This window comes from Cottoperca gobio, chromosome 8, assembly GCF_900634415.1.
Source record: "Cottoperca gobio chromosome 8, fCotGob3.1, whole genome shotgun sequence".
NCBI classification, from domain to species: domain Eukaryota; kingdom Metazoa; phylum Chordata; class Actinopteri; order Perciformes; family Bovichtidae; genus Cottoperca; species Cottoperca gobio.
This window is the reverse complement of record NC_041362.1, coordinates 4,381,105-4,452,519: the sequence shown is the minus strand read 5'-3', so window position 1 is coordinate 4,452,519 and position 71,415 is coordinate 4,381,105. Positions and strand designations below refer to the sequence as shown.

Below are 71,415 nucleotides of genomic sequence, written 5' to 3'. Positions count from 1 at the left end.
AGCGTGAAAATGACTGACTCAAAATGTGTTTCTTTGTATTTGGGTGATCCCTAAATAAACAACAACAGAAAGAAAGGTTTGTATATCACACAACCTTTGGCTAATTGTTCAATTTAGCTGTGGCCTGCACATGGCGCAGTAACAGGTTTCTGCAGCAGGTTCCTGTTGGATGAAGCACAATGCACATCTATTGACTGAGAGGCTGCAGTGGTCCAATGGCTGTATGCCCAGAAGCAGAGCGATGTTTGTGTGGGTGTGTGTGTGTGTGTTTGTGTGTGGGCACCCATTTGCTCTTTTCGCTCAGACAGAACCTCTATTGTGATGTTTCTGGCACTTTGCAGTAACATTTGACTGGCGGTCTCTGCCAGCTCCCTGAGCCTGGATCTCTCTCGGGACTTAAAGAATAAAAAGACAGGTGAAAAATCGCATCCTGAATTGTTTTTCCCACAACAAGTGTGTAGTGTCACAGTGTTAATCTCAGGAGGGCAACATGTCACCGTTAGTATATATATGGGAAAACATTTTTACCCCCCTTTGCACAGCTTCTGCATTAAATATTATTAACTGGTTATTTCCGATGTGATTGAAGATGGCATCTTATCTGAAAGTCTCCAAATGCCTTTTAAATGTCAGATTATTCCGCTTGCTTTTTAAGTGTAGCATCAGTAGCAGAAGTATAAGGTCTCATCATCATCACATGGCATTTGGGATGTGTTAGACATCAGACAGTTTAGTTCGGAGAGTTCAGAGCTGTGGGATCAGAAGTCAGCACAGGTGACTGCCTCCCCTTTCCCTCACAGTGGTCCACCCATCTCCTTCCCTACACAGCGACCTCCTCACCTGTCAGTCAACCTCCTTCCCGCTGAGTGACAGCTCTGTCAGCTAGTGGGGAGAAAGTGGAGACTGAGCGAGTCCAGTCACATCTGTTGTTTTACAGGCAGCCTGCGTTCAACCCCTGGGATCTCATTATAACCTGGCCTGTCAAGAGAATCGCTCATGAAGCATCAAGCCACACAATAACACACACGCTGAGACTGCACGCTTTTAGAGAGAAATGCAGGCATATGTTGCTTATATTCACTCAATGCAGGCGAGTTCAACCATCCTGCCCACTCACCCATACAGCATTAAGACCAAGAGGACGGCAATGAAAGAAAAAACTGCCGCTTCAGTGCAGCACACGTAGTGCAATACAAAAGGTGAAAGCTCTCAGTATTCACTGCTTGTATTCTGGTGCGCAGCTGTCGATCTGGGTTTAACTTCACCTGCAAACAGACACTAAAGGTGAGCAAATGCAGACTTCAAAGACAAAGAGGCGGAAGTCAGGAGGCGGCGCGGTGCTGGTTTAGACTGCCCACTGGCTCAGCGTCACTTCTTGATGAGACAAAGTAGCCTGATCTGCTTCACAATGCTGATTCTCACTGGCATGACGGGCACGGTGTTCCATGCAAATCTGTGTGTGTGTGTGTGTGTGTGTGTGTGTGTGTGTGTGTGTCAGAGAGGAAACAGAATAAACAAAAGAGGAGAGTGGGGAAGAGAGGTGAAATGTGAGGGCATGGGTAAAAACAACGTGCATGCTGGGATATGTATGTTAATGCTAGCCATCCTGTCACTCTGGCTCTCTGTGAAGGCAGGTTGCCCATATACCCCCCGCTGTTAATTACATCCTTTTACACAAACAGACACATAACAACATGCACACACACACTACATCAGAATGCACGCTCCTATCAGCAGCTGTTCCTTTGTTCAAATAACTGCTTTGATGCTTTTCTATTTAACAAGATAACTAATTTAGAGAAGTTTCTGACTTCTTAAGATATGGATCTTATTTGCGTAGTTTTCTATCATTTCTGTCGTTAAGTTACTAAGTACTAAGTAACTGCTGAGACTTTATTTGCAACAAAACCAAAAGTGATTTACGTAATCTTGGTAATAATCCATCATTGCACAATAACAAAATTGAAACGGGAATTAGTTTTCTCTTCCAAATAAGTTTGGCTAACCTGCATGGTCTGGCTATTCATCTTCTTTTAGCATTGGTGATGTGTTCCTAAATAAAGGCCTATACTATAAATCTAAGAACCAAGTTTTAATAAACCATAACTATCCTTGGGAATGTGAACCTTGTACTCTAGCTCACATATGCTGCATTTTATCGGGAGACAAAACCGGCTATAAATCTTGATGTACTTGAAAATAATCTATATTATTCATCCGATATATATATATACAGCAAAACACCCACTCACACAATCTCAATTTCCATCCTTATTCACCACTCTCCTTCTCAATGTCCTTTAAATAATTCAGCACACTCCTCGCTTTTAGTGAACACCACCGACCCATGCTCCCATGTGTCTGTTTTAGTGGCACACCATGCATGTGCTGGGAAAGTATGTCAGTGTTGTTCAGCGTTTGAGATCTTCAACCGAGCCGGTGGGTCAAGATCAGGAGTGGACATTAAAATTCATAGAGGAGCGCTTCAAAAACCGAAGGCATGTCAGTATACCGAGATGATAAACATGTGAGCCTCGGGTTGGCATGCACAGACAACAAGCCCCGAGCTAAAGCAAGGCCACTGTCTTTTCAGTCACCTCACCTGGGCTCGCCGGAGGCATTTATGTCCACACAGAGTAGTTGACCTGCCTTTGCAGAAGACTTAGAAAGAGACGTTACATCTCACATTTAACCTTGATTATTTAGAGTGACAGTTACAAAACTAGGCTTGGTTTGGATGGCAACTCTGCTGCGGCTACATCCTCCCTCGTAAAAGGATGCGAGGAGTTCCTGATGGCGGTTGAGCTCCAACTACAGCAGATGCTTGTGTAAGAGAAGAGGAAGAGAAACTTTGAACAGCCTAAAATCCTACTTTAAAAGAATTTTAATCCGGAAACTATCTTAATAGTGTACACAGAAGCTGTCCTTGATCTGATGCATGGCTGCGAGGCAAGTTCCACCACAGCTTTCTATTTATAATATAATCTCTCGCCAAAGGCTAAACACCAGCTTAGACTATCCCTTTTAACCAGTGTCTTATCACACCTCTTGTCCACCCTGCAACAGTCATTTGCTCTCTCCTTACTCCTTTAGAAGATATGTTCTGTACTTCTTTGACAGATCATTTGTCCTTTATCTTTTATCCGTAGGGACAACATTTGTTCCATTTATAGGGACAGAAAATAACACTATATACATGTAGAAGATTAAGATGTCAGAGTATAGAAATACTGTGGGGTGTCATATAAAAATGTGACTATATTGTGCATAAATGTGTAAAAACACAAACATTTAAGAAGATGAAAAAGAGGAGGTTTGGAATTTACGGCCAAAAACAACATGACAATGATTTTGAAGACAAGAATATGAATACTTTGTTCACGATAATTACCGTTCTATAATACCCCACAACAACATTATTTGTCTGCGAAACAAATAAATGTAATTATCATTATAGATTTCTTTACAAATGTAGAAAAATAACAAAATATCTACAATAAATGGAGGTCTGGTGCTTTCTCTCTTCAGACCCAGGCAGTGGAAAAGAAACAAGGTCATACAAATACATCTCTACAAATACAATCTATACAAATACATCTATACAAATACTATACATCACTAGCAATACATCAAACAAATACATCAAATTACAAAAAATACATTCATACAAAGTACAGCAAGAAACAGAAAGACATCATACAAGAACAGCAGGACAAACAGCAAGACAAAAGACATCAAGTACAAATACAGGCACTACAAATACATCACTACAAATACATCACTACAAATACATCACTACAAATACAGGAGACAAAGACAGCACAAAAAGACAGCAGGACAAAGACAGCGAGACAAAGACAGCACGACAAAGACAGCGAGACAAAGACAGCGAGACAAAGACAGCACGACAAAGACAGCGAGACAAAGACAGCGAGACAAAGACAGCAGGACAAAGAGCACGACAAAAGACAGCACGACAAAGACAGGAGACAAAGACAGCACGACAAAGACAGCACGACAAAGACAGCACGACAAAGACAGCGAGACAAAGACAGAGACAAAGACAGCAGACAAAGACAGCACGAAAAGACAGCACGACAAAGACAGCGAGACAAAGACAGACGACAAAGACAGCACGACAAAGGACAGCGAGAAAAGACAGCACGACAAAGACAGCACGACAAAGAGAAGGACAAAGACAGCAGACAAGACAGCACGACAAAGAGAGAAGGACAAAGACAGCAAGACAAAGACAATACATCACTACAAAAATACTAAATATAATTACAAATACATCATTACAAATACATCACTACAAATATATAATTACAAATACATCAATACAAATACATCACTACAAATACATCAATACAAATACATCTATACAAATACATCAATACAATACATCACTACAAATACATCAATACAAATACATCATTACAAATACATCAATACAAAGACATCACTACAATACATCAATACAAATACATCATTACAAATACATCAATACAAATACATCATTACAAATACATCAATACAAATACATCACTACAAATACATCAATACAAATACATCATTACAATACATCACTACAAATACATCAATACAAATACATCATTACAAATACATCACTACAAATACATCAATACAAATACATCATTACAAATACATCACTACAAATACATCACTACACATACATCAATACAAATACATCATTACAAATACATCACTACAAATACATCATTACAAATACATCACAACAAATACATCACTACAAATACATCACTACAAATACATAACAAACTAGGGCCGTCATTTTGTGATCATGCTGAATGATTTATTTCAAAGACACTTCTGAGCACATCTCTCGTAAACAACAGATTTAAAGTGTTGCTCTTGCATGATTTTTTGTGGGGAAACTTAGTTTTAGAGATCTGGCAATTAAATCAACTCGATTAGTCGACAAAATGTCTTTAGTCGACAATCATATAAAAAAACATTTACATCACTACATCACAGAAGTTTTTATTTTCAGTTGCAGTTTCAGGTTCAGGCTCGGCGATATGCTCAGAATCTTCTCTCCTGATATCGGTGATTTTATATCTTGATAACGACTGTATGGATCCCCACATGGTAAAGCCTATTCTTCTATACTCCTGTGTGAATTAAATACTTGACAAAGGAAGAGCACCGAGCTCTTTATATCGTACTGACGTGATTTAATCATGATACGACTCCATTGAAAGACAATAAATGATCATATTGAAGTATCCTGGAGCTTCTTGGAGGAACCACCAGCTTGTGTGTCTTGAATGGAGCGGAAACACCCGACAGGACTTGAGGGATTTCAGTTTCCTCCCTGTGCAGAAATCACATGTTCAGGTCCAGCACAGCAGTAATGAGCAGGAGCAGCTTGTCCAGTCTTCACTTCTTCCACTAAAACTGCTGACGTTGTGTTTTCCAGCAGGACCCTGGTGTGAAGGTCTGCCTACACTTCTCATCCTCTTCATCCCTGAAGCTTTAATTAAAGTTCATGCAGTAGCTGTTGTCCACAAATAGTAACCGGATCTTTCAGTAGCATAAGAACATTTCTGCTCACTCGGGCCGACATGTTGGTATAAGTTGCAAAGTTCCAGCACGTCCTTAAGAGTCCTTAGGACTGGATCTATGTGCAACGTTTGGTTTAACATACAAATAAAAACATTAACTAAAACTACCTACCAAAGATTAATGAATGGCAGCTTTTCACCAGAAATCACACACACACACACACACACACACACACACACACACACACACACACACACACACACACAACTTTATATTTGGATATGAGCGTTGCCGGCTGTTCTCTTGGTACAAAAACCTCCAGATGGAGTGACAGATTTACCGACATTGTGACAGTATGTGCACTGAAGTGTGATGTCATCATCTCAGTCGCAATCAAATGTGCAAGGAGAAGAAAATGTAGCGATAGTAAACATAATGTAAAGCATATATACAGGAATATAGTGTTGTAAACACACTGATTAGTCAAATGAGATCCTCCAACAGTTGCAGAAACTGTACAGAGACAGTAAATATCAGACGTTGTGATGTGGTGCTGGAGAGAAAACTGTGAAATGCCTCATCAGTTTGATTCATATTCACCTTCATATTGTAACATTTTTCAAAAGAAGGGGACATAGAGAGCTCATAACAAGCCGTTCCATTTGAAACTCCTGCTCCATTCAAACACTTCACCTTTCTCTTTCACCATCATCTTTTCATCGTGTCGATGGCTGATGAATCGATCTCTCCTGCATTTTTGCAACAAATTGAATAGTGGAAAAGGATCACGCAAGTTGAGAAATAAGTCTGGCACTTTGCACCGCATGAGGCAGGGTTGAGGACAAATTACCTTTATTAAGTCTACAACGACCCTATTGATTTTATGTTGTGTGTCTGCCATAATAATGAAGACGGCAGATGTCAATACGGCCACAGTGTAATCAGTGTATGCTCCGACAGCCTTTCTCCAAGTGTGTGCCTGCGACATGTTACAGCTTATTTACCCACTGACTGAAATTAAAAGAAATGTTTTGAACGTGGAAATACAGATCAAGACGGCGACAGCATCTGGATCCAGTGTTGTTGAAGGTTAAAGGCCCACATCCGTATTTTGTTAAATCTGAGTACAGTAGGTCAAATCTTCTTTTCCAAATGAGTTTGTCTAGCTTGGGGTTTGATCGTCTGACTGCTCTTGTTTTTGCCCTTTGACCTTTTTAGCAATGATGTCCAAGATGTCAGCCTTCGTTACTGAGTCCAATGTTGTAACTAATAGGAATGAGAGCCAAAACTATGAAAACAAGTTGTAAGATCCCACGTTATTCATCGCCGCTTGTGGCAATTATTCCTTTCATACAAGCGGTGTCTGCGAGAGCTGTGCGACAGGTGTCTTTTGTGGGGAAATAAATGGTGTGGGAACACAACTTGTCACACATTAAACAGGATAATGTGACGATCCCTCCGCCTGCTTACTGCCAGGACAGGGAGGAAGCAGCATATTTAGCTACTTTATGGAATCCTCTTCTTCGGATGGTGACGCGATGAACAATCTGAAAGGGCTTATCAATACGTCCATGGTAATAAATTCAGGAGCGGAGGAGGGACAGAACCTCGTCTATCTTAAATCCAAGGTCAGTTCTTCAGGTTGTTCTCTCATGCTGTAGTAGAAGGCAGAGTATGATGGTATCACGGGGCTACGAGTAATAATATTTCCTTTCTAGAACTTCACTGTCAGACTGTCCAATAAAGATAAGAAAAAGGTCCAAATAATATTCAAAAGAAGTGATGTAGTGTGGAAAGTAGCCATAAGATTCAACAATCCCCTCTAGGCCAAGTCCTTTCTCATGCATGCACATACGTATGCCACAAACACACATTCAACACCTAGTAGCACACACACACACACACACAAAAGACACTCGGAGGCAGGCGAGCGTACGGCAGGCACAGACTCGTGCAAACACAATCCCAAAAATTGTGGACTCTGATTTGATTCCTTACACATTCATATCGAGGGCCATTTCTATGTAAATTCGCGGCTCTTCTGCATCCCTTGACATTGTCATTCGCTGCTCCAGCAACACTAGCCACAGGATAAAATTTAAAGCAGCGGAGGAGACTTTGATCCTGCTGAATACAAATGATGACACGGCTCAACAAAGAGGCCTTTCACACGGATTCCTCTGTCACGCCAGGCCGTTGCCTTGAAGGCACGTGGTGGTCAGATTAGCTAAGCTTGAAGCTACTAAAGCACTAAGAGAAGCTCGATCATGCGAAGATACACTAAGCACATAAAGACACAGCAGTACTGTTTGAGGTACTTTCCTATAGATCAAATGTTTCAACTTTATGGCATTAATTATGGTACATTAAATATATTTTGCTTTTGGGCTTTTGATCAGATGAACATAATTAGAAAAAAACGCTTCTGGGAAATTTATATTTTCTGACTGAGAGTGAATTAGTGACAGATTAATGTAACTGACAGACGGATAAATTCACAATGGAAATAATGAAAATAAGCATCTGTTGCAGCCCTACTTGCTTATAATGTGTTTTTCAGTAACTTATGTAAGAGAACTATTAGCGACCTGTTCTTAGAAGGGGGAAACGTTGTCATACATCATGTTTAAAACTAACCAGGCAGTGCACTCTCTGCCTTTGTCTCCAAGTTCCTTCCTGATAAGGGTTCAGGAGAAGCCGCTAGACGCAGCGTGTGAAGCTTCAGAGACGGGGTGATATATATTCACAGAGATGATGGCTCTGTGTGACTTTTTGCTCCTCTAAAGCCTTTTTATGTTGTGAGAAATCTTTGTGTCTTCCACCTTGATGTGCCGAGTGCCGGCTCTCTGGGAGATGATGGACATTCGAGTCTGTGAATACAGGCAGTCCTCTCCGTTCTGTCTCATCTCCTCGCTTTTGTTATTCATCTCTTCTGCTCTCTGGTCTCTGCAAGAGGGAAGCAACTTTGCCTTTCATTGATACTTCCTTCGCTGGATCCAGCTGAGCAAGCAGGACGTGTTGGGCGTTGCTCTCTCGCCGGTTCTGGGTTTAAGCGTCCAGAAATGTTTGCTTTCTTAGATTTCTATGTAGGCTACAGAGACACACTTTACAATCTTTCATTCAATGTTGCCCAAATAGTGGCTACATTTCTAGGAAGCTAGCGAGCTCGTTGTGTGGCTACATCTATTTGGATAAGTCTGAATAGCTGGACTAGCATATTAACTTTAATTGTCAAACCTGTATGTGCACGTCGCCATGTCGATGCTGATACAATATATTGTGCAGCCTATAGTCTTTAACTGAAAATTAACTTGCTTCACAGATATGAATACTTGCTTGCTTTCCATTCTTCCAATTAGAATACACTCCAAAAGAAAATACATTTAATAAACTTAAAGTCTAAAAAACGTACATGATAAATAATAAACATAATTGTTACAGATGGATCCAGATGGGTCATATTTCCGTACATTGAGACAGCCTATTCTATTATGCGATGCAATATCCTGTAGTGTGTGAGATTCTCTTGCACACGGTGAATACACTCTGCTGTCTTATCATAGCTTGATAACTTTGTACCACTGCAAATATCTGTAATCACTCACAACACCACGAGTACCCCTCATTTCTCCACCTCCTCCCACTCACTCACCTCTCCACTTCATGGCCCACCACTCGCTCTCAGACAGAGAAAGTCATTATAGCTGAGGATTAGATCGATCAGTATAAGGGGGGAGATGCCCAGTGGAGAGGCAGCAAGCCTCGGCCAAGCAATTTATGCCAACAATGGAGCTCATCTCTGCATATCCTGACTGCTTCACAGAGAAAAACACTCAGCAGCAAACCACTAGAAAACACACAAACACACACAGAAAGTTTACATTTAGTTTACTGGCTCTTTTCGACCGAAGTTGTCAAAGACTATACTTTTAAGTAGAAATGGCAGAAATGTGGCAATAGTTACTGAGATGTGAAATATTCATGTCTCGCTAAAAAGAAAGTCAATAACAAGATTAAGCCGGGAAACTTTCTGGTTAGAAAGCAGCGTCTCACACACATAAACACAGCAGTCTGTATATTCACAGTCTGAGAGATCTGCTGCACAAAGAGAAAAAGCTCCATTAATGGAACATCTTCCCCCCCCCCCCCCCCCACCACAACAATTTATTTTCAAGGCAGAAAATATCTCCTCTAAGTGGGTTTGCCTCTACAGCCATTGCCCTGGAAACCAAATGAGAGTAAACACAAGTGGGATTGTGTTGTTGCTCTTCAGCATGTCTTCACAGTAGCCTCATCTCACTCCTTGTGCACCCTCAGCCTATCTTTATTTCCCAGAGGGATAATATTGGCTTCAGTATACCTGGTTCCCCTGACTCAGGAATCCTCGGCTCTTCAAGGTGTGTGTGCATTAGAAAGTGTGTACGCACGTGCTTGTTCATGTGTGTATTCCCAATGTTGGTGGAGGTTAATAACGGATTAAGCATCAAAGCAGTGAGCATTTGCGCAGCCGAGCTTTCCATAAATTAACTTCACCTTTTGTCTCTATTTCTTCCTTGTTTATGCCTCATTATTATTATTAATTTCAGGTGGAAAACCAGGCAAATAAGAACTATAATCCTGTCCCTGGTTAGGGGCGATTATGGTACCTTTAGTTGTTTACAGTAAATAATTATCATCATGCAGGTGGAGGAGTGGGCTCCGTGTGAAGCGAACCTGTCACTGCTATTTCACTCAATTTTGGAGCTTTGGCTACAGCCCAAGAATGCTCCTGTTGAAGCCCCCAAAATAGTGCAATACAATGGTGTCTCAGGGGCAGACAATGGGTGATTATAAACAAACACAAATGTTTGGAGCAAAATGATGGTTGTTATTTTGTTATTTTGACGTTTTTCTGGCTAAATCTGAGCTCCCTTATCGATTTATCACCTGTACATAAACACAAGAAATTAGCACAAGCTGTGCAGGGCCCTAATTACACCCATTAAGGAAGCTAATTACATACCTGAAAAATGTGAAACAAACAAGACAACCAAATGTAGATCCCAGCATCCCAAAAAGGAAGGACTGGGAACTGTGAGCCCATAATCCCTTTCACCACACAGATGCTGTTCTTGGCCTGAGAAAGAGCAGCGTCCCGCAGGCAAAGACATGTTCTCATCTGCACAGAGGAGATAACTGCACCACACCCAGCCTCCAGTGCTCCGCCACCACTTACGGGCCTCTACACATCATCCATCCTCTTGCCCGTCCAAGTTTTCTCTCTTACGACTGTCCATCGCCGCACACACACACACACAGACTCAAACTGAAACACAGCTCCACTGAAAAGACGACGAGGAAGAAGAAAGAGTTTAAATAAGTTTGTTTGTTTTTTGTTCCTCCTGCTCTGCGTATCGCTCTGCTGACCCAGTCACTTTGAAGTGTGCAGCCTTTGATTTGGACAAAGATTTGGGAATTTGATCCCCATTTTAAAGAAACTGACACACAGGGGTTGTTTTCATGGCCATAAAAAAGTCAAATCAATAGGTGATTTTGGATGGGGCCTTCTCTGCTGAGAGTAAAGTGTATCATCTCTGGGTGTGTCAGTGTGTCTGCACAGGGTTTACCAGGCGACCCACTGGCCGAGGAGATTATTATATTGACTCCGCTCACAGTTCAGAGAGGTTCGGCAATGACAAACATCTAGCAGTAACAACAGGTGGATCGAGAGCCGTCATAGGGCGTGATGACACACCAGAAGCAATCTCAGCCAAGAGCTCTTACCACTGCAGAAAACAAGGAAAGGGACTTCATCGTCTCTGTGGGGCCTCAATATAACATGAAGCAGGTGCAGCGAGAGTACACAGTGAACACTTAAAAACAGACAATTAGAAATGCTCCCTTTGAAGAGCAGTCTCAGTGCTCAGAGAGATTAAAAAGGTGCAGTTCACCCAAATCACAGACAAAGTTTTCTCACTTGTCCCCATGCAGATAGCTTGGTTTTTATTTGATGGGGTTTTGACATATTTGTCACTGAGACTGTCTGTTTGATAGAAAGTAGCTCCAGTGAGGGCAGCAAGGAATCAAGACTTTGTTTTTATTTTTCCAAATGTCCTTTTGCAACGCTTGAGCACCAGAAAGCAAATTCCATTAACCTCCATAAGGACATATTGGGTGAGACTGGGCAATGATGAAATCAAAGGGTCAACCTTTAGAAATGTTCCAATACATAATCTAATAAGGTAACTTATAGACATACACATCTCACCACAGAGCCCTTATGTCCAAACCTATATTTCTTTACTCTATGCCAGGGGTCGGGAACCTTTTTGGCTGGGAGAGCCATAAAAGCCAAATATTTTTTTATGTATTTCCTTGAGAGCCATATATTTAATAGATTTGAATGCAACTTTATGCGTGCATTTTTTAAGAATAACACTTCTCAGAGTACTAATAGCGGTATCAGTGTTTCATTGAACACGTGCTCTTTTATTAAATAAACTAAACTCTTACGTTATTTATCTCATTTATGTGCACGTTTCAGTGTTTACTGCACGGGTGTCAAACTCAAGGCAATTATATCCGGCCCGCGAGAAAATATCATGTCATATGTCATAACTGGCCCGCCGGTTTTGGTAAATCAATGCATGGCACAACCACGGGGAAATACATTCGAGGAAGTAACTAAATATGTGAATGAAATGAAAGTTTTGGAAAGCAAAGGGAAACACACCACAGATCTCTGGGACGATGTGAGCTGGCCTGTTTGTGCGACACAACGAAGCATCTCACTGTTAAACCTGCAGCTTCAGGCTGTGATCACGGACATGTGTGATGCCGAGCTGCCTGTGGGAGACTCTGATGCAGCAGGAAACTTTGGTCACTGCGTGTTTCCAAACACTGACAAACATCTGCACCGCTGTGTTCCCGACAGCAGTTCTGCTGATCAACTGAGAGACTTTGCCGACTTTGCAGCTCAGATTTTTAAATTGAACTGCTCAACAATCCGTCTGCAGTTGACTTGAATATGTTCCATATCTTTTTGCACTTTATGTGTATCCTGTTCAATAAATGTGGACCGTGTTTGGCCCTCGACGTAGTCCCAGTTTTTAATGTTGGCCCTCTGTGATTGAGTTTGACCCCCCCGGTCTACTGCTTGCTTTGTGCAGTTTCTCTCTGCTCGGTTTCGCGACGGGCGGGGCTCCGCCCGCTACGCACACACGTGTGAACACACCTTCACCTACAGCCAGAGACGGAGCGGAGGAAAGAGAGGGGAGAACTAAAAACAAATCCGCTGATAAATGTTTTACTTTAAAATGACACAATATAATTATTTATTTCCTGTTAATCATGTTAAATGGCAGCTCAAAATTGTCTGCGAACCATATTGCGTTATCGAAAGAGCCATATATGGCTCGCGAGCCATAGGTTCCCGACCCCTGCTCTATGCACTTTGCAGACTGTGCATACAACTGATTATCGATTACACGACCACCTTCCTCGGTGTAACCTTCTTCAAATTAACCAGAAATAAGACAACTACACACAAATAACAGACGAGTGGACACCACAGCAGGTGCAACAAGCAGTATTGAGCAAGGCTACAGAATTGAAATAGCTTGACAATTCTTATAGAATGAACAGAAGCATAAAGCTTCACACGAGCAGACAACAGGGACATGTTTATATGCAATATAAACTTCACAGGGGCTGCAGCCACAAACACATACGCATAAAGAGTGTTGCAGTTTTTACACAGCTTGTAAACCTGTGTAATCCCACATGCACACACACACACACACACGCGCACACATCTATGTTGACGTTCTCCTCTGGAGAGAGCACCGCGAAGTCTTCCACAATCGGCTCCATGTTGCAGTTCGCGGGTCGCTGGACCTAGCACTGTTACGACTCCACTTCCTCTGACACTCGTCCAGTGCTCCATGACATTCAGATCAGGTGTGTTTACCTCTCTCTGGAGCCTCGAGAGCTCTGACCTCCTGCGGCCACAAACACACCATCTCCTGCTTTTGTTTTGTTTCGTTCTCACACAGTTTATCAGGAGCTTTTTTCAACTCCTGTTATACTCTGTAAGGGATGCTAGGCTACTTGAAATGTACAATACTTGAGATAAAAATACTTAAGGATAAGCACATTTACTGATATTTTAAATTACACAAGCAGGCCTTACATAAAACAAATGCAATACAGTAACAAGAGCACTACAGATACACTAATAGACCATATTTTACATATCACCAAGCCCCTAGTAGGCCTGGTAGCATACAATTCAGATGCAAATATCTCGAAACCTTGAAGGTAAAACCGAAGCTAAGCTCTGCATGGCCACCTGAGGTAGTTCTACGTGATTTGGGTGAACTGACCCGTCATTCCGATCGGCCATTAAAGGAACAAAGAGGAATGGAGAATGGCCTTGTTTATTCTTTTTGAGAACTTAACATTTAGGTCAGACATTGTGTCAAGTGATCAGACTAAATCACGACTAAAGCGGCGAGCAAGACAAATGATACAGGGTACCTGAAAATCAACATCTGGTGGTAAAGCTGGTCCATGTCCACCTCCATTACTGTTCCTATACTGCATTTTGTTGCAACCTGGATCTTAATCAGTACATATTGTTCTGTAAGTGGGAATTAAATGGAAGTGCCGTGTGGTTATCAGCATGAGCGGTTTGCTGAAGCTGCGTAGTCAGTCTCATAGATCCCATTTTGGAGAAGAAACATTAAAAGCAATTGATTATATAAGCCAACAGCAAGTCTGAGTGCAGAATGCAGCTTCTTTTCAAAAGAGCCCACTGTTAGTGTTCAGAGGGAAGAATGCATGATCCTATTCCTTTCAAAACTCTTTAGCTCTTTTTCTGAATTCACTTTTTTCCCTCTCCTCCTTTTTCTCTCCCACTCTCTCTGTGTCTCGCACTCTGTCTCCCTCCTCCATTGCCAGCCTAACAGCTGCTTCTCCTTTGGCCAGCCTCCAAATGGATGACTGAGGAGACTGAATGGGTTTTTAATTTCACTTGTTAACGCCGCTTTCTCTCCGGTTCTCCTCCCTCAACCTGCAGTGCCAACATTGCCAGATAGTGAGAAGTGGGAGGAGGGGGAATAAACAGCAGCAGTTTGTGAAGAACACAAGAGGCTGATCTGAACATCAAACCTACAAATTAGGAGGGAATTGATTAGGCATGAGCTGAGCTATTTAAAGTGTCTAATTCTCCTTTTCTATTTTCCTTTGTTGGTTAATTAATTTGTGAAGGGTTTTGCTGGAGTATCTCAGAGGAGGCTAAGAGGAATGAAACAAGTGTTGTTGTTCTGTTACCCCCCGAGCAGAGACCTCCGACGCCGCTACCTGTCTTTAAACTCAAACACCCCAGACAGGTGTATTCAAGATGCCTCAGGCAAGACGTGCAAAGAGAAACCCCACAGGCCACCGTAAACTCCTCTTCACGAGTCGACCCTTCTCACCTCGTACATACACTTTGACATCACCGCGTGAGCTTTCCGTGAGCATTACTGCATCATTAAATGAGCAAATAAGGAAAAGGAAAGCAAACGCTGCCAATAAAGGATTCTATAATAAACTCAAGTCATTAAAATGAAAAGTATAGGAAGAAGAACGCCTTCAGAGAAACATCTCAGGCGGATAGGTCAGGTCTTCTTATCAGAAAAGATGATGGCAAAGTTGTAGCACACACACACACACACACACACACACACACACACACACACACACACACACACATACACACTTGATCAAACTGTTGCCAGGGAAACATTTAAATGAAATCAGCTAACCTCAGATGTTGTGAAACTCTGGAGTGCGCCTGAAACGCAACTAACTAGCAAGCTTTGTGGTGAAGATTGAAGTAATAAAACATTAAGGTATAATAAATACAACTAACAGAGTATTTAGACTACAGCCTACAAACAAGGCTAATGCAAAGATGCTTAACAGAACTAAAGTTGAGTTTTAACGGACAGAAAAAGGTGGTGTGTAAAAGTAAACTATAGTTCTTAGAGGATAGTTTCCACACACCAGAGGCACATTACAAACGACAGGCGGCGGGGCTGTGAAACGTACAAACAACGGCTGGAGAACGTAACCCCTGAATGCTTTAAACTGAGTGCCTGCGGCATGCAGTTGGATGAGTTGTGACACCCATCTTAAGTGAGATGGATTACAGGGAGCCAGTTTGATTTGAATAACAAGCAATTTACTGGCTCTGATGAGATACTGCAGAGGTGCAGGTCTCTGGCAAGTAGAGCCCATAAGCTCCCATTACACCAGGTGTTGGATTTAAAACATCCACTTGTGTCCGTGTTGGAATGGTAGAGGGAGTGTAGGCTTGTAGCTGCTACACTCACGCTGGCTAAGAAGAGTGTGGACTCGAGTCACATGACTTGACTTAGAATTGAGTCGCAAATCTGATGACTTTAGACTCGACTTGACAAAATCAAAAAGGACTTGCAGCTTGACTTTGACTTGAAAATGACTTGATACCTTCCCCCCTAGACCAAAGATTAAAACGTATTTAATAAAGTGTGCCACAAATCAAGTCATTTCCTGATTCAGTTAACGCCAACGCTATTCATTCACACAAGGTCGACACTTAATTCCCCAGATCCACTTTGTTTGAACCAAGCAAACAGCATCCAATCAAGTTGCAGGAGAGAAGCATGAAGAGCTAACGTTACGAATTACAGTATGCAAAACATGCGGCTCGAAACTGGTCAAGAGGGCATTATGACTCGTGACTTGACTGTCTTGACTTTGGACTTGAGTGCAAAGACTTGAGACGTACTTGGTGCCACCTCTGCTAACGACAGTAGCAACATCTTATCAGGTGAAATCACTCACTATATTATAATTAACTGTAGACATGATTGGTCGTTGTGTGTTAGTTTTGTACCTTTGTGGAGATTTATAGAAAACACTGAGCTCTGAGAGGAGAATGGTAACATGAGCAGGAGGACGTGTCCCGTACAGCGAGCGAGGTGTGCCCTCTTGTGGAAAAACATCCACATTGCGTCCACATTTTACACATCAATTCCTCAATTCATTTCCCAGCTGACTGACTTGTAAAACTTACAACTAAGTTACAAACAAATGTGATAAACAAACACTTTGAGAAGTAAACAGGTAACAATGTCACACGACACACTGCTCCACAATGAATAATAATCCATAAATAACTTTGAAAGCAGAAGATTTGAGAACATAGACTTTATTCATTTCATATAAAAATGCAACAATAAACGTTTGCAAACAGGTGCTTCAGCTAATCTTCACAGGGACAAGAGCCGGCTAGCATCGAGGGGGTCAATCAGTTCACATCATTCTGCAAATAAAGACAAATCTGTGCAGTAAAACCACCAGCAGAGGCCGGGCTGAGGCTGGGACAAACCACTGCACCCTTTACACTCCTCCTTCCCTGCCTTGCTCTCTCCCTACATCCCCGACTCCTCCTCACAGTCCTCCTTTTCCCCCCTTTTTCTCCTTCGTGTAGTTTTCCTTTTTTCAATCTTCTTTCTGACCCTTCATGTCCCTGAGCCCTCCTTCTCTGATTGGTTCCAGACGTGCCACTGAGCTCTTCTTGCCGACTCAACATTCCACAGCTGGAGACTGCACACTCTCTCTCTCTCTCTCTCTCTCTCTCTCTCTCTCTCTCTCTCTCTCTCTCTCTCTCTCTCTCTCTCTCACACACACACACACACACACACACTCACACACACACACACACACACACTCACTTCTTCCTCCTCCCTTCCCCCTCTATCTTAGTCCAACTCACAGAGCATAAAAAGCTGTGTTTTTTTCAGACACCAAAAGCCTTGGATTGAAATGGCTCCAAAGCGTTCCTGCAAGCAGAAAGACAGAAATGCACTCAGAGGCAAGAGCTGAGGGGAAAAGAAAAAATGTTTGAGGAGGCAAATGAACTCGGTCATTGCGCAAATGTATGAAACCTTAAAATGACGTAGAAAAAGAACGGAAGGAGGTTTTCTTTTACGGAAATTGTGAATTCACTTTAAAAAAACATTCTTTGGCTCTCATATATACAATGGTGTCATTCACGTGAGGGATGTTTTTCTTTGTGGGGGAACGAGAGGTTCATGTGTTGGCAATTATCCCATAAAAGTAGGAAAGTTTCCAAATATCTTCAGTCGTATTTAAGTCAAAACACATAATGAAACCGGCATCATTACAAAGAGAAATAGTGAAAAATATCCAAGAGATAGCACATACAAAGAAGTGAACCGTACAAATATGAATCAGACAAATATCAAACCCTTTTTCATGGTGCATACAAAGAGAAACACTGCCCTTAAAAAACTGCTGAATCAGCACCAGATGGCGGCGTGAAAAGCCAAAACAAACCAAAGTTTGGAATCACAGGACAGCAACCATGCCTTAAGAAAAACGACTAAAGGCAAGTGGATGAATTAACTCAAGGTAATAGTAGAAAGTGCCAAAATGTACATTGAGCCATGGAAGCTGAAAGTCCGATCACATAGTCAACTTAAAGACCAGCTTTCAGTACTCAGAACTTAGCATTAGTAATGTGCATAATTCTAGTGTACTGCCCTCAGACGGTCACCACTAACGATGCTCCCTGTCACCCTCCACACATTCACATTTGGACTTCTTCCTCCTCTTCTGACAGCTGGTGCTGACGTGTCACATCAGAAAGGAGGTGAGAGGCAGACTCACAAAAAACCACACATGCATCATCAGTAACAGTTTCTACAGCTGCACACATAATGTCAAATCAAGGGGAAGGACATGAATGCAGCAACAACAACAACAAAAACACCTCAAGTTCAGGTAAATACTGTCAAGGCAAAACAGAAAATAAGGAAAAAATGTAAAAAGTGAATTTGGTCCTAAAGAAGACTGTGACTGCGTGTGCAGAGGACACAAGGAGACAAAAGGTTTTAGTTAAGAGTCGATCTGTGACTGTGATTGTACTTTTTTTTGCTTTGTGAGTCTTTCAATCAAAATGGGAACAACAAAGGAAATATACACCAAACAAAACTTGACATTGGCACCCGGGCAGAGAGCGAGGAGTTATTTCATAAAGAAACGATTTATGATGAATTATCCGGCTGTAAAACAAAACTCCCAGGAGATCCATCCTTGGCCTTCATGAACGCTTTTGGGGAAAAGCTGTACATTTGGAAGGATCTGATTTGTCTGGAGAGAATTTGCTAGAACTGTTAAATCTTGGCAAAAGAGGATTGAGAAGGCGGGGATTCAATTTGAAATTAAACATCTGCTGTGCTCTACACAGCCCCTCAGTACTTTAAAATGATTCTTTTTGGTTTCAAAAGAGACAACAAAAACATCAGTCGACAGTCAGCACGTTGAAATCAGCCTCTCCTGTGTCACGTCGGCTCCGGGTGCTACTCTGCCTGCTCGTTCAGCTCCATGTCAGACACCAGGATGTTCTTCTCGACCTGCTCAGCGAGGCTGGAGTTGGTGCGGCTGTAGCGGGCCCCTTCGTAGGACCCCCGGGACCCAACAGTTCGCCGGCGGTACAAGTAGATCACGCCGACGATCAACACCACCAGCACCAGGGCGGACACCATGACAACGATCAGAGTGGGCAGGTGGTCGCTTTCCACTGCTTAGAGGTAGAAGATGGATGAATCAGTATGAATCATTGTGAATAATGTTGGAAGTGAACAGAATAACATGGCAGCAGATACTCATACTCACATGTGACAGCTGACGTTTCAGCAGCTGCAAATGGAAACAGGAACAGTCGCTTTAATATATATCTTTTTAACTTTATCTCTATGGTAGTTTGTATTTCAGTGCGTCTTCAAACGTACAAAGGGTGTAAGGGTTTATGCTTCTGTATCGTATGTGAACCTCTTTCCATTGATTAGCCAATATTGATCTAAGCATCTGATTGTTGTTTGATATGAAACTCAACCACACTGGTTGTGAGAGCGACTTCCTCTCTGCGTACGTAGTGTGTGCTCACCGCGAGGCAGTTTGCAGATGACTCCATGTGTGCGATTTCTGCAGGAGCCCGGCTTCCACAGGCCGCTGTTGCTCTGGATCCAGAAGCAGGAGTTTGGAGACAGAACAGAGAAGGCGACTTCGTGCGCTTCCCAGTTGGTGTACGACATTTCTGTGTCCTCGCTCCACACTAGACCTCTACCTGCAGCAGGAACACATGCACACACACACACACACACACACACACACTCAGAGGAGCTTCAAACACGTTCAAGCAGAACTGTTTCCTTAATTTGCATCTTAAGGAGAGCCAATTCATTATATCATGTTCGGCCTGACATCTCTGTTTTGTCAATATTGGATTAAGTTCTTCCCGTTAGCTTATCAAGCATATTTTGGGGGCATTTCACTCAAATGATGTAATTACACTGCCAGATAATAAAGCAGTTTGAATTCATTAATTCTTCCCAGATAATGCACGTTGCTTTATCACATTTATTTGACAAGATAGCAACAGTCTTAATTAAGTTTCCTCCACTTAATTAATTGGTTCATGATAATCCTATTAAAAACATGATAATCAATCAGGTAAAACTTTCTGAATTATCTGCAAGCAGAGTAATATCATTACCCTACAAGCAGCCTAAAATGAATAAACTTGGATGAATAAACTTCTGAAGGTTAATAAGTTTGCTGCTGGAGAGAGAGAGAGATGTAATGGACTGTCTGATGCAACGTTGCTGGACCTTTCACACTGATGCCCAGCCAAGCTCCATGTGCCTGCTCTGCATAGCTCTGGATGTGTTCCCACACAAATCCGTTCTCTGTCTCGTCCAGGATTGAGAGAAGTTCAGCTCCCACTAGAAGAGAGAAAGAGAAAGAAATACCAAAAGGGAATTAATCATGCAGGGAGATTTAACAATGATGCAGGCAGCTCAGTGAATAACGCCTCTAAATTTAGACGTATTGATGCATTTTGTATATTATGTTAGGCAGCGGAGAAGGGCAGAAGTGTTGCACTTAATTGGCCCTTTGGTATCATGAGCTGTACGGGCAGCACGGCGGGAGACGGTGGAGGTTTGATGAAGCTTCTGAAACTCTTCCCTACCTTTTTTACAGGATGTTCGTGCATCCTGCTGCAGTCTAACACTTTGCAGGTTAAAGGCATAACAGTGGTTTCTGAAAGGCACCCACGCCCAGTCTCCCAGAGAGTGGGGGCACTGGCCGGGGAAGATCCACTCGTGAAGCACAGGCTCATCTGGGCCAGGAGAAAAACAACAGGGATTATTACATTGCAAAATAGTGAGACAGAATACGCTGAAACATTAACGACAGTGGAGAAGTAGTTAATGTCACTATAGAAGAGGAATGAAGGGAAAGAAAACTTTATGCAGGACGTGTGTACACACAACAGCTCTGTGTATGGCATTATGATGATTTGTAATGTGCATTTCTTAACTGGTTATTAATATTCATTGCTGTTACATTACACACACACGTACCACTAATTTGACAGATAGCAGCCTCCAGTTTGGCGTCACAGGGAGTCATAGTCCACTGCCCAGTAGTGGTCATGTGACCGCATCCAGCCATCTGATGCGGCTCCCCATCTTTCCAGTTTGAATACGACACTTCTTCTTCACCCAGCCAGGTGAAGCTCCGTCCCTGAAAACATAAAAATACTCAAAATCACTCAGCCGGGAAAACACTGTTGCACTCGTCTAACTCTATTAATGTAATAAAAAGATACACTGTAAGTTAATAGGCTCACTCCATAATTGTAGAGACCGATCCAGGCCGGCCGGCGCAGGCTGTTAATCAGCAGTGTAAGGTAAGCCTGCTGGTAGGGATCCTTCGCCATGGCCAGGGTCCCATTCAAAGATTCACAGAGGTGCAGCGCGCCGGTCCAGTCCAGACGCTTCTCCACAACCCGGTAAGTCGCTCCGCCCAGCTCAAAAGGCTTTGACAGGGAGGCGGGGAGAAGAGCTGGGGCCGGGGGGAGACCGGAGTCTGAAGGAACGACAAAGTCACACGAGATGATTTCAGTCGACTTCTGTTTGTGGTGCAAAATACATTGTTGTGGTTGTTAATCAATATCACACCTTGTTTCCTTTGACAGATGAAGCCATTACTTTCCATCTCACAGGCTCGGGAGGCCCACATGCCAGTGTTCTTCTGAGGGCTCCCATGAATCATCACCACACAGTTTCCCTGAGAGGTGACAGTGAAACCATGAGAACAGGAAGAGATTGAGGACACGACACGTGTGATAGGTGAGGTGTTGTGAGAGTACCGGGGTCTTGTTGTGGTGTGGTCCGCTGTTGTCCAGTGGCTCTCCAGGAGCCCAGTTGGTGTAGCTGAGTAGGCCCGGCTTGGCCCACTGGAAATGACCTTTAGAGTCTGAAGTCAGACCCACCCAAAGGTCAACACTGGCATTTTGAAGCAGGGTGGTGACGAAGGCTGTGAGGAGGAGAATCGAATGCATCAGTGTGAATGTGTGTGGTGAGACAGTGATACATACACAAACATCTAAAGTACACACTAATTACTAATTAACAGGCAATCCATTCCTATTAAAACTAGAAGTGCACTCAGTGCAGTTGTCTGTCTGCTAGCCGACAACACACCACATCTATGTGATGCTGCTCACACTGACAGATCAAACACACTTACCTACTACCTACTAATCATACCTGAGAGGAAGTAATGTACATTCAAGGAGAGAGGAACATTCATGCCGGCTGTATTCTGCCGTTATTACCTTGCTCCAAATGATTGGACACCACTGCCAGTACACCCGCCTGCGTTTCACATTTCAACTTGGCTGCAGACCATGTGAGGCGGTTTGTCTGATCAAATACTCTGAAACACTACAGAAACACCAGATGTCATTGCACACATTTAAAGAATTAAGATGGCTCATGTTGGGTTGAGTTAGGACAGAAGCAGCAGGTGCATGAAATAAAACAACGGGTGCTTAATGTTTCATTAATCACATGTTATACTTATGTGATGCATCACATCCTGCATCCTTTATATTTATAGTTACTACCGTGTACCAACATATTAAATATATGCTCTCAAATGTAGAGATTTGGTGGATTTTAAAACTACACAATTAATGGATAAAGTTAAAACAAAGTATTTACAAAAACAAAGATTAGAACAAACGCAAAACAAAGAAGTATAAGAGTGAAAGGAGTATGAACTCCTGTGTGTTCTAGCTCTACCTTGTGTTGATAGGAAGACCATCCATCAGGGCAGCCTGCAGGTGGGTGGGGGGTTGATGGAGTTGGAGGAATAGTACCTGTGACATTCACTCTCTTACAGATGTACGGCAGGTCAGAGTGGCACTTCTGATCAGCCCAATCAGCTGTTAGGGAGGGAAGAATACGAGCTCATGTATGTGTATTTTACTTAGTCTCTTGAGGTCTCTTATTCCGGCTGTTCTCACCTTTGTTGGCGACCATGTGGACACATCTGCGGTCACGGCTGACTGGAAGCGGCCTCCCGAGGGCCCAGGACACATAATTGAGCACCGAGTGGTCAGACCAGCGGAAACGGCCATCGTTATCGAAGGTGTGAAGCCCCAGCCACCAGTTGTCACCCTCGGCCTTCACCATCTGAACGTGAGAGAGGAACTGTGAAAAGGCATGTCGAGTCCTCGCAGACCTTAAAGGCTGCCATGCAGATTATAGACACAATAATTACACAGATCACTAACAGGTTGGTGCCTGTCAGGTATTTCTCAGGGTTTTCCCTCATGAAGATAGATTGCCTGCTAAACCACTGGTCATTAATTGCATTTTTGGATTATGTGGACTAATGAGTAAAAGGTTTTTTTTGATAAAGTGTGCAGTGCCTTGCTTAAAGTGTTGGCCAGGAAAGCTTCTTCCTCAGCTGAGTGAACCGAGGCCAGCGAGGAATCAAACCAAGAGCAAATCCTCTGGGCCTGGTCCCAAGTGCTGCGGTGGTCAAAAAATTTATATTCAGCCTCCTGGAAGCCAATCCACTCTGGGGAAGTGGTGCCTGACAGACGAGGGATGAGAGAAGGGAAACAGTCACGGGACATAATGGGAAGGTTTGGACATAAGTGCAGTACACTGAGAGAAGTTCAAAGCTGAGAGAATGAGACTGACCTTCAGAGACGTCTGGCTCCTTCTCAACACTACCTGAAAACACACACACAAGATAAAAGTGTATTCATGACACACATAATGTGACAGACACAAAGTGCAATGATTAAAAAAAAGGGAAGTCTTGAGAGACACAGAGAGAGAAGCTGTCAGGGGTTTTCTAAAGATGAATAGAAAATGTGAAACATGGAATATAATACAAAAAACATTCATTCTGAAGTTATAATATGTAACTTCTTTTAGATCTTGGTCGTTTTAACTGTATATTTTAACTGGATGAAGGACTTATCAGAGAAACAAGCTCAGCCACCATCAGCGGATATTTTGCAATGTGTAGCGTGAAGCTGCTTTTGAGAGGAGGAGACTGAACCTAAATCAAAATGACATAATGTGCATTTAAAGATGGTGCTAATGTACTGAGACAGTACAGGACTTTCTAAAGAAGCCCGAAGAAAAGGTCCAGTGTTGTTGTACCTCTGGGGATCTTGCAGATCCAGTCTAACTCAGAGTCACAGTGCATGGCCAGCCAGGTCATAGTGCCCAAGTCTGCTGCAGCACATTGCCGGACGTTGTAGTAGTAGCGGCCGAAGTTCTGGTACGTGAACTGAGACACAAAGAGTAAACAGATTAAGCTTCAAACTTTATGTTACACAGTTAGGTTTCACCTTGTCTTTACTCACAGCCAGTCCATCACTCCACTTCCAGCTGCCGTTGTCCATTGGGTTTCTGCGATTCAATCCAATCCAAAACCAGTGCTGCTCATCCTCTGACTCCCTGTGGACCACATCATCATCATCATCATCAACATTGTTATCATCGTATCACATCACATGTCATCTGCTCAGAGGTGCACGCCCACCCAAAGATCTCATGGAGGACCTGCAGAACAAAGTGCTCCTCCTCAGGGATGCTGATGCTCAGCAGGTTGGCTCCGTGTGTCCGGCAGGTTAGATGAGCCTGCAGCCAGCTCAGCTTCTTCTCCAGCTGGGAGGAATGAAACACCTGCACACAGGAGATAAAGGTGTAATTATAGTCAAATTAAAATAGTGGTGTAAGACCATTAGTGTTAGCCGTAGTGTTACTTCCACTCCTGTGTCCACCATCTGACAGTAGAAACGTGGTGCTTGTAACTTCAGCCTCTAACGATTTAAATAATAACTGTGTCATTTCTGTGCTATATTTGATTTAGGTGTAGTTTGTGCATGGCTGTTAATTATTGATGCATTATAAAGATGTGGATTCAAAAAAGGTAATTAACTATTTAAATATTAGCCGAGGCCATTTAAGTCCAAAGTGTGACTGAAATGAAAAGCCAGCAGCGCACTGATGGTGTGAAACTGTGCAACATCTTCTGTGTGCACCTTGTAACAGTAGCGCAGGTTGCTGTTGCTCTTCCAGCCGCTGGGACAGGAGCCGCTGAGGCTCGGGGTGGGCTGAGGGACGGGCAGCTCGGGGCTCAGAGACGCATCCTGGTTCTGACGGCAGATGAATTTCGCCTTCGATGACGCACACTCCCTCACCTCCCACAGACCTGTTGCGAAGCCCATTGCCATGGAAACGCAGCCGCCGTGAACGTTGACTGAAATAGATACAGGGTGAAATGTAGGTGAGTGCAAAGAAAGAGGCTACACTGATGAAACGTGTGGAAATAGAGGAGAAAAAAATGTGACTGCATATTTGTTAGAAGACAATTATGAGCGTCACACACACACACACACACACACACACACACACACACACACACACACTCTCAAAACTAGTGCAACATTTCCTGTAAACCAGGTTTGTGGCTATTTTATAACACACACGCCCCTACACAGTGCACATGACAACAGCGTGTGATATAGAGATACATAAAGATTAAACACAGGGATGAAAAATACATGATATGATACAATCACAGGCTTTGGAGCTTTAAAGAGAAGCGGTGCTGGGGTCGAAGCGTAATGCATTTTTCAAGCATTCTGACCTGACGGAGATCAAAGTAGGATCGAGATGTTGTCTTTATTAAACTTTGGTGGCACGTAGTAAGCGTGCAGGCGTTACCTTTTTCTTCACAGAGCTCCTTTAACCAGCACAGTCTAACGCAACACAGTGCAGCTATAATCTGTGCAGAGTTCAGACAGTTCATATCTGTGTTCATATCACAACTCGTCTCCAAGTCTGGTTTAGAAGTTCTGGTGACTCCAGTGTTCCCCCGTGTGCTGCCTCATTCTTCTGGTGCTGCGATGACTATTTGTTTGTATTTATTTGTGAATAATCAGTTTGCAATTTTCTCAACAAACTTGTCCAATTGTGAAACATTCAATCTAAATCAGAACATTCCCCCGCTGGCTGCTTTTGACTGCTGCGGATCATTTTTGCAGATTGTCAGCTAATCAAAGCTGCTTTACAGCCAAATCAGGATATCACGATGGAGTTCTTGTATCTTGGCAAAAACATAAAAGACCGGGGACCAATCCAGTTTCTTCTTTGTAGATTAAATCCAGAATTGGCTCTGGTTTAGAACGGACCTTATGTTGAATATCTCCAGCTACAGAAGTGAACTCATCACAGCACATTTAAAGAGATGAAGAATCAGTGGGTGGATGGATGGAGAGAGAGAGAGGGATGGATGGAGAGAGAGAGGGATGGAGAGAGAGAGAGAGGGATGGAGAGAGAGAGAGAGGGATGGATGGATGGAGAGAGAGAGAGGGATGGAGAGAGAGAGAGAGAGAGAGAGAGAGAGAGAGAGAGGGATGGATGGAGAGAGAGAGGGATGGAGAGAGAGAGAGAGGGATGGATGGAGAGAGAGAGAGGGATGGAGAGAGAGAGAGAGGGATGGATGGATGGAGAGAGAGAGAGGGATGGAGAGAGAGAGAGGGATGGAGAGAGAGAGAGAGGGATGGATGGATGGAGAGAGAGAGAGGGATGGAGAGAGAGAGAGATAGATGTACTTCATTGATCCCAAATTGGGAAATTCTTATGTTACAGCAGCAGCAGATTATCTGCCATTGCACAGGAGTAAACAATACACAGAAATGATATACATTTCTCTAAGTGAGTGACCGACCTGGCTGGTCGCGATTCCAGTTGGTGTAGGACACTTCATCCCCGCTCAGCCAGTGGAAAGAGCCGGGGTTGCCCTGGTCATGGAGGCCGATCCAGAAGGAATCACCAGAGCGACCTAACACCAGGCTGTTGGCGAAGGCCTGCTCAAACCTGTACAGATTCACAGGAACATTTAGAAAGGCAGCACCGACTGTGTGTGTGTGTGTGTGTGTGTGTGTGTGTGTGTGTGTGTGTGTATGTGTGTGTATGTGTTACTGTTCGCACCGATTGGTAATGGTAACAAGGGTGGCTCCTTGGTCCTCACAGGACTTACTGGCCTCTTCAAAGGAAGACAGATCTTCTCCCACCCAGTAACAAGCTGGACTGTGCCATTTCCAGCCCTGAGAGAAGAAGGGAGGAGAGGAGAGGACATTAGCAGGATATGGAACATGTAATAAAGGTTGTGCAGCACTTTAAATGAACTCTATAATAAATGTAGATGTGGATGTGCATCAACATACACATGGATGCAGATTGTGGGATACTGTCTGAGTCACAGCAACATTGGTGCTTTGTAAATGATGGAATGCAAGATTTCAAGTGAGTCAGACAATTAAATTGATTAAGGCAATTTATAGGCCAACAATAAATTGGAGCAGTTAAAGGAAAAAGGAGAATCAACGAAACACAGAGCATGTTGAGGGGGAGGGAGCATTGTGAAAGACTTGTGTTTAAACAAGGAAGCACAGAAACAAACGTAAAGTACACTTACTTGAGTACATTTACTTAGTTACTTTCCACCGCTGCCAACAACATATCCTCCTTTGCAGAGATAAAAAGAGGTGGTGTCTCTCAGAAACTCTTAACAGTCAAAACAGAAGAGTTCCACTTATACCAGTGAACTGTATCCCAACAGCAGAATTAAGGAAGCGCAGGTCTAGGCATGCAGAAATAACTTTTCCCTTGCCTGGAGTCCTCCTCGCTGAGCACTACTGTAGCTGTGGACGTGTACAGATGCAGAGCGCAGCCAACACGCAGAAGGTCACAAGGGGTGACATGTTGCAGGAGAGTGATGGTGAGAGACAGCTCGTATACAGTTTTGTGTGAATAAGCCCGACCTCAGGCTTTTTTTTTTGCACAACCACGTTTGGCATCCAGACAAAAACCTCAAAGATTACGGCTGCTGGAGAGGGTTGATGTGTTGGAACGCACGTCTCCTTAACTCTCATTCCTCTCCCTGTCTTACAATCTCAACATCAGTGTTGAACGATAGCAAGTTCCCAATAACGTGACAGTGTTGAGACATATTTCAAATACAATCATACTAGTATGTAGTAATGTTATGAAACACCATGTGTCCATTATCCACTTTTGGTATCTCCCTCATAAACAACCACAGAAGCTGAATCATCCAAATATTATAGTCAAGCATTTGAAAACAAGCAATACATTCAGCTTTTTCTTGGAGGGCCTGACCTATGCAGCAAAACAGCAAAACAGCAAAACAGCAAAACAGCAAAACAGCGCTGTCTTTTTCAATAAGAATATTGATTTTAGTCGCTTTGAGATACACTTTTGTTGTTACTCTAGAATTTATTATTTGATATAATGCCAACCTTGAAAGACATCTAGTGCACTAAGTCAGGGACTTTGTCTTTAAACAGTTAATCTAATCACAAACAATGAATTAAACAAAAAGAGCTCACGTTTTTAGTTATTGTAGGGGCCCCCTGGTGACTGAGGGGCCCTTAGCAGCTGCTGACGCCCCGGGCCGCCGCTGCATTATCCTCATAATAAAATCCCTATCTTTGGACGCAGAAATGTAACACTAGTGTAATGAGTGACTGCTCCCGTCAGTAAGTAAAATGACAGCATTACAGTGATGGACGTCTTTGAGCCCAGCGCTGGATGGAGGATATGGTTTGGGGGATCCTGTGGCGTGATGCTGCTGAAGCGGTCAGCGGGCTTTTCTGTCATTGTTGTTTCACATGTTTTGCGTGAAGTGATCGCATCTGCTCGATACAAACCGAACCGCCACAGGGCCCCGCAGTCACATCACCACCCGTGATGCCTCGCTCCCCAGGGAGAGGCGTAAAGATTCATTACACCAACAATCCGTACGAAGATCTTTGTTGAATGTAACAGCTGAGAAACAGCACGGCTCTCAACGTCAGATCATTTACGTCATAAATCAACGCAAACACACACAAACACACACACTTTGTTTTCTTCGTGCACTGTGATTATCACCTATGTCACACATTATTGGAATAAACTGTCAAAAGTCAGGTATGAGAGGCTTAAAGTCTCATATGGAGAGAATTATGGAGTGGGAAATCAAAGACAGATGTACATAGATTCTCCAGATGGGATTCAGTTTGCCCACAAGTAGTGGGCGTAGTAGTGCATTTCTGTTGTATGTACTGACCATACTTGTTGAATGAAGATACAAATGACAATTTTAATACCTTAAAAATACAATGTATTTAGTTTTTTGGGCCACGGAAGTACAGTATGTCTTAAGCCAACGAAAGAGTGTGTGTGTCCAGTTCAGTTTGTGCGTGCTCATAGTCTTAAGGGAGTGATTTATATTACAGTTACAGACTGGAGGCTGACTTGCGGACCAGTGGACGGGTGGACGGGTGAGGGGTGAAGGAGAGTTCTGGAAAAAGAGGTCAGAGGTGAAGGAACGGCTGAAATACTTCAATAATAGTTATGTTCCCGGCCACACTACAGCCTGTCAGCAGCTGGAATAAGAGCCCAGACATGCTGCAGGAGATCTAAATAGAGTCTTTGGGGAGGAAAGCTGAGAGACATAGGGAAGACAAAAACACAAACAAAAAGTGTATCCAGTCCAGAACTGGAAAACAAAACCAGTTATCTAAAGCAGTGATTCTCAAATGGGGTACTAGTACCCCTAGGGGTTATTTGGAGTACTGCATGGGGGTACAAGAGAATTATTAAATGTAATAAAGAAATATCTGATCAGTTCAGTTCTGTCTTTCTGTTATTGCATGTTTTGGTTTGCCATGAATTTAGAGATGGATTCTAAACATTTGCAATGTAGCATGTAAAGTTGTTGTTTAGTGAATCAGACACTGATGCGCTACTGAGGGGCTACTTGGCTGAAAACATATTTTAAAGGGGGGTACATTATTAAAACAGCACAAGGAGAGTATGCAGCATTGAATGCAAAGAGAGAAAAAGAGTAATACTTGTTTGCAGTCTCGGTGCCGCGGCTTCCCTTCACTCTTTGTTCCCGGTTTCTTACAGATGGAGGCCAGAGTCAGATTACAGGGGCTGTCATCCCAGCGGCCCTCCTGCACATGTAAGCAAGACACAAACAGAAAGAGAGAACGCAGCTGTTAAATATATACAAACGGAGGAGATTCGCTGACAGTGAGAGTCCATTACTTTGAGGTGATTAAGGGCCCAGACTTTGGGGGTCAGTGTGAGGTTGAAGGGGGTTCACTCACAGCTCCCCAGATGGAGACGCAATCTTCTAGGGTGTTGCGGAAGTTGTTGGGTTCAAAGGGGTGCCAGTAGGTGAAGATGACGGGCGTGTGGTCAGTCCATTGGAAGTCCATTTGCATATTAGTGTCATGGAGCCCTATCCAAAGCTGGTCGATGTCTGACAGAGGCAGAGGTGGAAGAAGTATTCAGAAGTTAAGTGACAAAATACTCTGTTACAGCAAATACAACTCCTGCATTCAAGAAGTTACTCACACGTACACAAGTATTAGCAATAGCATTGATGTATTAAAGTGGAGTAAAAAGTACTTCAAAATTGTATTGCACTTGAGTACATTTACTTAGTTACTTTCTACCACTGGACAGAGAGAAGAGATCAGATCACATGAGAAAGACCTTCAGGTTCGGACGACAGTAAGGGGACGCAGGGAGAGTTATAAACAGGATTAGAGTTACAACTGTGAGCATTATATGAAACTGACAAACTTTTCCATGAGGTTCAGTTATTGCATTGGAGCAGTTCCATGACCTAAAAATGTAATTCCTCAATTCTTGGGCTGTTTTTCAGCTCAGGGAAAAGAGTGAGCTGCCTACTTTCCACTACATTTGAGCTTGCTCTGGACATACAATGTAGCAAAACAACTGGAAAATACAATTTAAACGTTCATATTTGTACTTATTTTAACAGGAATATATCCAAATCTATCAGAAAGCATTCAGATGTCACGCTGAAGAAAGCATAGAGGAAACATTGGTGCATTGTACGCCCCTGTGTTTAAAAGAGAAACTGAAGAAGAGAGTTTAAAGAGCGTTCGGATAGATTTGAGTGTGTGAACTCTTTACGAACTTCAACATTAGTGTATTCCTAGTGGGTATCCTGTGGAACAGAGATTAAATCCTGTGGAACAGAGATTAAACTCTGATTTTAGAGAATTGCGGCTCCCAATAGCAATGCAGTTCAGAGGAAAAGGTATAGTATTTAAAAAAGGACAAATCACCTTTCTTCAGGTTGCGTATGATGAACTCTAGCTCAGGTAGGGTGTGGACGCTGACCAGGTTGGCCTCCATCCTCTGACAGGTTTTCTGAGCTGTATCCCAGTCAATCTTGTCTGAAGTCAGCTTGTAGCAGCCAGCCTGGAAGGCCTGCCAGCCCACATCACAATCATACTTCTCATCATCTGCCCACGAGTCTGTGGGAGCAAACATATAAGACCCATCAAACTGTGGACTGGTGCTGCATTTCACCGTCATGGACTAATTGTAATGTCAGTGCACCGACCCGTAGTGAAGGGGTCCAGGGTGGCGTTGGGCCTCTTCTTACACACATACTGGCAGAGCGACAGAACAATCGCGGTTTTGCCAACGACCCGATGACTCAGTTCTTATGACAGCGCAGTTCTCCTCATCAGCATGGTTTGGCTGGTCTGGAGGGGAAAGAAACTCTTTAAATCATCACTAAAGCCAAGGTACTCTTGTTCAAGGCACCTAACCCCCCAAACACTCCAGTGCTCGACAGTAACTGCACGTGCACTGGAAGGCCAGCACGAGTGTATTTGAACTCGGAGCAACGTGTTGCTAAAAATGATCAAACGTGCTCATTCAGCATTCTGTGGGAAATAGATGTTTAAAAAAAGACCACAGACGCTTTGAGCTTCAAAAAAAAAGGCCAGAAAAGGTTGAGTTGTTTTTACAGTCTAACCTGACTCCCAGTTGAGATATTTGAGTGGTGAAGAGTCGGCCCATTGCCAGCCGCCATTGATGTCCAGGTCATTGAGGCCGATCCACAAAGCTGCACTGTAGCCCGTCAGTAAACCTAAAACCATAGGGAAAAAAACACTTTTTCAAATGTTATGAAATATAACAAGAACAAAAAGAAAATCCGGTTTTCTCTGAGTACTTTAGTGAGGGAGGATTTTAACGGTCAACACTGTGTTAGGTTGATGACATCATTCTTATGTAATAAGGGCCTAATAGTGGCAACAGGGTCACAACATCCCAAACATCAATTATTCCTGTTGGGAGAGGGAATGTGAGTCAATCTTATGCTGCACAGCAAATTGCATTGCCCTAAATGGCCTTTTAATATTTGAGATTGATAGACATGATATGCAGCTTCCTTGTAAATACAGTATGGTTATCGCTGATAATAGAAATGTATTAGGAAATCAAGTAACTACAACACGAGTGGACGTCTCCGTACACATGTGCACATTGACTTTACCGTTGATGTATGTCTGCTCATGCAGCTTGGTGATGCTGAGCAAATCTGCATCCTGCTGCTGGCAACTGATCCGAGCCTCGCTCCATGACAGCGTAGCCTGAAAGTTAAACTGGTAACAGCTGTCTGTCAGCGGGTCAGTATCCCAGAAAGTCTCACAGCCACTGCCTGACAGTGAGGGAAGGAGATGAGACGTGTGTTAGGACGAGGGAGAGAAGCAGGAGGTAATAACAGTTAAGTAAACAGTTGGGGTGAGGGGAAAATGTGGTGAAGCTCGCTGAGTTTCTCCAGCGATAACTCACTCTTTACAGGACAGAAGCCCCAACGCTCGTCTTTGCCGTAGTCGTGGGTGGTGGCACACCACAGGTGATTGTCCTCACGCCCGATACTGGTGCAGTTGTGGAACCACTGGCCGTCGTACAGGAAGGGTAGATAGCAGGGCCGGCCGTGAGAGTTCCCCTGGATTGTGTAGATCTCTGGGGAGCAAAGACAGGAGAGACTTTGAATCCCTGCAGGACAGACAGGCCGTGCTTGTGTTGCCTAAAGTTATGCCTGTGAACTCTGCTGAACTGAAATACCGTATCTGTTTTCCCAGGGGTTTGTACAATCAAACACACGGTGAAACACACGTGCGACAACATTGCAAACAGGATGATGTTGAAGTCAAAACAGTAAGGTTAGATGGTGATCAGCAGAAGGAAGAGTAAACAAACAGAAATGTGCAGGTTAACAGGAAAATGTTCAGATCAGATCTGAATGTTTATATTCCAAAGCAATGTCTTTAACAGATCGCCAGGCTAGTTCAACGTATACACTATATCCGTATCTATGTTTCTACAGTTTGACAAAAAACCCTGGTCTCTAGATTCCACAAGTAAAGTACGGTGTGAAGAGAAGTGCAACAGCAGCAGAGCGAGGGAGAGGCTGGATCTGCAGTGTTACCAGGACAAGTTAGGCCAATGGAAAGTAGGGCAGACATGTTAAACTTCCCTCTCTGCTCAGCCGCTGGCTGGCTGCAGCAGAGTTGCTCCTACGCTGACTAATGTGTGAGGCATTCCTCTCCAGCAGCGAGTCGACTTTACAAAGAAACTTGTGAAGATCGGCGATTGAAAGTTGAACATGTCTATGCGCCCAATTCCCTCGCCACAACTAAGATAACGAGACTGAGAAGAGGAAGGATCAAGAAGGAAGTAAAGGGAGATTTTCTGCTTTTACGTTTATGGCAGATCTGGTTTTAATTGCAGTCCGGCATGTTAACTGTCGTCTCACTGAGCCTCGACATTTGATATCGGTAAGGATGGTACTGACAGCGGAAATTAGGCTTAGCAGTGAACCACCATGGTTAGATTTAATCTGGACTGAAAACTATATATAAATACAAATGTAGTTGAGGGCAAGGACAACTGTGTGTTTACTGTGAGTTTACAAACACCAGCAATGTTTTCCTTGGCTTTGTGACTGGCAGCCAGCCACTTGTCCTCAAAGATGCCCTAAAAGCAAAATGTTGCTATATCCATTTGATCCGATACAGCTGTGGCACTCACAACAGTAAGTCTCTCTGGCACTGAGGGAAACATACAGCGCAGGAGCAGCTCGCCGGCTCACTGCATCACTACAGCTGGGACATGAGGGACTTCGCCGCATTTAATGGAGAACGATTTGCAGATTCCTCGGATGGGTGCACTGCTTGTGATCTCATTTGTTATTAGGGTTATAACGCATCATGGCTAAGCACATCTGATGTAGTTTGATTACAAGCTGCTCACCACGATATGTTTTAGAGCACAAGTCCTGCACACCACCATGCAGTGTCCATTTGATCTTTGAAATGGGGGCCGTTGAGGAGGAGTTCCAAAGCGAGGGTGAGGGAAGGTAGTTGTTGAGGTTGTCCAACACCTGGCCACAGTTCCAGGTCCAGCGTATCCTGGGGGGCTCGCGGTCACACGTGTACACGCCCAGAGGAGACCTGTCCGATCTGGAGGTGACGTTACCGGTGGTCACGCCCAGGCACAGCGAGGAGCCCAGGTTGAACAGGCGACCCCGGGTCACCCACTTCCATCGCTGGTTGTCTTCCTCGCAGGATGTTGACAAGACGAGGGAGTGATCCCGCACCCCCAGGCACCCCTGAGCGCCCTCATGGAAGAATGCGAACTCATCAGAGTCCAGCGGCGCTGTGCAGAGAGAGGGAAACAATGGCATCAGTCGATAACGCTAATGAAAACAGGATTCTGTGTCGCCAGCTAATGTGACAAGAGAACAGGTCAGCGGCCGGATCAATATCTCCATTAATAGATGCAGTGATGGGTTAGAAGGAGTTTACGTTATGGCCTCTGTGCTATGTTCAATCCTGTGTACACATGATATGAAAGAGCGCTCAGCAGGAAGTAATTACAAAACATGTCATGCAATAAACTGTGAACGGTGGTTGCACGTGTTTTTAATGCAAGGTCCCCTCATTCTCCAGGATTGACCTGGAATCGCCTCGCACCTCGCTCGCTACATGTTGTGGTGTCTGTTTATGTATGGTGTGACTGTGGGGAGCGCAGCAGCCGGTGGGTTTGAGGGATAGATATATATATATAAAAGGTCTTTATCATAAGAATCTGTACATTTGACCTAAATAACTGAATGTTTTCACAGGTCTCAGTTTGATTGAATTGATGAAACTGTGATGATCCTCTGGGGAGAAAAGGCCGTTTTCACTCTGCTGTACACTGACGCCATTATTCACATTACTCCAGTGTGACTCTCTGAGGAGCTCTGGCTGCCTGCAAGGTGTTAACTTAGAGTTTTGCAGTGTTCTCATATACAAATACACTAAAAATAAAAAAGTGTTGAACTTAACACATTCAGAGTGGGGGCTGGACGCCAGCCTCAGTGACTTCAGGAACAAAACCCAACACCCTTTCTCAGAAATATATGTGGTTTTCCTTCACTCCTTTTATTCACAGGATTTAGAGATCGGTAACCAAGAGGCCAGGATTGTGAAAACGTGTGGTTGTGAGTCAGTTGGGAGAAAGAAAGACAAATCAGGGAGTGTTGGAGTGATTCTAAACGAAGGTGCTGCTAAAAAAAGAGATTTAAAGAAAAATATCCCCAGAATTCACATAAACCCTTTCTCTCAGACGTGAGATTCAGAGGTGAAAAAAGTGAGACCCTCAGCATTCCTACTCGGCGGGCTCCTGTGAGAGGCCAGGAAGTGGGGAAGGTGGGAAAAGATCACTGGGCATTTGGTAGAAAAACACAACTCTCCTGTGTGGATACTTCGCTGTGCTCAGTCTGCAGAAACCCCTCTAATCTCAAACACTCCAAACCTCCTGTGCTGCTTTTATAGACACAGAGACAATAGAGTCTCATCAAGAGCCTCCGTAAAACGCCCTGTAATCTGGAGGAGACGGTGGACACGCCTCTCTTCATGCTCACAGCCTCTGCGGTTTAGTTTCTCAGAAGCAGTGTTAGCTCATTTGGTCGGTTGCAAACACAGTCACCGAGCGCTACAGCGTGAGGTAGAAAGTGCTCTGTACGGTGTAATCAGACATAATCACCATCTATCTTACAGTAACACCCGGCTGTTAGGCTTCTTCACTGACACTTCATTGTTTTATCCATGAAAGATTCAAATCAGCAAAATAAATCTTCTCAGGGAGGTCAAACTCACATGCAGAACTTCTCAGTTGCTTTTGGTTTTTGCTTATTGTTCCATGAAGCTGGTATTCGAGTCACTCCTAATAATGCAACATAATCCAGCGCAGGATCAAACGTTAGAACAAGAAGAAGAAAAAGCCTGTGGAAAGTCCCTGTGTGGTGTATCCATTGAGAGAGGAAGTGTTAGAACACAAACACAACCCTGTCACATCCTAAACGGCTGATTATTTCCTTGATGAATTGATGAATTAATCGTTTGGTCCGTTCAACAATCCCAAACTCATACTGTAGGTACTTAGTTTACTCTCATATGAGACAAAGACAAACAGCAAATGATAGAATCGGTGCTTCGATTATCAAAATAGTTCATTTTCTGCCGATTGACCGATGGCTTCAGCTCTAAAGTTGTTCCAAATGTTTTTATTTTAAGCCCTGGGGATAGTTTATAGACCGTCCTCTGTGACAGACGTGTCCTCAGCTCTCTGCTGTTATTCATCTGTACTCTGTAATTACAGTGGGAGCACAACAGACAATAAAATGTTGATGTACTATAATCTTAGCTGAGGATTTAGTTACACTTGTCACTGCAAGTAAAAAAAAAAACCCTTACAGATACTCGAATAGCCGGAGTTAGACAATGCCAATGAATCGGTCGTAGGACATTCCCACAATGGGACTTGAAGCTGTTTTTACAATTAGACCACAGTGTCGGCTCTGACGGTGCCTGTGGGAACCAGCCGAGTAAAAATCAGCATTACACGGAGAGTTGAATTCACTTCAGTGTGTGAACATAAGCTCAGTATAAATATGTGCCTATATGAAAAGTTCCAGGCAAAAGCTTTTGAACCACCAAGACAACCTGAAGCTGCACTTTCAGACAGCAAGAAGCAAATTCAAAAGGGTTTTTTAATTCCAGTCTGGAGGGGGGGACACAACTGGATGTTTGATGTGAGAAAAACTCCCGGGCAATCAGAGTGAGTGCAGAATTCCAGATTAACTTTAAGCCATTGAGCCCTGTGAAAGCTAAGCCACAACAGCTCTCCTGCTGTGATCTCATCCTCTTCTTTGCCCTGTCACCTCTTTTCGCAACGCTGAAGACAGTTTCCTGCTGAAGAGAGAGGATGAAACTCACAGCCAAGGACACGCGCCAGGAGGTGCACATATTCCCAGAACCTCCACCTCCACAATACGGTCATCTGTTGGACCGGCTTTGAGGACAGCAAACGTGGGCGATGGATCAACAGCAAGTCTCGGCATGAGACATTATGAGTTCAACAAACTTCTCCATGTCACATTGTTTGGTGGAGTGAGACTTATTGCTGTTGCCAGATAATTAAAACTAAGTGGCCTACTTTTTTTCCATTCCTTTATTTTTATTAAACTTGTATCTAAAGATCTAAACTGACGTTCGAGCGGGGCTTTTCCCGTAACCTCTCTTTATTTTGACAGATGTCTGAGATTAAAAAAACAGGGCTTTAACTGTCCAGTGTGATATAATGACAAGCAACAAATAGGCAGGAAATTCCAGCCTGCTGTGTTTGTTTCTTTGGTGTTTTATGGTGGTCTGGCCCTTGAAGAAATCCAAACTGTGGATAGGTTTAACCTCATCCAAGAGCCTTGGGAGAGGAGAGGAAGAGAGGTGCTGTTGGCATCCCGCAGCCACGCTCACACAACATCTAGGAAAGAGCGTATCAAGTTCACCAAAGTGAGAATAAGTGCAAACTTTCCATCCTTCCCACACTTATGCACGGTGTAATGGGGAAAATGACTTACAGTTTAGCTTTAACTGTTAAATCCCTGTTAGACACGAGCTATACACAAAATGCAGCTACATGAGAGATGAAATGAATGTTGATGGGTGTTTTGTGTGAGATCAGGAACGACTGTGCTCCAAAGCTCGGCACCAGAGAACACCGCAGAGCTGAAGCTCCACGGATGATGAATGGGGAAACTTATTTTGAAATCCAACACCACGTTAGTGTGAACTTTTCATGCCCAAATAAACTCGGTTGTATTGCAGTTCTGCCAGACACAGATGAGGGAAATAATATTTCCTTTAAATCATGATCATCACTGTCACTCTAATCCTTTCCTCCATTGAGATCAACAAAGAATGGGGAAAAGATGTATGACGTTGCACGACATGAGGAGCTGTTCAACTCTGGTGGCTAAGAATTGTAAAAACATTTCACATAACAAATCCTGAGAGACAACATTTTCATCAAATAAATCAACAATGATTGTTTCCCCTCTCAGATCCTCGTGCAGCTCATCCAGTTGGTCCCAAAGTAATTGAAAAATGATTGTAAACTTTGGCAACAGGGGAATTTGATGGCAGATGGGCGCAAGTCATTTTAAAACTAAGCAACTGAGCATCGTCAAAAAGAACAGCAGATTATTTTGGATGTGTGTCGAGCAGTAGCTGATATTATATATATAGAGAAATATATATAGAGTGTAAAAAGTGGGAGTGTAAAGCAATCTCAGAATCTTAATCTAACGTGATATCTTTAAACGTCTTGTTTTGTTAGTCCAAAATAGATATTCAGTTTCATGTGACAGGGGAAAGCAGGAAATCTCCATATTAGAGGCTGAAAACTGAAAGATTACTTAAAAGATCGATCAAAATAGTTGCCGATTACTTATCCGTCAATCGAGGAATCAATGCAGCTCATCGAGTGTCGCTTGATGACGCCAGAAAATTCAATGTGGTAACTTTAAACTCTCTTTTTGTAATATCAACGTGATTAAATGAAGTCTTAAATCCTGCATGCAACCCCTTTTTACATCTCACCTCATCATCCTATCAAGTCACTGACACTAGTGAAGTAAAACTCTGATTTTCCAGTTGACAAGCAAAAAACACTGGAAAAAATATGATGTGATCAAAAGAAATCCAATGTTCATTGGAAGACATTGTGTAGGTGGCTTCACCCTCCACACATCCCATAACATGTAATGGTCTAGTAGCTGTTTAGGGTCGGACTGAATGTGTTAATTGCAGCCTGTAACAGGATGTAAAGGTCACATCTGCCCGCGGGGGTGCCAAATGAAGCGTCACCTCACGTCAGCTTTACAGTGTAGCCTTAAAAAACAAAAACACCATCCGGCACAAACATAGAACAACACAAGGGAAAAGTGCGATGCTTAAAGAAACGGAGTGCATAAATAGAAATCACAATAAAGACGGCCAAATAAGCCAGCAGCCCCTTCCCTCCCCCCGTTTTTCTCCACATCTGGTTCCACTCACTGCTCGGACTTTTGGTTCGTGGCATACCGACGCACCACATTCACATTACGCAGACATTATCTTTCACTCTCAGCTTTCTGATGCGTTTTGTGACTGGAGCTCGTTATCAACACAAAAGCATGCACAACAGTTCACACGTCGGCTCGGTTCTTCGACTTTTACATCAATGAAATGAAGCCAAAGTTGATCTTCCTCTTACCCGTGACGCTCCTCTTCAGTTCCAGACTAAAGATCAATAAATATAAAGTGCATTTGTAAAATGTAAGTTGCCGATTTGTCCATGTTCTCCTTGATTCCTTGTTTCGGTGACGGTCGTTGCCTTGCATGCTCACAACTACCACACACACACACACACACACACACACGCACGCACGCACGCACACGCACGCACGCACACGCTGCAAAAAAAATAACCCAGGAAAAAAAAGCGAAGCCGGAGCAACTGCCCCAGTGTCTCACTCCGAGGACGGGGGATGCAGAGTTGGTGGAGAGTTTGACCGCTAGAGCTCCGTCTGCCTCTCAGTCAGATGAGAGTGAAATGAATGGAACAGCGTCAACAACGCGCTGTGTGTGTGTGTGTGTGTGGTTCCCAACATGAGGTCCGAGGACCTCCAGGCGCCTTAGAGGACCCCCAATAGCAGCCAAGTAGAGGACTGGTGACAAAGAACTCAAATGAATCCCGTAAAAAGTATTTTAATCTGAGGTTATGAAATAATACAAATGAAAAGATATTCTTAAATCATGGAAAAGTACAGTTAAATAAACAACGATACAAATATAAAACCTGAGGCTGATGTTTTAAACGTATCAGAGCTTCCTATATCCCTCCTATACATACTCATTGTTTTAATTTATCGTTTTATTTGCATATTTTATTTACACAGACGTGTCTTTTTGCCCCCATACTAACACTCCTCTCTCCCCCCCCCCCCCCCCCCCCCCCCCCCTGGGAAAAGCGTATGACACGGTGCAGTGTGTGTCAGACCTCAGAATCAGGAGGAGCAATGCAGATTCTGAGCAAGTCATAGAACAGTGGAGCAGCATGTTACCCGTACAGGGTTACAAGAGGGGTCATGGAAGTTTGTCTATGATTTTTTTTTTTGGGGGGGGGGGGAGATTCTTTGGAAACACAGTATTGCTTGTTTGCAGACGATGTGGTTCTGTTGGCTTCATCGAGCTGTGACCTTCATCACGCACTGGGGGCGGTTATCAGTGGAGATCAAGTCAGTGCCTCAAACTCTGAGACCATGGTCTTCTGCAGTCGAACCGCGGATTGCTTGTGGGAATGTGTTACTGACCCAAGTGAAAAAGTTCAAATATGAAGCGTGAGGTCGACAGGCGGATTGAGGGAGCTCATACGGAAGTCAAATCTTTAAATGTAACATTCAGCCTACATTCCAACCCTCATCTGTGGTCGTGAGGTCGGGACTGAATCAGATAGCAAACGGCTGAAATTAGATTTCTCCGTAGGGTGCCTGGGTCTGCCCTTAGAGATAGGGTAAGGAGCTCAGAGGTCTGGAGGGGGCTCGGATAAGAGCCACTGCTCCTCTGTGTCAAACAGAGACAGGATCAGGATGCATTCCTTTGTGGGTCCAACTGGTAGGAGACCCCAGGGTCGCTGGAGACATTATACATCTCACCTGGCCTCGGTATCCCCCAGGAGGAGCTGGAACAGGTCGCTGGGGGGAGTGACACAGCCCAAGATGGAAGGATGGATGATCTGACTGATGTCCCCTAATCCATAGACATGTGGAGTATGTGTCGAGAAACAGAGCTACTTGGCGTCTATACAGAGTATCAATGTTTGTTTGCTCCCAAACGCCTTTTATGGCGTTTCACAAGCGTGCCAGTTTGTTTTCTAGAACGACAATGTCCCTCATCATTAAACATGTCACCACAGAGAGGACAAATAAGAACTTACTGGATGGTGTTTCGATTTTAACATTTTACTTCAGGGTTCAGCCCTATTTTATACCGTCTATGTGCAGCCTACATTGCTGCATTAGTGCTCCCCCATGAAGCAGATCCTCAGGCAGGGCTCTGCTGGCTGCTCCTGAGTCCCGGCTCAAGACTGAAGGTGACAGATTTCGGTCAAGGTCCATCAGCTCTGGAGCACCCGCCTGAGGATTTGAGCCTTGCATCAGTGACATCTTTTAAATCAATTCACTTATCCTTTAAAAAAAAAAAAGCCTTTTATTATTTATTTATTTTCAACATATCCTGTTTTATATCATCTAAATCCTGAAATGATTTAATCATGCGAGCGCTTGTGGGCGAGGGGTGCTGTACCTTCACCCCGGACCTTTTCAAGCCGACCTAGAGGGTCGCAGCGCTAAAGCCTCCGTTCCATGAAGGGCTCGACCTACGCCGACGAGCAGAAAGCGAACCACTTTAAATGGAAGGGGTGCGCTGGATTTATGACAAGATATATTACTCCAGTATAGTTTTTTGGGAGCGTTGGAAGCCAAAGTCGTACGTTTGGTTTATAGTCTGTAAACACACTTTAAAAACAATCTAATCCAGACATAATACTCATGAATACATCTTTAGCGGTGCTGTAAATGGTAGTTAATCCTTCAGAGAAAGCAGTTTGACAGAAGCCCAGAACAACAAACCCATTTTAACCAATAGTATTTAATGGTTTATGCAACTCTCTGCTAAGGCCCAATCTCCCCCAACAGTACCATTAGGTAAACCAGTCCCTTGCATTTTATTGGCCAAAAATAAATTCAAACATACCTAAATAAATATGTGTGTTTATGGGAGTGGGGGGGGGGGGGGGGGGGGGGGGTCAATCAAAAGCAATAACAGTTCTAATTAAAAGGCAACTTGAAAAACAACAGTTTTCTCCATAAAACTGGTTAAATTGAAAAGTTCTTTAAAAAAATGTAAAAGGGGGTCATCTCTCAACAGCTTCCACTTCATATCAAGGAACACAACTCAAACCAGTCAATATAAAAACGGAGGTGGAACACTGCCACCAGCTGGAAGTTACAAGCTTTGGTCACAGGAGCTGGACGAGGAGACGGGGAATAGTAGCTTCTGTCCCTCCTCGTCACAATCTATCTGGGTCTGGAATTTAAGCGGGGCAGGGGGGATCCCAGAACAGCGGGGGGTTGGGTGACGGTGCCGTAGATATTTAGGGTTCGATACAATAAACAGGCCAGACTGGTTCTGTCAGTTAGGTTCAGGGAGATGAGAACAAACTAAATGTTTGAGCTTGGGGAGTTCAGACTACCTTGGACCAGAATGGCTCATGCATGGGGTGTAATGTGTGAGTGTGTACGGGTGCGAGGCCCTCCGCAGTCCTTTCCATCTGGCCAAGCTGAAGCAGTTCTACACTTTTTATTTTCTCTTTTTTAAAGCAGAAAAGAAAAATCCCAAACACTGAACCCCATTTTTTTTTTTTTTACCAACACAGTGCTAAACCTTACTGCGTTAGTCGTCCAGGGCTTTGACCCCCAGAACAATACCACCCTTTTGAGAAAGGACAGGTAGGCTGGGATGGGTGGACATGAGAGGGATGAAGGGTGACGTGGGTCTCCCTTCCCAACCCCGTCCATGACTCCTCACCCAGCCCTCGCCTTGGTCTGACCCGTTTCTCTTTCTCCTCATGGCAAGGTGGGATGCTGTCTGGAAGGAGGACACAATATGGCGTCGCCCCCACCCCACCCCTTTAAATGGTGCAGTCAGTCAGTTAAGGGGCGTGGGCTCAGTTTGAGGCGCTGCTGTTGGAGGAACTGGATGTGGAGGCCACGGCCATGCCCGAGGTGCCCGAGGAAGCCACTGACTTGCGGATGTGGGGCATGAGGAAGGGGTCACTGGCCAGCTGATGCACATCGATGCGGTCCTCCTTACGGTAGATTAGACAGCGCCTTATAAAGGCCTGGAGAAAGAGAGTGATATTGTAATGACATTACATACATTAAAATAAAAACTATGCATGTGAACATGAGGAGTTACAGTTTAAATAGAGACATAGGGCCGGAGGGTATTCTGGGAGATGAAGATGCTTAGACGTCATGTGAGAGTGTTGTACCTTCGCTTCAGGTGTGACTACTGGTTTAGGGGGAAACTGCACATCTGTTGCCTTCAGTATGGTGTTCTCCTGCAGGATGTCCTGCTGGGATTGGTTGTGGCCGAAGGGCTAAAGAGAAGGAGAACAAGTGTTATTGAACTAAAGGAAGTGAGTAGGAACAATTCAAGTGTTCAGTACAATGTCCAGAATAAAATGTCAATTCAACTTATTTGGTCTAAAAATATATTTTTACATTAAAAATACAATTCATGTAACCAAAGGGAATTCTCCTCATTGCATTCTACAGACTTTATAAATGACTTAACAGCTTAAATATCTTGTTCATGTTGTTCTTCAGTGTGCGTCTCCTACCTTGCGGCCATACAAACACTGGTAGAAGATGACTCCCACAGACCACACATCCACCTTGTTGGAGATTTTGGGTGGTTCCTTCCCGACCACAAAGCACTCCGGGGGCAGGTACCTAAAAAGAGAGAAAGGGAGCCATGTTAATATGAATCAGTTTCAACAGATGTAATTATAGCGTCTAGCTTCAAGGTAGTCGTGACACGAACACGTCTGAAGCGTGCATGTTCTTTGCATTCTCTTGTGAAATGAAACGACAGACTCTACTCTGTGGGAGACATGACGCCGTTAGCCTGGAGGGGCCAGTGTGCCGTCACACAGTAACCATATAGGACACTGCTGTATGTGCCAAGTGTAAACTCATTGCTGCAGCATTTTCCCAAGTGATTCGAAGGGAACTTGTGTTAACAGACATATTAGTTATGTTATGGAATAGTTTGGCAGTGTGCAGCCGGGTTCAAAGCGTTCAATTAGGAAGGCATGAAACCCAATAAAAAAAGGGCAGGTCATTAAACACAAAACATATGATATTTTGTATTACAAGCTATGATGTATTGCTCTCTGGATGGATCTCACCATTTTGTTTTATACCTTCTATTCAATAAAGTTCCTCTGCACAGCAAAACAATGACTTTCTAACGCACTGCGCTGTGGGGAAAGCACTCAGACGTTGAGAAATATTTCAGCCCTGACAACCGGACATAAATTTGACCCTAGAGGATAAACGCTCAGTAGTGAAAATCTTACCAGTATGTCCCTGCTCCCTGTGACGTCAGCTCCATGCCATCCACAGAGTTGTAGCTGTCGTCATCCATGATCTTCGACAGGCCAAAGTCTGTGATCTTGATCTCCCCGCAGGCAGTGCCGTTCACCAGAAGGATATTACCTGAGCAGGGGGGGGGGAAAGGATTTACAGATATCAAAGAAAATGTCTGCGTAGTTGAAAATCTTCCCATCATCACTAATGTAGCTGCAGTCGTTCATTTGAAGTAACCGTGTGTAAGTAAACTGAAACAAGATGATACGAGCTCTTAGAGACCCACCAGGTTTAAGGTCGTAGTGGATAATGGGCGGTCTGATCTCATTGAGGTACTTCAGAGCGTTAACAATCTGCATGATGATGGAGCGCCCCTCTTTCTCTGACATAAGCTTGTGCTGCTTCAGGTAGAAGTCCAAGTCATTGCCCTCGCAGTACTCCAGGACCGTGCAGAACCTGCTCGGGAATAAGGGGAACTTTGTTTATCCACATCACAAGTATACATTTTGAAAAGGACGTTTGTTTAAAAAGGAAAATACTTACGAGTCAGTGTCGAGCGAAAAGTAGTCGTAGAGTTTAACTATTCGTGGATGGTCCAGCTCTTTATGGATTCTATATTCTCTGCACGCGTGTCTAAAACAAAAGAGCATTTCAACATTTACACCAATCATTTGAAAAGTGGATTACACACAGTGAAGGTTATGGCTTCATGAATAATGCACAGGACATTTGAAATATAAAAAAGGACTCACTTGTGATAGTTTTCCTTCTTCTCATCCCTCCAGTTCTTGTTTAACTGGTGGATTTTGACCGCAACATACCTTTGCTCTGTTAAGTCGAAGGCCTGGAAAATAAATGTCTCACATTAGTGAGGAACTGCATTTGTCATGACTTGTTTTAACTGCAGTGAGGCTCCTGCTTCACATTAAAAGGCTGAGGCCATTCATCATGTTCACAGCGATCACAGCCGATTCTTACTCTCACATTCTGGGATCATCATTTATTTTTGAACTGTTGATGATTTCAACTGAGAGTAATAAAAACACACATCCTCATATTTTCCAAAGTCTGTACAGCAGAGGCACTTCAGACAATGGTCACAATCTTTGACGTGACTTCAATCTACTCGCAACATGACTTTAAAAGCAGCAGAAATTGTATATGATTGTACCAAATTGTGCAAGTTTGTAGAACAACTAATTACAGAGTGCTAATGCTGCCTGTTCTCCATGCACAAACAGAAACTGGGACGTCTTCATAGTGCATGAACTAGTATCAGAAGGTTTCTCTCACCTTGTAAACTTCACTGAAACCTCCCCGTCCGAGTAAATAGAGAAGCAGGTATCGGTCATTTAGCGTAGGGTGATCTTTGAATCTGAACAGGGTGAGAAACAGTTCAAGTTGTGTAAATGAGACATCAGTGCAGACAAACGAGGAAAGGACCAGAGAGGGAGAAACCGTACTGAGAATTATCCTCGTTGTGAATCCTTTTCAGCTCTCGGATGTGCAGGTTCCGCACTCGTTCCAACCTCTCCAACTCCGCCTGGATTTCTGCCTCCTCCTGCGAAGGACGGCAAAACAACATCAAAACCTGTGCAGCTGACAAAACAACTAAACAAAACAAACAGATCACAATAAGTAGACTTTACCTTCTTAAGATGGCCTAGTCTTAGCTTAAAGATTTCCTCTTGTTCGTGGTACTCGGCCTGTGATAACCTGCAAGGACACAGAACAAAACTCAGTGCAACTTCCGACATGCGTGCAAAGGGAGAAAAACAGCTGGAATGAGAGAGAAGATGAATCACAAACAAAAGCATCGTACGCTTCACTTTCTGTTCCATTGGTTTTGCTTTTGCGTTTGTTTTGCTCCAGGCTTGGAGGTGGAGTCTGGACCATGGAGGGCGGTTTGCGTTTGGCCAGCAGCTTCCTCTGTCTTTCAATGTCCTCTCGCTGGGAATTTATTCTTTCTTGTTGCCTGAAAACAGAGGACACATTGCAATGACATAAAGACCGTATGCATGCATCATCAGTTTGTGTCTGACCTCAATGTGAAGATTGTTTGAGTAGCAAAAAAAACATTTTCACTTCCATCGATATCTGTGTAATACCAAACTGAGCTGTGTCATTCATTTCATATTTTAAATCATGAAAGTTCTCACTTGATAAGGTTTTGGAAGGCATATCCATCCGTCCACTGCTCAGTGAAAGACGCTCCATGTCTCACTGTGGTGAAGTGACCCAGTCGAAGCCGGTCCTGCATGCTTTTGTCCCGGCACGCCATCTTCTCCTGCTTGGACTGGAGGAAGGGCAGAGAAATGCAGACATCAGACGTGGTCCTAAATAAGGGCTTCTAAAACTAGCTCATGTCAAAAGCTCACAATGAATCCCTCACTTTGGACTCTAATAGCTTAAAATAAGTCACAGTGCTATTAGACAAACGTACTTTTTCAATCAGCAGCTTCTTAGACATGGTCACACACTTATTTAAGCGCTCCTTGTATCGTTCAAGCATCCTCTGCTGTTCATCAATCTGTCTCCTCAGATCACAGTTTGCCTGGAGCAGAACATACAAACGCGCAGGAAAAAAGGTCAGGTAAAAAGAATTAACAAAACGTTAACTTGTGTATACACGTACAGACAGAAGGAATGTGTGCACTCTAACATGCCTCGAGTGAAAAACCAAGACAGAGAATATGATATTTTGAAAAACCATCCAAAAGGGCAAAGTAGTAGGGATGAAATGTAATGAGATTAGTACCCGCAGCAAATCGTCTATTCGGCCCTCCTTCTTCTCCAGGTCAGAGTTCTTGTTGTTCTCCATTGCTGTTAGTTTCTCTATAGTAAGGTCAGACTACAGGGTACAGTGAGCACAAAAACAGTGTTTATGTTAATGGTGGATCATTCTGTATCAGGGAACAATGTAGTACAACAAGTAGTCCCATCTAACAAACTCTTCCAGTTGCTTATTTGTTTTCAGTTGCAAATGTATTTATTTATATGCCAATTATATATCACACCTGCTTATTGACTACTAATAAGAGTTCAATGAGCCTGATGGCATGTCAAGTACCTGTGTGGCTTTGTGGAGCATGTGAAGAGAAGCAGGCTTCAGTGAGCACGTCGAGTGCTCCGTGTTGACCGAGTTTACGGAGGAGGGGCTTCCCTGCTGCACCTGGGGAGGCAGAAACATTCATCCAATAAAAACATTACAGAGACAGAGGGTGTCCTAATGTGTGGATTTTAATCACATTTAGGAATCTATGGAGAATCTATGGAGACCTGCAGCTGCCGGTCGTCACGCAACATGAGGACAATCTGGCAAAAATACATTTGCATGAAATTCTGACTAGAAACTGTCGACCAGGGGTCGGGAACCTTTTTGGCTGGGAGAGCCATAAAAGCCAAATATTTTTAAATGTATTTCCTTGAGAGCCATATATTTAATAAAATGGAGTTTTAAGTATATCACGTCTCCGAGTACTAAAAGCGCTATCAGCGTTTCCCCTACCACTGTCTGGAAAATAATAATCAAACACTAAAAAGGTGAGTGCAACAGGTTAATCTCGACTTCTTTTCTTTAAACATTTGACGACCGGCTTGTCCATTTATTTATATCAGCATATCAATTTCTGCAATATGTTCTACTTCATTATTGCGGCTTTTGTAGGAACATTTTACAGAAGTGTGTTTGAATCTGTAGAATTATTGGCCACATCAGTTTCTTCCCACCTGTAAACAAATTTGACCTCTTGATGTAAATAACTTGCGTGGAAGAGAGAATGACAGGAAACGGAGGTAAGAGATATAAAAAAATTAATAAAAAAGGCACGAGTCAGATCAAAGAGCAAACATGCTCACCGTGACAGGGGGGTTGGAGAGGGAGTGTTGTGGGGAAGAGCGGACCACTGGTGGAATTCCCCTGGCAGGGCTGGTACCAGGACCGCTACCTCCCGCAAACTGACAGACACGTAAAAGAGAGAAGAAAGCAGTTCAATGAAAGGGGGGGGGTTAGAAAGTAAGTACGAAAAGTTAATACTGAAGCATTTTAGAGCTCACAAGCTTTGCTGGATACACACAAAGAAACCGAAAACTTTTCTGCCACTCACCTCAAAATAATCACTAATTTTATGTCCCCTTGCACCTGCTTTTCCTAAAAGAGAGACAACGGGAGTTCAGAAAGAGAAGCTGATGTTTGGGACACACGAGTATCATAACAGTGGAACACGCTTACCTTGGCTGCCGTCAAAATGGTCTGCTTTCCGTTTTCTCACTCTCTGCTCATTTGCTTTTTTCTCAGGAGTCTGTCAGGAAAGTATTGTGAATCCACCGCATGTTTAATAGAGCAACAACAAAGGAGATGTTTGGCTTAAAATATGCTGTTTGTTTGTAACGGAGACTAACCTCTAGCTCTTTGTCGCTGAGCGAGCCTACACTGCATAGACTCTGATTGGATGACTCATTTTGGTTCTGGCCGGAGCCCTGTTAAAATGAGGTAAAAATACATGAAGCACAAGGAGCAATTAAATACAAAAGATGCACAAGATTTATTCAGAGAAGTGTATCTTCAAATGTGTGCCCATGCACATGTTGTGTATGCATGCAGTAGTGAGAGAGTTAGAAAACGGAGTAAAATGGGTGAGAAACAGAGAAGGGATGCGGAGGTTTGGCTAAATACTGTCATCATTAACTTCCCACTGAATCTAGACCTGCATCAGCCATAACGCCGGTTCCCTAGGTGATGCCTGTCAGTCAAATGAAGTCACATCAAAATTCAGCAGGCACTGTCCAATCAGGGAGAGATACTTAGTCATTCAGAGCACACGAGAGCTCTCTCACTGAACCCTCCTAAAATGGCTGAACATTAGGCATGCTGCTGGGGATGTATTCCTCCCTCTGTCTGTCACCTTTAGATAATGTCATCCATTTTTCTCCTGTTGACCAGGGTGAGCCGATTTTTATTCACCTCCCTCTGGAGAAAGCCATTGAAAGAGGCTTTGCTTGATTTAAGAATGGCAGCTTGTTTTTACCCCTTGTTTAATACTAAATTCACTTTCCAACTATTTTAGTAGACCCTCTCTGTTCCATTACCAAAAGGTTTGCTCGCCCTTTGTCCTCAGAAGATAACAATGTCCCTTTCTTTTATACCAACTCAGTGATAACAGGTCTGGTCAAGGTCAAGAATAAAACTCTACACTGCTCTGACATTAAAAGGGCTTTCATGCCACCAACCCATAATTCTTCAGTCATTTGTTGACACACTTCTCTCTCACTTCCCCCCTACACACATTGCATCTCTTGTCATCCTGGGTGGCTGTGGCATGATGCCTTAGCGAGAGCCGCCATTTTCTCTGCGGCAGCAGCCATGCCATGCTCTGGGATCAGCTCTGCCTATGGCTGGCACGGGGCCCACTCCTGGCGCTGACTCTCGCTTCCTAACTGTTCCAAGATCACCTTCCACAAAGACGGCTCAATCCATGTAGCAAGTAAGAGGGTGGAAAGCTAAACGCTGCCTCCACTCACACCTGGTCAAGAACTATTTCTGCATTCCTCCTCTGCCTTCACTCCTCCTCCCCCTACCACCCCTGTCCTGTCTATAGCCTTTTTGGCAGGCATCACCACTTGCATATGCAGCCTCTACATCATGAGCCAGGGAGAGATGCCATATCACACCAGCCAAAAAACACAGACACAGCTCAACCTTCTCCAGAGACAGACAAAGAAAAGGAGTGGGGCCAAGCTTGTCCAGGCCAAACACAAGAATGATACTGAGGCAGATTGAGACAAAGAAAGGAAGAGATTCACAAAAATCTGCGATTATAAACACGTTGACAGGAGATCGTTCTCCTGCTTCACCTCAGCGGCATTGCTGTAACACAAACCTTAGCTACGCCGACCCCAGTGAAGCGAGCCTCCAACAGTTCCTGCCGTCGGGGGTCGAGGCTGTGCAGTTCTTCCATCATGGCTGCAGAGACAAGAGCAGAGATTAAGGAAGGTGTTGTGGTGTCTGGTATATTCAACTGGGAGTGACGGATCACGGTTTCAAAAGGCATTAGTTGTGATGAGTCATGGCTGTTTTTAGCTATAAGGATGTGGAAAATTCCTGTTCTGAGTCATCAATAAGCCTGACAATAATGTTTTCCACTATCATGCATGTAAAGCAAACACCAGCCATACAACTGGAGTACTCACATCACTAAAATGCACACAAATATAGCCAATATGGGATACTAAACATGCATCAAAGACCAGATGTGTAAAGTCATTGCCTGCCATAATATAGCATCATGTGATAACACCCTGGCCTAAGTTACATGGCGCTGGAGTTATGAAAGGTCACTAATGGAGGGACTGCCAAGTATACTCACAGCAATGGAAAAGGCCACAATAGACAATAAGTGTCCAGCTTGTGCAAAGGTTAACGTTTGAGTTACACGCCCAACACAGACTGCCATGTCTGTTATCTATAACTTGTATACATTACAGTGATAGTATAACCTACATAATTAGTGTCCATTTAGGGATAAATACTAGTCATTATGTCGGTGTAACTTTATTAGTGATAGAGTTTGTTGACTTAGCTAACATAACGATTTGAAACATCATCAGTGATCAGCGAAGTAGCTAGCTAACATTGGATAAACGAGCTAACAAGCCTACTGATGTTGGCCATCACTTAGCTAGCATTGCAATCTAAGAGCTAACTGTTAACGTTAGCTAGTAACATTAGATCTGATTGAGTCGAATAACGTGCCCAAACAAAACAAATAGTAAATGATATTGGCATTTAAACAGTCGTCTGTTTAGATAAAGACTCAGGGGGGAAACATAACTACTGTCCGCAACAGTTACATTATTTTATAAACACACGTTAGATAGCTAGCGTTAGCTAGCCAACAGGCTAGCGTTAACTCGTCTGTCAAAAAGAAGCATCCTCTCGGTTTTGTGTTGTCAGCTGATGGTGGCATGACGCCTGGACTCACTGTATAAATAAGTGTTCGACAACCTAACGAAATACTTACTGCAATTTAATATTTTCTCGGTCCTCCGGAGGGCCTGAAACCGTCCCCGTTGTTTCCCCGTTGCTCGGCAGACCCTCCCAGGCTAGGCCGCATCCACAGCCGCGTCCCTCGCGTGCTGACTGTTAACGATCGAGACACTGGAGTGGGCGGTGTAGCTCAAGGTAGACGACGGTGGATTCCCTCGGAGGCCTCGACAACTCCGGGTATCCCAAACCCGCCTTGCTGTGCACCTTAGGCGGGGATCCCCATTTCATCCCTCTCACCGAGGACCATACCGTGTCTATGTCGGGTATATCTCCTTTCACACAATGGCGACCCTCGAAATTGTGCGATTTTCCACCAGGTATAAATGATATCTTTAAACTAGCGTTACCCCTATCTTTTTCTCCCCCGGTGGTGAGATCAATTTCGGGTCCTGGCTTTCAGCTCGATCAAAACAAAGTTCGGCTCCAGTCGCCTTCCTCGCCGCAGGGAAGAAACCATCTGTTTCGGAAGTTGTGATGTAGCAGGCGTTTCAGTTGAATCCGGATCGATTCGGTTCGGTTCTCATGTTTTTACAATGTAAACAATAATCAGTAAAATCTCATATTTTCTCGTGAGATTGTTCAAGTATTTTCACCTTCGTTCAGTCCACGCCTGCCCCAAATCTCTTGTCTGGACCAATGGCAATTCCCTCTGGGTGCAATACAATTTACCAGCGCCCACCCAGTCAACCACCAACATGATCACTTATCAGAAAGTTGCCATTCCCATGATGTTCACACACTGAATTAAGTACATGGATCATGAAGTAACTGATTAATTTGTTACACTAAACACTTTTTAAAAGCATCTTTGAAATAAACAGATTTTTATTAATTGTTTTTGCAATGTATAAAAATGTCATGAGGTTATCTCAGAAAATTATTCTATTTATTAAAAAACAGAATCTGGCAGAATAGAAACATTTCAACAGGGGTACCCAGCCCGTTCTTAGATTACTGAAGTCATCAGCACAACATTGCAAATCAGCACCATCACAAACCCTAGCTGTAAAACAACTCCATCAACACTATGGCAGCTGAGATAGTGTAAAGGTATTTTCAACATTTGACTATCCAGCTGCATCCCCTTTATCACGATCACAATAGAGCCAGCACCGCCTTGATTTGAGCTCCAAGTTTCAGCTTGGTCAGGTCAAGCCAGGCGGGTTCTCCCCTCGGTTTCTCCCCTCGGTTTCAGCCCTGCGTCTCAAGTGGCTCAGGTAGAGCCTTGCGGTACTTGCACTGGATCCACACCCTGTACATGGTGAGCTGTTTGCCCCGATTCACCTGGAGCCTTCTGTCCACAAGGTTCTGCACCTTTTCAAGCCCTGCCTCAGTGAACATCTCATGGAGATGATCTGAAGTAGACAAACATATTTTAATAAATTTGGCAAATAATCCCAATAAATCTGTATTAGTCTTTTTTTTTTTACCTTGAGTAAAGAAATACACTCTTGTTCCATCACCTCGGACATAAAAGTTTTCTGACAGACACCTTCCTAAAAGAAGTAAAAAGGGACACAACATTATTCTACAACAAATTGCAGACATGTGTTTGCAGTACATTAGAAGCACGGCATATGGACCCACAGTCTGACAGGTCTATGCAGCCAGACTTACTGTTACTATTTACATTAAGTGTGGTCTATAATATTCTTTAACATATTTAAGTCGTTTAAAATGGCAAACACAGAAAGTTACTTTGGTGAGATCTAACGCAATAGTCCATTTTGAGTAAAACAAGGCTAAACACGAGTAATAAGACATGAAGACCTTTCTGGATCTGGAAGTTCTGAACAGCTGTAGCCTCGCTAAACTCCCGCCGGACTAACCTTTTTTGAATCGAAGCTGTGCCATATCGTAGCGTCCGTAGTCTCTGAGTAGCATCACTCCCCCAGGCTTCAGCAGCCGCGCTAACCTACTGATGGATGCCTGCATCCTGAGACAGGGTGAAACTTTAACACAGTGCTATATCCAATAAACACCGAGTGAAAACCGAAAAGAAGAAGAGCAGAGAAAGAAGTTCATACTTGTTGGGATGCAATGCTGATAACACAAAGATTAGCACTATAACATCAAGGGTTCCATCGGGGACGGGGTAATTGGCTTCCACGTCACTCAAGTCATGAACAAAGGCAAAGCAGCGCTCGGGGTCGTACTCTGGATTAATCTGAAGACAAGAAAAGCAATATTAATTCATCAGTTAGCCCACAACCCCCAGAGATGAATACATGAACACATCCTCCTTTCTTTAATCCCATCTCACCTTGACTAGCTCCACAGCAGTGCTGGAGAAATCACAGCAGTAAACAAAGAGTCCCGGGTCACTGTAAAGAGCAACGGTGCAGTTATTCCTTTACGTGCACATCATAACAGTATTAGTCAAACATGGCTTGAAACGACACGTCGATGCTTCGACTGCACTTACTTGTTGGTCTTCAGTATTGGAAAAACGGTATTGCCAACACCGCAGCCAACCTGTCCAATAAACATGGATTAATATAGCATTTATGTTGTTTCAATGTCATTCCAGTTTGCCCTCCATGTCAAACACCGATACATATAGTAGCAAAGTGTGTTGACGGGGAATTAATCCTGAGAAAAAGATTGATGAAATTACTAGAAAATGCATTTCTAAAATACGTTTCTTCATAAGTGAGACGATGAAGGCTGGATATTTCTTTATTGTGTTGCTCTTTAGTAAACGGATAAACAGACAGATAACAGAACAGTGCATGATTCACTTGTATATTAATCTCTCACCTCCATAATGCGATATTTGGCAGAGGAGCCAGGGATGTCTCCATCAGTGGGAGACAAAACCGCAACTTCCCTTCTTTGTTCTTGATCAAGACAATCCCGCGAACCGTCGTCTGCGCCGGAGACCTCGAGATGGGACTCGTGGTCGAGGCGACACTGTGGGGACAACTCTGGGAACTCTGTGAAGAGCCAGTGACGGTCTTTGAAGAAACGATTCTCATGGATTGTGTAAAAACCATTCCAGAACTCATTTGCCCGGCTGTCGTATTCCTCTGAAAACAAAAGAGTAAAGCGGTAAAGAGTTTAAAGTCATAATATACACATTAATCACATAAAAATGTAATGCATAAACAACATAGAGTAATGCTGTCATACTGTGATGTTCATGTGTATGATGCAACAACAGCACTACCTTGTTTCTCTACAGGTAGTGGCTGATTGTTTTCGGAGACTTTCTTCTTAGCAGACGCCTCTTGTTCCTCAGTCCACTCCACATTGTCCCTGTAGTGGGTGAAGTGATGCGGTGAATAGCAGCGCAGAAACACTTGTCAATCCTAACATACTTAAAATTAAAAGGTTTTCTTGTGGTGTACAGATGGGGAACACGATAATCAGGACATCCAATACTTTATATCTTTAGACTGTCAATGTGGGTGAGGTAAAACTGACACAAAAAAGAGACTTCAGGTATATTGTTCATTTGGACAACAGAATAGAGTAATAGTTCTAGATATCATAATTGTATCCACATATGATTATTGGAATTACATTATATTATTATTTAATGGCCAGTTATAGGATCAGATCAGGTCGCTCCTAAATAACAGCTTTAACATTTACTTATTATTGGATACAATCAATTCCTGCAAAAGACCACAATGTAACACTAATGTAAGTAATGATAAAGCTTCAGCCAGGGGGGACACTGGCTCTGACAGAGATGCGCACCAAACAGCTGTCTTCCCTTTTGGGTTTCTGGAATAAATGACCCACCACGCGTTGTGCTGGAAGACCTGCCGCGGGTCTGTGAGGAAGCGTGTCCCGAACTTAGGTCTCTTCTCATCCGCGGGGGTAGAACCTGGCAGGATAAGCCCTGTTTCGCTGCTGCCTTCCTCCACACCGACCACGGCATGGGGCGCCGCCATGTTCTAATGATGCGGCGGAAGAGGGGCAGTGCTGCGTTCAGGACCAATCGGTCATATTGCAATTAAGAAGAATAATAGAAATACAACTTAGTATTTCGAAATGTTGATGAAATAGATTCAATGTATTTAGAAGATGCTAAGTATGTTTGTTTTTTGACTCACACTTTCTAACTCGAGGCACATTTCCCAGTTATCTTTCCCCCCCCTACAATGTTGTTGCCAAAGCACAATAAACAAATAAAACAATAAACTACAAGAAAACAGAGTTTGTGAACAATAACTAAAATGTCAACACAAATGTCGTTTCTTTAAAATTATTCATATATTTGCTGCATATGTAACATGTTGTAAAATTAAAACAAATATTTACCTTATTTCCTGATTCTTTTCTTACTTTATCATTTATTTAGTCATTTTTTGTTTATTATTGCTATCGCTCGCTTGCTTGGATGTTTTTATTGTTGTGAACTGTATGCTCTTGATTATGACATGTACTTTTTTTGATGTACAATAAATAAATAACAAATAATAATTATAAAAGAAACTACTTCATTCTCACTGGCCGAAGAAGAAGCTGCATAGCAAGCTATAGTTGCGATCTACATATTAGAAATGTTACGAGCAGCACGTGAAGGAGACACGCTTCTATATCCAGTTATCGATCATAATAACTGAAAAGTCACAGCCAGACTGTCATCCAGCTGTTTACACTGTACTATAGGCTGCTTATGTATCTGCACAAGACTTTCATGCAGCACCTCTACATGTGTGCTGCAGTTTATGAGCAGTGCATTGTTTATACACTAGAGGGAGACATAAGCCACGATTATCTGGTGTCAGTGTGACCCTATGTCACCTATGTTTTTAATGAACAAACAAAGAAAACACGTCAAACTAAAGTTTCCCACGTGTACCCTAATTTGATGTTAGATGTGGATTGATTTTTTTGACCTCCTACATTTATCAGTTTTCTGTTTCATAAATAAAAAGGTTCCACCATGGCACATGAACCATTTCATCCTCTTTATATCTTCACCTAGTGTTAGAGATTTACTGATACAAACTTTTGAAAGAGTTTGACTTTCAAAATGCATAGTGTTTGATAATTATCTTCAGTGGAAGGAAGTTCTCTACATGGTTATATCATCTATATGCACCGCAAGAGCAAAACTAAAAGCACAGGTAACCAGCTAAGCAGTACCAGTAACGCATTTTACATATCTGTTGTACTTGTAAGTTAATGTCGGCTAATAGGGAAATTAATACAGACAATTGTGATGAATGTACTTTTTTTATTTCCAAGGGGAACTGAAGTGCCAACAGACTGCATACAAACAACTGGATGCAGCACATATTAACTGGACTCATCAGGCTGGTGTGATGAACAGGATGTGGTGACAAGAGAAATGCACAAGAGCAGACAGGGGAAAAAGCAGCCTGTGTTTGATAACATGGACCATGCAACAAGAAATATTCCATGACTTGATAGACTAGATGGCAAAACTATGCGGTCAAAGGAAATTCTCGCCCTGTCACAGTGAGCGTGCTTGAATTGAATGTAAGAACTTAGCTAACTAATCCTCAATAGTTTCTTTAATATGACACTTCTGTGACATATGAATCAAAGAAGACATCAATTGAAAATGTATTGTTTTGGATTTGAAACATATTTCTCAAAGGATTTTGTCTAAGTCTGATCTTAATAAAAGTTAAAAGTAGCTTTGTACATTTGTTTAAAGGAACCCATATGTCAAGCATCATACAAAAGTTGTCCAAGTCAGATATAATTCATCTTTATACATTTCCTCTGTGTAACAAACAATAGCCAAACCCCTAAAAACAGTGCAATAAAACCAACTACTATGCATTATGGCAAAAATCATTTGATGTGCAATAAAAACCTTCTCTCTTCTTATCTCATATACACAAATAAACAGCGTGACATTGTAGTTTCACATAGTGCTGGTCAGTAGAAAACAAAAATCATGTACAGTTCAGCAATGGCAGGACAGATCACTATTTTGCAAGAATAAAAAAACAAACAAACACAAAACCAGGTGATGGGGCAGGGATTAAACAAAGTACATTGCTGAATATGCATTTCAAAAACAATTTAGACCACAAACATCACTGTAAACTAAGTCAGCCTAGAGGCTGGAGAAGGGGATTTCATCACTACAAACACGAATTGGTCATTGGTCCATTAATTTAAGTATTTTCTTGTTACTATTAGGTCACGGTAATTCCTATATATATATTTTAAAATGTGAGCCAAGCTAAAAAGTAATTCTAAAAAAAATTTAAACAACAAATATTGCGGTGATAGAAGAGCCTCCTAAAAAGCCCACACGAGGGACGGCCTGTGGGCGGCCGGGCCCCTTACAGTGCAGCTGTTTATGTTAAAGACATGTACAGAACTTATTACATGACATCGTGTAAAAACAGGAAGACTAACAGCAGGCAAGCGTCTATGACATCACCAGTTTGAGTTATTTTTTACAATATGTACAATTATTACACCATGTTGTTGACAGCATTAACTGTGTTTCAGCTACAGTGATGGATCTTTCCATCCATTTCTCTTTTACTACATTCCATCTCTGTCGTTGACCCCTGAGTTCTTCTCTTTGCATTCAGTCGTTAGTTGCCTCGGTACGCTACGTTGGTGAAGGTGGAGGTGGCTCCTTTATACAAAGGATTGTTAGCCTGGGAAAAACAGAGGCAATGCTGTTTAATTCAGTCGCACACAGATGTCCTTGTGAAGCACAGTTTACACTTTCCCCTTTAGATGGCAGCCATATTCTGCTACTGTATTAGCAGTGTGCCATCGATCCATGAATAAGAAACTGTTAGTGTTTTAATTCTAACTATTTCTCACCGTATCCCATTTGGCTTTGGCTCTCTCCTCCTCAAACCTGGCGAACTCTCTGCGGTCGTGAACGGTGACCCACAGCTTCCAGATGAGCAGGCCGATAAGGCCCAGTAGCAGAATGGCTCCGGTCACCGCCAAGAGCACCACCAAGACGTCAGCACCCTGAGGACACTCTGAGAGACGAGAGACAGGAAGGGAGGCAAAGGGAGAAAAGAGATCATTTCCTTCTGGTTTTCATTTGTTAGGAAGTGGAGCTTACTCGTGAAGTTTAGCAACCACCTTAGTCTAGTGCCAAACACTCCATTGCACAACGATTGAGTACATCATCACTACATGTCTGGGTTTCTGTGGAAGGATCTAGCTAGCGGGTAACTAGCGCTCTTCTTTAGAAAAGAACAGTTCCCCTTTAGATGTTTCCTGTCAGACTGAAATGTCATTCAAGAACATGCTACTCTGCCCTTATTATGCATTTAAATCATAACGCTCAGTTCTATGGCGGTTTAAATGTCTCACAAATGCTCAGAGAGTAACAGTACCTGGCTCTTTTACCACATAAAGAATGGATCTGCCACTTTGATCTTCGTAATACTGGAAGTGCACCACGCAGTCGTCCTCATCTTTGTATGAGCAGTTCACTGCAGCTGCATTGCTATCGTGGACAACTGCAGGCGGAAGATGATAAGAAAAAACAGGGTGATAACAATCGTGTTAATGTATAAATAAGTGATCTATAAAAACATAGAAGATCTATCAGTGCAGTATATTTTTTTTTCCCACAATGCATGCCTCCAACTACATCTGAGGGCATTTTGCTCACGTGAGCAGCAGCAGGAAAACAACAGTGGGCATTAGCACAAGTGGTTAACATGATGGAATAGTTCTCACCCAGCTCGTCCACCACTTTAATCTCATCTCTGCAGATTCTACTGCAGCTGTTGTCATCGGTGTACTGTCCTCTCTTGTAGTGCTGACACTCAACACACTTCCTGTAAGCAGAGTACATTTGGTTACGTTCATACGTTCCACAGCGGGCTCTACTCGTGATGCTCTTTAGTAGCGCTGCATGTTTCAGTTTGATATGCAAGAGATGGACAAACTGCCAGTAACACCACATTTGATCATTTAGGTTGTAAGATTCAGATTAATAATACTAATTATAATCAACACATCATTTATTGTGTATTATTAAGGATGAGCATGAGTACTTTTACCTTTATGTTCTTAACATATCTATTTCTATGCTGATACTTTTACTTAAGTAACAGTTTGAATGCATACTTGTAAGTAAACTTAAGTACTTTAAGAGTACTTTGTCTATAACTGCATGAAACCGCAGCTGAATGTGTTACAAAATGTGTGGGAGGAAGTTGTTATCATCTTGGAATGTGGGAATATAATGATGGATGAATGTTGCACTGCAGCGTGCAACCAGCTCAGTCACTCTTTTGAACTCTTTGCTGAAGACTATTTTTCCTTCCTTGTTAGTGGGGACGGCAAAGTCAATTGTTTACTTCAGTTTGGTCAGGTGATCAGGTGATCGGTCACTCAGTGCAACACTTTGATCCAGAGCAACATATCTCAACTGCTACTTGCAAATGTTCCATGAAATGTGGTATAAATAGGGTGACATTTAATCATTTTGGTGACCTTTTGCCACGATCAGATCAAAAATATTTATTTGATCAACACTCCGGTCTGTGTCTGTGGATATTAATGGTTCCCTGAGGAATCCTATTGTTTTTTACCAGCCTCAGGTCAAAATGTTTATGATATCTAATCACAATCTGTTGTCATTTGTTTGATCTGTTATTAATTTTATTCCCTTATGTCTCTTGTTTGTTAAAGCTTTAAAAAAAAAATAGAATTACTTCTTTATAGTGCAGGAATCAGGACACGTTGGGCATTTCTCACAGGTGTCTCCGTAGGCGCCAGGCTGAGTGCATTGACAAACACCGCACTGGCAGCTACCCCTGCCGCTGCACAGCATGCCTATGCTGGACATGCAGGGGTCTATGCGTGTGGAGCAGTTACAGTTTTCTCCTTTAAAGCCAGCGTCACACTGACAGATGCCACAGCTACACTTCCCATGATCTAAAAGAATCGAGAAGGTTAACGCTGTTACAGTCATTTCAAATGTTTTCTTTCAAATCCAATCAAATGTGTACGATTCAAACATCTCGTATCGTCTCAAATCAACACCTCGTATTAATTCAAATATGTTTTTCAGTGATGATAATCACATGGGTGGGGCAGGGCAAACAAAACTGCGAAATACAAATGACACAATTGCACATCATGTTCCGTGGTTGGGCAAGTGTACCTGTGGATGTGTGTGTGTGTAGATTCTGCTACAATGTAATGACTGGTGTTAGGTGTGTAAGTGTTACTGATGTGTTATTGGCTATAAGACACAAACACTTCCTCAGACTCTACTAAAGTGTAGAAAGCACAGGTCATTCTGGCAACAGTGTTACAGTGACGCAACCATTTGCGGACAGAATCGGGAGGCAAGCTTTTCTCCTTGGATTACACAGAGACGGAGAGATTAAGCTACTTTAGAAACAAAGGCAGAGCCCCGGAGACTACAGTGTTCTTTGCAGGGAAGCAAACAGGATTTGGCAGTGGATGACTAAGAGCAAAGTGAGTGAGTCACAGCTCAGCTGGATCAGACTGGGGGAGTAACTGGTCATGAAATATCACAGAGGGTCCAAGGGTCCCTATTTCCAGATCTTAAAACAAATCATCCGCCGCTGAAAGCTCGAGGAAACTATTCCCCGGACTCCACCCTGTCGACAATGGCTTCTCTCTTGCATTGTGTTTATAGCTGTTGTCAGACGTGTTCAGGGTTAATGGTTAACAGTCTCACATATAATGCTTAGCAAAGCAATCGTTCTCACTCAGGCCACAAGATAACAGCTAAAACTGTTGTCGAAAACATTGCAAAACTACAGTGTCATTGTAACTGTGGATATCTGTGGCAGTGTAGTGCGTTGTTGTCTTGTTCTTATTCGTTTAAAAATGTGATTCACACACTAAAAAGGGAGTTTTTTTAGGTTTACATCATCGCGCTCTCTGTGAGACTGCACAGTAATCCTGCCTATTAATCACGTGCCTGGAGATGGTTAACGTGGGGGCCATGATAAAAGGACACAAACAGGGATAAAGACAGTACAGTCAAACAGAACATTACACTTGTGTAAAAAGAGAGCCTCTGTTCCCTCTCTCTCTCTCTTCTTCTCTCTTTTTTTTTTTGCAGTGGGGATAGAAACATGCCAGAGAGAGAAGAGGTTGGGCAAATTGCCAGCAGAGGAATGCAAACTTCCCTGTTCTCTCTTCCCTCATATTTATGGGCCCTGGGGCTGTGCTTGCCGACTCCTGCTCCCTGGCCCTGCACCACTGGTCCCACAGTCCCTCGGCAGAGGAAGAAATACACAGCCACCGGGAATATCAAAGAGATTGAGCTTTTAGGAGCCCTGGGTCACATTAGCTCCAATTGAGCTGGGGCTGAGGGACGCTCGCTCTCTAAAGACAACTCTACTGAGACACAACAAGTTTGCGGCCCCAAATTGAGCTCTGTGGACTGTCTGAAAGCAGCTATGGCTTTGTGTGTGTGTGTGTAGGTGTGTGTGTAGGTGGGCAAGTTAGCGTCTGCAGCCAAACCCTGGATGTCATCACTGAGCCTTAATACCCGTCCCTCAGATAAACAACCGCCCTTGAGAAAGACTCCAAACTCCTCCTTGTTGATATAAATATGTCACACACACACACACACACACACACACACACACACACACACACACACACACACACACACACACACACACGTACACACACACACGTACACACACACACACACACACACACACACACACACACACACACACACACACACACACACACACACACACACACACACACAGCCCAAAGTACGTTTTGTTTAGTTTCGAATGTTGAACTTGAACTTGAAGTACTATCAGGCTGTGACAAGTATTTAAACACCATTTGGGATTATTATGTCAAGTTAAACCCATTTCCTGAATGTTGAGTCTATTACTGTCGGACTGTGTGGAACTCTGAGTCATGATTTCATGGCAAAAGCATAATGCAACGATTTAGCGTTTCACTTGCACACATTTGGTGGGATCACAAGAGACAGTAACAAAAAAAAGAATGATTTCTTCCCATAAAGCAACTTGAGAATGCATCTTTTAATTAGACCCGTTGAACGTTTTTCACACTCAATGAGCCTGGATGGTAACACTGTCGGTGAAACATTTTTGGTCGGAGATACTCTTTGGTTATTTTCCTCTTAAGTTCCTCCAACTACACAGAAAACAAGTTAAAGGCTGGATAGTACTCCAAATTGGTGGAATTGCCCTTTACAGCAGGGCATTTTAAACAGGCGACTCTCTTGTTTCCATTTCCAAACAGAGTTAGTATGCAGATCTTAAATGTATTCTGCCTAATGTACATGAAAATAAAATATTCGTTTCCTAATCTGCTATTCTCCTCCTGACACCCACAGGCCCAAACTGCTGTTACATTAAAGTTTTAGCACTGTGATTAAGTAACTGTGGGAGGGGGTGATAGCACATCACGGCTCGCTGCTGTTTACAGACCTGACAGAGGATTGATCCTTTTGTAAACATTACTGTTTCTGCTAGGCAGCTACATTATGCAATTATTTACATGTCCCTTAGAAGCAATAATAATTGCACATTAGCTTTCAAAAGGCTGTGGATTTTTTGATTTGTCAAATATCAGTAAACTATGTAAACTATGTAAACTGACTAAGAAGTGTTTACAGACTGAGAGCGGCTGGAAACCACCAGAGTAAGTTCCAGCGAGGTCCAGTTGGGCCTCAGAGAAGGAAAAGGGAGGGAAATACCACTTTCCTGTTATCAGTGACAAAAAGTAAAAGGATTGCTTCATCCGAATTACAAAAGAAACACAACATCACGTCCTAATGATATCTAACCATGCAGATGGTTCAGGTTTTATGTGCTCAGGTTTCTCAATAAAAAGGAAACTAGTGCAGACGGCTGCAGAGATAGAAGTAAGTGGATCTACTCACCAGAGCACAGCACCCCTTTGAAGCGCAAGCAGTTGAAGCTGTCACATTCGCAATATTTGCCCCACACCTGGCCGAACTCATTTTCATGGCAGGAACACTGTCCACACAAACAGTTGCCTCTCCCGCTGCAGATTGGGCTCCCTGGCTTTGGCCTACAGTTGACATCATCAGACGGACTGTAGTCCTCCACTGAACACTCACATCGCGGGCCCAGACGACCCGGGTGGCACTGACACTCGCCGCACTCGTAGGTCCCGTTGCCGTTGTTACAGACGGGGCTGTTGGCCTCCGCCTCCGCCTCACACTCGCAGCCACAGGCAAAGTCCACCGTGACCTCCAGGGAATCCTTGAAGCCTCGAGGTTTGATGGTAAAAGTGCTGCTCTTGTCTTTGGGGCAGCCACGCAACTGAGCGTCCACGTTGAACGACACCTGAGGAGAAGGAAATGTCTCTGTGAAACGTGTGCGTAGACGTGCATGTCAGCATCTCAACAGATACGTACTGTGTCTCCAATCTTGAGGCCAGAGCAGGACTTGAGTCCAGGGATGACCTCTCCATTTAGACAAGTGGCATTGAAGGAGAGATTCAACTCTTCTGGGACTCCCAGTATCTCCAGTTCCACTTTAGAGCGGATTTTCTGCTCAACACAAAGTCACGAGGTTAAACAGTTCAATTGTATCACATGTCTACAGATGAAATATATTACATGACTTTTCATGCAACACTTATTGTCCTACATTTAGGAAATCCTCACCGCATAAGCGTCCTGAATGAGCTGAATAACATTCCCAGAGTCATCGGACAGCGTTCCCACAGTTGTGCCCGGAATTAGCAGACTGTACGCCTGGGAGGACAGCAAGATGATGAGCCACTCTGTGAGTTTTTCATGTCAATAACCTGAACAAATCCACGCTGTGTGGCACACGCAGTGCAGTTTGTTTACCTGGTAAAGCGGCACCACATAGCTGGTCACGGCAAAAATTAAATTGATGTTGTTTTCAGACATTTTCTCTGTCATGAGTGATAAAGACGGATAATCCTGGAAGACACAGGGAGCAAATAATCTTCAATGGACGCCAGCTCTGTCCAACAACTGCACAAATGATTCAAAACCAAAGTGAATTACTGATGAACGTAAAGGTTACCAGCACAGTAGATTTGTTGTAGACATTCTCATTATCCAGGTGACATAGTCCGTCATTGGGCTGGACAATTCCAGCTATACGTCCATCCAGGGCGATGTGAGTTTTGGCATCAGTGGTGAATACCAAAAGGTGTGAGGCATCCGGACGCCAGCCGATCCTGTCCTAATAATGACGCACACAGAAGTGAACATGACGAAGTAAAAGAACAACTCAAATGTATGTATGCACACGCTCAGTGTTGCACCTCAGCGAGCGTGTGCATGTGACACTTTCATACCTTGCACACCACAGCCTGCATGACAGCATCAAATCCACCCTCTGGAGCGTCTCTATTTCTGGACACCTTCTGTTTCTCAACCTCCTCAGTGAAGCGAGCCACCTTCTCCGTCAGTGACAGCACATGCTTGAACCCGAATTGAGCCAGACATGTCGTACCGATTCTGTATGTATTGATGAGGTGAGTAGGGATAGGGAATCAGTGAACTGGACAGACTTTCTCAGAATATTAGAAAAAGCTCCTTCTCCTCCACAAATGTAACAGCAACAAGAAACTCCGCACCTACCCATAGCACGGGTTCGTCACTGCCTCTGGAGGATAGGTGTACATGTAAGGGGAGATGGTCTTGTCCACAAAGGCTCCAAAGCCCATGCGTAGGTTGCTTGTGGTGCGGCCCATGGTGGCGGCGAGCTCGCTGCCCAAGGTGCGAAGGCGAGCCAAGTCGTCCTTCATTGAAAAGGAAAGATCCATGAGATAGTAGAGGTCCACTGGGTAATCTTCTACCTGTTTCACTGACACCGTGAAACGCTTTGAATCTCCTGAGAAGGAAAGAGCAGAGAGATGCAGAGAGATGCAGAGAGATGCAGAGAGATGCAGAGAGATGCAGAGAGATGCAGAGAGATGCAGAGAGATGCAGGAGTGAGTGGCACAATGAATGAAATCAATTGCGTGTCCTGAAACCTTAAGTATATATGTTGCATTATGTGTGTTAAAGGAATGCACTACTCACCCCAGGCTACCTTGAATGCCAATCCAAAAACGTAGAAAAGTCTTGATGAATTGAAGTCAATGTTAACGTTTTAGAAAGAATGCATGTGTTTGGGAAGTAGTGAGCATACGACTGGTGAAATGAGACTTACTGCACGAGTTGTGTGACAGTTTGTGAACGGCTGCTTTGATATGGTTTTATTGTTATTAAAGTTATTAAATGATGTCCCCATTTACTTCAATTCATCCAGACTTTTCAAGGTCTTTTGGTTCTTCGACTCACCGTGGAGGCGAGCGAGAACATCAGCGTTTTCTCCAAGAATTCAAGGTGACCCAGGCTGAGTACTTGATATACAAATGGTCATTTTGTGGGTGAAGTGTTGCTTTACTGATGTGCAACCAGCTCTGCTACATTAGGCGGCTCAACCACAGTAATGGTCCTTGGTGTCTTGTCACCGGTGTATCTGGTCATGTAGGTTTGTTAGCAACTAGTGTAGTGGGTGTAAAAGTACCTGGTCTAAGTGCCATATGGAGCTTCTGAGGCTTTATCTGTGTGACATCGTCAGCCGCGCCCGAGGCCTTGTCGCTGAGTGGTTTGTCCTCCTGGATAGTCAGGGTGCTGGAGGGAAACTCGACAGCATCCGCACTGCACCCTCCTTCCAGCAGATTCTGCTTCAGGTCGCAGCGGGACGCACCGGATCCCCCCTTCCCATACTCCTGAATAAAGTAACATTGTGTTAAAGACAATCCATTTGAGAAAAAAGCTTTCCGGCTCAGGTATCTCCCACGTACAGGAGCACTGAGGCCGACGTAACAGTTCAGCGGCTACAATGTGTAACCATGTCGAAAAACAAACATTAGAGGATGAAAAAAAGAAGAATGCTGTTGGGAAATGAGGTTTGTGTTCTAACTTGCTGCACTGAGCAATGAATGGGAGGAGCGACTCGACACTGTGTGTGTGTGTGTGTGTGTGTGTGTGTGTGTGTGTGTGTGTGTTTCTACCTCCTGAGAGCACCACGCACAGAGAGGGTGGACAGCCAAGCACCGCTGACATGTGGTGACTCCTTGCGATGTGCAGATGTTGGAACCTTCGATAATCACAACAATAGAAATGTGACACAAAATCAGTTAGACAAGAAGTACTCAGATATTTATATTTAAGTAAAAGTAGCAGTACCACAGAGTAGAAATACAAAATATACTTAGAGCACAAAAAGTATTCATTATGCAGAATAATGTTAATTAATTATAATTATTGATGCTTTAATGTGTGCAGCATTTTCCATATATATACTGCTTGAGAATTTCACAATGTAAAGAAGTATAAAGTAGCAGAAATTGGTACAGTTACTTCAAAATTGCACAGAAAGTACAGTACTTGACGTTGAATGTAACTAAGTACATTTCCTTCCTTCCTTTCCTTAATCTAAGTGACAGTATGTCATATGTAGATAACACCTTTTTTTAAATCAGCAGTGGCAGGCAGCTCTTTGTCAACCACAAACGCAGAGATCACAGCCGTCACATTCAGTGTTTCACACGAAAGATGGTGAAGTCTCAATGCTCCTTCTAGTTTCTGAGCGTTATTGGATCATTGCACCAAACGTTTCATTCTATGTAAGTCAACAAATAAATCCAATCTCTTTACTATGTGTTATCTAGCATGGTCTATGGGTGTGGCTCACTAAGCACTAATGTTTACCTGCCTGTGTAAAAGGTGTTACATTTGAGATCTGACAGAATATATAAGAAATAAACTTAATTTGACTCGTAAATAAGTCATATTAATCCAAAATTAACGGGCATAGTCAAATGCCCCTGAGGTAACACTGAATACTACCACATAGTACATGTTTCCCTTCAGTTACAGTACTTGAGGTATTCCAAATAACTCTGATGCTGTAGACTTTACAGAAAAGTCATTGTGTTTAGTTTGCGAGTTAATTGAGGACAGGTAAAACCACACATACACATAGGTGTATATATATATATAGATATTTGCTGGTAATGCATCTAAATAATGTTTTTTAGCAGAGGATCCTGTGGAGGAGCCCTGGTCCCCACGCTTTGGGAAACATCGTTTCACTCCCTTATAAGGAAAGGTGGAGAAACTCCAGCAGCGCAGCGCAATTACGAACAGCAGCGTCGCTCCATTTAAGTCCGCTAACAGTCACTTATTCTGTGGTCCGATGGAGAACATTACATTCAATAATCATCGGCACATATACTGTAAATAGGCTACTAACAGTAGGTGGTACCTTGAAAAGTGCCCTACTAGTCGGGTGGAAACACCCCCCAGCCCGCCTAAGCAGGTGAAAGTTTTACAAAGTAGCTCAAGGAATAAAAACTTACCGAAAACGTTTGCTGCCGATAACAAAAGTAGAAACAGTATCACTAGATGGTGTACAAAAGCTGCCATGGCTGGAGAATAACAGATCCGACTTGACATGGGTCGTCTGTGCTCCCTGTGGGCTTGTTCACTTCGCAACTTGAACGCCTTTCCTCATTCTTGACATGACTAGACGCATGTTGGCTCATACAGCTTCGCCTCATGCATCAAACTCTCCATCCAGATAATGTATCGGGGGGAGAAGCGTCGGTTGTGGCACGTTGACACTCGTTTCTTAATGGTTTGATCACTTTTGATGAGTTGAGGGGGGGAAAAGGCTACTTCCTATTAGCATAAGTGGAATAAGGGACTGTATATCCTCTATTAGTTTCCAAGAAAGTCATGTATTTAAGTTTTGTTTTTTTGCAAATGATATATTGAAATCAATCAAACTGAAACTGTTGAAAACAATCACAATAAAAAATATACAGATTCATTGATAAATTATTGTTACATTTATTTATTTATAACCTTTATTTTACCAGGATATGTCTCATTGAGATTAAGGACACTAATGGTCATTCATGTGATGCCAATCCTCTTTGTGTTTTCTGGAGAGTGACCATGTTAGCAAATTGCACCAAACGTTGCATTTTGTGCGATAGTTTGGATTTGTTTGATCGAGCATCTTCCATGTTCTGCGAGTAAAATGGGAGACTCCATTGATCTGGGTCTTGACTCCATTGATCTGGTGGTCTTTGACTCCATTGATCTGGTGGTCTTTGAATAAACCATGTATGGATATAACGGCTTCAGTTCCCCTTTGGACTGTCTGACGGCAAGGTCAATATATTTGAAATGTTGAAATACTTCCATACTATCCCTTTAATTCCCTTTTCTGTTTGTTATCTAGCACGGGTGTGGCGTACTACAGTTAGACACATGGTTCGACTGAATATTAAACCTGATTTAATGCAGAGAAAACCAAAGTAGCAGCAGTTTGGACACCAGATGCTGATCAGTCGGTAATTCTTTGCTTTGCATATAGTTGATATTACAGATACACTTCGTTTGAAATGACTAGCATCGTGCGCCCATCACGATACATAGACATTATTTCACCAAACCAGTTCAAAGTGACCTACATCCTGTTAAATATAAAATGCGTTGCATGTTGTCCTGCCATCTACTGGATTGGAAACAGCACAGCATGTAACTTTTAATACGTAAGATACACACATGATGCGTGTAATGTAAAGCAAAACTGTGAGACCAGCCATTAAACCCAGAGTATACATTTAAACCCAAAATGACTGAATTACCACAAAGATAAAGAAGCGGCCAACACTGAGTTGCGTCATTACAGCAGGACCCCAAGTGGGACAAATAGTATATAAAAAGATATTTGCAATAGAGTTCATATGGGTGACAGTGATCAGCAGTCATTTCTTGATTTATTTAGGCTCTAAAAGGAATGACTTTGCCCCAAGCTTCTGCTATGTAATATGCATTCCCTAGAAACAGTGTAGCCAAGCTCTCTGTCCTCACTAGATGTATGAATCTGATAAGAGCCCGCCACAGAAACCCTCTTCCCGTTCCACTGAATGATGGAGCAGCTTCTAAAAGAAGAAACAAAAAGAAATAAAAAGAAAATGAGGCAGAAAATGGGATAAAAGCTAAAATTGCCAATGAACTTTTGGAAGTGTGTGGTGTGTGTGTGTGTGTGTGTGTGTGTTTTGGGGTTTGCAGAAGCAGACGATGCTTCTTATCTCTGCACTTGTCCGTTTATTGAATCTTTATCCTTGTGCCCTGCTCTTATTCTCCAGCTTGTTGCTAAGTTACTGCCACCCGTGTCCAAGAATTGCCGCGAGAAGGAATGACAAAAATAGAGAAATAAGTAGAAAAGCTATAATAGTCTTCTGTTCTGCTGGCATTATACTCTCAGTGTGGGTGGATGGTGCAGGTATTACACTAGGAGCAATAAAACCCCCTCTCCAGTATTGACTGATTTGGATCTATTGGCTCCAGAGCGATCACCCCCGCAGATAAAAGGCATTTTGGGAAGAGCATAGCGCCAGTTGTCCGGAGTAAAACAACAGAGACTGGGTCAGATGGCAGCCAATTAAGAGTGAACAAGAAGCGAGGATGGGGGCTGGAGTAGGAAAGGGGGGTGGAAGGGTCCTGACCTGTGTTACAGATCTATTTGAAGCCCTTTAAGCTTTTCACTGAGTCTGAGAACGCTGTCGCAGACATCCAATATCAAAACGCAATTGCTCTCAGACAAAATCGGTGTTTGGTTAACCACAACCGGCTTACCCTTTCTTGCTTCGCTGGGTTTAACTTGTGGGTGGAAAGGTCAAGTGGGGGGATATGAGTTTTTCTCAGGTGAAGGGTTGGCAGGCTTATGAAATGTGCCCCGGAGTTGCTGACGTGGGACAATGTGTGTTTGTGCTGCGATGCTTTCCTATCTGAGCCGCCTTCCCCTCTCGCCCCTCTGGATCGGCAGCTTACATTTCCCTCTCAGGGGACGGCGAGCGTATATGTGTAGAAATGAAAAAAGAAATAAATAACTCAGGATACATGAGGGGATGGAGAAATGTAAAGAGTGCATGTGTTGTGTGTTGTTGTAAGTGAATCCAGACTTCAGAACTGTGGGAAGTCAAATGAAGCCTGCTGTTTAATATAAGTGAGACAGCTGGAAACAAAGACGCTGTAAGACAGTATGTGACAAAGGATCATCATGGTCGCCTGCATTACTGACATGTGTCTAAATGTAAATGAGGTTAATGGGAGGTCGGCTGGGGGAGTGCATGAGATGTCTGCACTGGAGAGGCAGAGCAGGAATTTCTTCAATTACGACTGAAGAAATCTGTAATGTGTTTTTCAAACAAACAGGTCTTTCACTATACTGACGGACAGGACGCTCCGTCTAATATCAACCTGCAAATCAAAGCAATGAATTCATTATCTCCTTAAAATAACTCGAATGACTGCTGGTTGCTTAGTGTGGGGTTGTTGTGGGGCACCACTCTGCAGTGGCACCGTGTCCCTGCAATCTGTGTCAGTGTGTAATTATTGACTGTATTTACCTCGACGTGATTAAGAGTCCCAAAGGAGGAAAGCCCTGTAGGATTAAAACATGGCCTCAAACACTTTCCCTGCACGCTGTGACACTTAGTCTATCCATTTTTAATATCCCGAAAGACTATTTGTACACGCACACTTTACTTGCCTTTGTGTTTCCTCCAGCAGCCCGACTGGTCTTCAATCCACCCAAGTTCTCCCGCACTACACCGCTCCTCCGCTCCCTTCACTGGCTACCAGTGCTTCAAGACTCTGGTGCTGGTGTACCGTGCTGTGAATGTATCAGCCCCTTCCTACATCCAGGTCGAACCATACACCCCGGCTCGCTCACTTCCGCTCTGCATCGGCCAATCGGCTCGCCGCTCCCTCACTGCGAGTGGGACACAGATTCCCCTCAAACAAAACGCGCCTGTTTGCTATCCTGGCTCCAAAATGGTGGAACGACCTCCACATTGATGTGAGGTCAGCAGACAGTCCTCACACCTTCTGCAGACTGAACACTCACCTGTTTCCACTGCACCTCGGCCAATGAAGAATGCACTTACACTGGTTTGGCTTATTTGTAGCTAATAGTTGAATT

At 43.3% G+C, this 71,415-nt stretch overlaps 4 protein-coding genes across 6 annotated transcripts; all 4 read right to left on the bottom strand.

Moving 5' to 3' along the window:
- Positions 1-16,752: 16,752 nt before the first annotated feature.
- mrc2 (mannose receptor, C-type 2) lies at positions 16,753-39,776 on the bottom strand. The gene is given in 30 exon segments (XM_029437585.1): positions 16,753-19,165; positions 19,261-19,284; positions 19,532-19,711; positions 20,256-20,369; positions 20,618-20,767; positions 21,012-21,174; positions 21,281-21,519; positions 21,612-21,720; positions 21,803-21,969; positions 22,271-22,379; positions 22,740-22,882; positions 22,964-23,132; positions 23,372-23,538; positions 23,649-23,681; positions 24,120-24,249; positions 24,326-24,419; positions 24,505-24,647; positions 25,007-25,224; positions 26,698-26,846; positions 26,961-27,076; positions 29,891-29,995; positions 30,152-30,306; positions 31,145-31,336; positions 31,426-31,474; positions 31,476-31,570; positions 31,846-31,959; positions 32,368-32,532; positions 32,667-32,840; positions 34,131-34,535; positions 39,459-39,776. Coding segments are annotated over 30 exon segments (4,419 nt in total). The 5' UTR covers positions 39,586-39,776; the 3' UTR covers positions 16,753-18,944.
- Positions 39,777-41,189: 1,413 nt separating this feature from the next.
- On the bottom strand, positions 41,190-52,120 carry tlk2 (tousled-like kinase 2). 3 transcript variants are annotated; one of them, XM_029437591.1, is made up of 21 exons: positions 51,420-52,120; positions 50,280-50,362; positions 48,802-48,879; positions 48,632-48,701; positions 48,507-48,550; positions 48,259-48,357; positions 47,471-47,572; positions 47,159-47,251; positions 46,844-46,954; positions 46,560-46,696; positions 46,223-46,375; positions 46,050-46,116; positions 45,864-45,961; positions 45,694-45,775; positions 45,153-45,244; positions 44,944-45,033; positions 44,687-44,856; positions 44,391-44,529; positions 43,650-43,761; positions 43,299-43,406; positions 41,190-43,145 (listed from the first exon to the last, which is right to left on the bottom strand). In XM_029437591.1, exons 2-21 carry the CDS (start codon positions 50,358-50,360, stop codon positions 42,972-42,974), a joined length of 2,100 nt encoding a protein of 699 aa, XP_029293451.1. In that variant the 5' UTR covers positions 50,361-50,362; positions 51,420-52,120; the 3' UTR covers positions 41,190-42,971. The 3 variants fall into 3 exon arrangements, with proteins under 3 accessions (XP_029293451.1, XP_029293452.1, XP_029293453.1); XM_029437592.1 differs by lacking the exon at positions 51,420-52,120 and adding an exon at positions 50,766-50,784; XM_029437593.1 differs by lacking the exon at positions 48,259-48,357.
- A 194-nt stretch (positions 52,121-52,314) lies between these two features.
- Positions 52,315-55,378, bottom strand: mettl2a (methyltransferase 2A, methylcytidine). The gene is made up of 9 exons (XM_029437630.1): positions 55,196-55,378; positions 54,615-54,703; positions 54,206-54,474; positions 53,871-53,920; positions 53,709-53,769; positions 53,473-53,612; positions 53,275-53,381; positions 52,876-52,941; positions 52,315-52,800 (listed from the first exon to the last, which is right to left on the bottom strand). The coding sequence occupies exons 1-9, from the start codon at positions 55,345-55,347 to the stop codon at positions 52,637-52,639; spliced, it is 1,098 nt and encodes a 365-aa protein (XP_029293490.1). The 5' UTR covers positions 55,348-55,378; the 3' UTR covers positions 52,315-52,636.
- Positions 55,379-56,619: 1,241 nt separating this feature from the next.
- On the bottom strand, positions 56,620-68,013 carry itgb3a (integrin beta 3a). Its single transcript, XM_029437588.1, has 15 exons — positions 67,775-68,013; positions 66,425-66,510; positions 65,935-66,139; positions 65,001-65,253; positions 64,715-64,877; positions 64,438-64,599; positions 64,236-64,331; positions 64,047-64,136; positions 63,795-63,929; positions 63,294-63,723; positions 60,088-60,310; positions 59,105-59,205; positions 58,756-58,881; positions 58,226-58,392; positions 56,620-58,053 (listed from the first exon to the last, which is right to left on the bottom strand). The coding sequence occupies exons 1-15, from the start codon at positions 67,869-67,871 to the stop codon at positions 57,988-57,990; spliced, it is 2,400 nt and encodes a 799-aa protein (XP_029293448.1). The 5' UTR covers positions 67,872-68,013; the 3' UTR covers positions 56,620-57,987.
- Between the last annotated feature and the right edge of the window lie 3,402 nt (positions 68,014-71,415).

Coding starts and splice junctions, on each gene's coding strand:
- mettl2a (XM_029437630.1), bottom strand. CDS start 55,347: ATGGCGGCGCCCCATGCCGTGGTCGGTGTGGAGGAAGGCAGCAGCGAA. Junction 53,921..54,205: donor CCAAATATCGCATTATGGAG/GTGAGAGATTAA, acceptor TTTATTGGACAG/GTTGGCTGCGGTGTTGGCAA. Junction 53,613..53,708: donor CTGCTGTGGAGCTAGTCAAG/GTGAGATGGGAT, acceptor TCTTGTCTTCAG/ATTAATCCAGAGTACGACCC.
- tlk2 (XM_029437591.1), bottom strand. CDS start 50,360: ATGATGGAAGAACTGCACAGCCTCGACCCCCGACGGCAGGAACTGTTG. Junction 48,551..48,631: donor CCATTTTGACGGCAGCCAAG/GTAAGCGTGTTC, acceptor TCTCTCTTTTAG/GAAAAGCAGGTGCAAGGGGA. Junction 43,762..44,390: donor CAGGGAGCAGGGACATACTG/GTAAGATTTTCA, acceptor CTCTCTTTTTAG/GTACCTGCCCCCGGAGTGCT.
- itgb3a (XM_029437588.1), bottom strand. CDS start 67,871: ATGTCAAGTCGGATCTGTTATTCTCCAGCCATGGCAGCTTTTGTACAC. Junction 58,393..58,755: donor TTATGTGGTAAAAGAGCCAG/GTACTGTTACTC, acceptor CTCGTCTCTCAG/AGTGTCCTCAGGGTGCTGAC. Junction 58,054..58,225: donor CCAAAGCCAAATGGGATACG/GTGAGAAATAGT, acceptor TGTTTTTCCCAG/GCTAACAATCCTTTGTATAA.